At 39.2% G+C, this 67,843-nt stretch overlaps 5 protein-coding genes and 1 long non-coding RNA gene across 16 annotated transcripts; 4 read left to right on the top strand and 2 right to left on the bottom strand.

The window, feature by feature from the left end:
• Positions 1-2,954: 2,954 nt before the first annotated feature.
• On the bottom strand, positions 2,955-8,835 carry rtn4rl2b (reticulon 4 receptor-like 2b). The gene is made up of 4 exons (XM_067519446.1): positions 8,669-8,835; positions 7,086-7,312; positions 6,743-6,976; positions 2,955-5,702 (listed from the first exon to the last, which is right to left on the bottom strand). The coding sequence occupies exons 1-4, from the start codon at positions 8,715-8,717 to the stop codon at positions 4,830-4,832; spliced, it is 1,383 nt and encodes a 460-aa protein (XP_067375547.1). The 5' UTR covers positions 8,718-8,835; the 3' UTR covers positions 2,955-4,829.
• Positions 8,836-14,247: 5,412 nt separating this feature from the next.
• slc43a3b (solute carrier family 43 member 3b) lies at positions 14,248-24,760 on the bottom strand. 2 transcript variants are annotated; one of them, XM_067518804.1, is made up of 13 exons: positions 24,624-24,760; positions 24,115-24,404; positions 23,834-23,963; positions 21,878-21,924; positions 21,673-21,749; positions 20,734-20,826; positions 20,510-20,649; positions 20,029-20,138; positions 19,724-19,867; positions 19,441-19,548; positions 18,443-18,629; positions 15,872-15,995; positions 14,248-15,753 (listed from the first exon to the last, which is right to left on the bottom strand). In XM_067518804.1, the coding sequence occupies exons 2-13, from the start codon at positions 24,299-24,301 to the stop codon at positions 15,664-15,666; spliced, it is 1,437 nt and encodes a 478-aa protein (XP_067374905.1). In that variant the 5' UTR covers positions 24,302-24,404; positions 24,624-24,760; the 3' UTR covers positions 14,248-15,663. The 2 variants fall into 2 exon arrangements, with proteins under 2 accessions (XP_067374905.1, XP_067374906.1); XM_067518805.1 differs by having other exon boundaries at positions 15,872-15,922.
• A 37-nt stretch (positions 24,761-24,797) lies between these two features.
• LOC137134209 (uncharacterized) lies at positions 24,798-33,875 on the top strand. Of its 2 annotated transcripts, XR_010915408.1 has the most exons (4): positions 24,798-24,937; positions 25,520-25,743; positions 28,307-28,441; positions 30,301-33,875. It is a non-coding gene; the product is annotated as an uncharacterized lncRNA (long non-coding RNA). The 2 variants fall into 2 exon arrangements; XR_010915407.1 differs by lacking the exon at positions 30,301-33,875 and having other exon boundaries at positions 28,307-29,895.
• A 282-nt stretch (positions 33,876-34,157) lies between these two features.
• Positions 34,158-38,813, top strand: smtnl1 (smoothelin-like 1). The gene is made up of 5 exons (XM_067517529.1): positions 34,158-34,429; positions 35,641-36,218; positions 36,307-36,421; positions 36,572-36,723; positions 37,628-38,813. Exons 1-5 carry the CDS (start codon positions 34,238-34,240, stop codon positions 37,998-38,000), a joined length of 1,410 nt encoding a protein of 469 aa, XP_067373630.1. The 5' UTR covers positions 34,158-34,237; the 3' UTR covers positions 38,001-38,813.
• A 1,649-nt stretch (positions 38,814-40,462) lies between these two features.
• On the top strand, positions 40,463-47,312 carry LOC137133699 (uncharacterized). Of its 2 annotated transcripts, XM_067517531.1 has the most exons (5): positions 40,463-41,824; positions 43,948-44,048; positions 44,140-44,215; positions 44,302-44,341; positions 44,842-44,981. In XM_067517531.1, the coding sequence occupies exons 1-5, from the start codon at positions 41,530-41,532 to the stop codon at positions 44,849-44,851; spliced, it is 522 nt and encodes a 173-aa protein (XP_067373632.1). In that variant the 5' UTR covers positions 40,463-41,529; the 3' UTR covers positions 44,852-44,981. The 2 variants fall into 2 exon arrangements, with proteins under 2 accessions (XP_067373632.1, XP_067373631.1); XM_067517530.1 differs by lacking the exon at positions 44,302-44,341 and having other exon boundaries at positions 44,842-47,312.
• Positions 47,313-48,344: 1,032 nt separating this feature from the next.
• LOC137133696 (catenin delta-1-like) lies at positions 48,345-67,511 on the top strand. Of its 8 annotated transcripts, none has more exons than XM_067517521.1 (22): positions 48,346-48,505; positions 53,291-53,414; positions 54,710-54,873; positions 56,914-56,982; positions 57,089-57,208; positions 57,349-57,611; positions 58,018-58,299; positions 58,449-58,689; positions 58,806-59,028; positions 59,860-60,052; positions 60,160-60,277; positions 60,407-60,560; positions 60,786-60,803; positions 61,121-61,189; positions 61,751-61,878; positions 62,407-62,557; positions 62,685-62,877; positions 63,137-63,345; positions 63,677-63,718; positions 63,823-63,890; positions 64,099-64,153; positions 65,806-67,511. In XM_067517521.1, the coding sequence occupies exons 3-22, from the start codon at positions 54,715-54,717 to the stop codon at positions 65,862-65,864; spliced, it is 2,814 nt and encodes a 937-aa protein (XP_067373622.1). In that variant the 5' UTR covers positions 48,346-48,505; positions 53,291-53,414; positions 54,710-54,714; the 3' UTR covers positions 65,865-67,511. The 8 variants fall into 8 exon arrangements, with proteins under 8 accessions (XP_067373628.1, XP_067373622.1, XP_067373626.1 ...); XM_067517525.1 differs by having other exon boundaries at positions 64,099-64,201; XM_067517522.1 differs by lacking the exon at positions 48,346-48,505 and adding an exon at positions 51,600-52,887.
• The last annotated feature ends 332 nt before the right edge of the window (positions 67,512-67,843 follow it).

Here is a 67,843-nt window from a genome sequence, read left to right as displayed (position 1 = left end):
ACATGGCAGTGACACGCAAACAAACAAATAAGAGCCAACCCGCAGGATGGTTAATACGAGTATAACCATGTTAGGGAGAGTGTTTGATTGGGAAAGAGGTATATAGAGGGTATAGACAAAGACTGAGTGACAGGCAAACAAAGAAAAGAGAGGAAGAAAGGCAGAGGCAGGAAAAATAGGATAAAGAGTTGGGGGAGAATGAGTGGGCACAGTGTGTGACAAGCACACATCATCAAAGTATAAAGCCTTCAGAGAAATTCTCTCAGCTAATGGCCTGGTTGCTTTTCTGTACCAGGAAATCAGTGCATCCACTGACCAACCATGGAAACTGCTGTTAGGCAATGATGGAAAACGCCTACAGCTTTGCCATAAAAAAGTTAATTGAAAATATGGGAAGGGAAATCACATTTTTCACAATCAAAGTTTTTGATGTGCATTTCTTAAGGTGGTTAGCCCATGGCCAAAAGAAGGAGCTGGTCTAATTCTGTGAAATTAGGAATTAATGTACTTTGTAAATGTCTTTTTATTTAATCTAAGCTCAAAACTGTGTCAAAAACTGTTTTAGTTTGAACCTTGCCATTAAATTACACTGTAAACATTGCGATTATTTGAATTCCCTGCATGTATCTATTCATTTTAGCCTTGAAGAGTACATCATTTGAAAATTTAGGATAAGTGTCTTTTGTTTTAAAAAAAATCCTAAAAGCTAGAGTTTCATTTTAGGAAAAACCCACATTTGCTTTCCGGCACTGAATTAAATGTAAAGACTGATAGTCAGAAGAGACACATTTCTGAAAATGTCAAGTGGCACCCCAACTGCGCCCTCTGCTTCTATTCACGATTCTCCATGCACACCATAACAGGTGTAGACATGTTACCGTCAGTATTTTGAGATGAAAAGGAGAGAGAACTGTGAATGGAAGTGTAATATTGGGGCCAAAGATAGAACGCCCTTTTAGTTGAGAAAAAAAGTTTCACTCCCTTTGTGGAGATTTGGTATCTACTGCCTCTTCTAGTTTTATAAAGATGCATGGACAAATTTTAAAAATATATTTGTGGCAGCTAGGTACATTATAACTGTGCACACACAATTTTGAAAGAACATGGTGCTTTTTGAAAAATCTGCCTAAGAATGAATACTAAAACCTGGAAATCAGTTAGGATTTTTTCACTTTTGGTTGCATCCTCACAAAGTCTATGCTATAAGGACTGTAGTTAAATCAGGGTTTTCAGCTTTTTTCACCATTTAAATTTGTATACTGTATAAAAAAACACAATATTTTCAGATCAAAACAGCTGCTACAAAAGTCAGTTTTTAGAGTGTTTCTCTTTGCACATCTTGAATTCCTTTGGAGAGGCTGCCTTGAAGTTATGTTAAGTATCACCTGGTACAGTATAATACATTAGTCTTCCCTCAGCACTTTCCAGAGTTTTTTTTATGTCTTTCTCTTTCCAGGTGACACTGCTCTCTACTCTCACCTCTACTTTTTTCCTGCATATGAATTCTCTGCATTAGCATTTTGCTTGGAATCACTGTCATGATAAATATTAAGTGTGTTCTTAATCAAATGCTTTCCAGAATAAATTCCATGATGAATTAAACCTGTCTGTCATTAGTTTGGGGACCATAACCAATACCAATGGCAGAAAATGCAGCCGAAACCATGACAGACATTCCATCATGTTTCATCAAAGACTACAACCCCTCATTTATCCACCTCTTTCCTCTGGTTTAATTATTGACATACTGTTAATGATTGAAGCCAAATTTTTTTAAACTTTGATTCATCACTTCATAATATTCTTTTCAACCGATCCTTGATCTTTGTGAGCTTTTGCACATTTCAGCTTTTTCACTCTGTTCCCCTTTCTCAAATAGTGGTTTCTTGGCTGCTATCCTTCCACAAGGGAAAACTATAGTTAATGCACCCTCATGTTTAAATAGAGGTCCTGTAGGATTTGAATAAGCATTTTAATTTTGACTAAAAGCTGTAGAGCAGAGTGAATGAGAATATATGTGGTTTGATGATTTATCTTCTGTAAACTTTAAAGAAGTGAGGGTGTTTGTTTCCAAGAAAGAAAGGTGAGAGCAAAGTAAGGTGTGAAAGCGATGAATAATTTATGAGCTGTAGGTCAAAGAATATTGTGTGTGTGCATGTGTGTATGTGCATTATTGTGTTTTTACACATCGACAAGCATGTGCATGTGTCCTTGCACTTGCAAATACATGCATGAGCCTGTGCATCATCATCATCGTCCTGTTGAGACTTAATCTGTTGAGGGGGCTGATTCCAGGACACATCGTCACATTTTCAGCCTGGCTAGTTCCCCGTTTTTCCCCAACCCTGAATCACCACTCAGCACCTGCTCCCCACACACCCTGAACCCACACACAGACACTCAAACCTCGACACCTCATTCACCTACATCTTGTTACGTTATAGCCTGATATAGATGCCTTCTGCACATAGTGTGAAAAGTAATTGGAGTAGTTGAGAATGGTGACCTTCACACACACACACTCACACTGTAAAACGGATCAGTTGCACATTACCATACGCTCATACACAGACACACAACAAATGCTACATCCCATTATGGGGTTGGACAGGAGCACAAGGATGTTACGTTTTAAAAACTACCAGATGTTTAAAAAAGGTTCACACATCCCTTATATTCATCCTCATGAATCATCCTTGAATGCATCCTATTCTGACACACTAGTGTGAGGGAATCAAAACAATAATATCAATCTAACACTTAGTGAATTAATAATTATAACAGTTCACAGCTATATGGTTAAAGCTCAAACTAAATTTGTCTCTAAGTAAGTTTTCCCCTAACTGATCTTATCTGTATACTTTGTGTTGTATTTGTTTGGCCACAAGCATTTGCATAGTTTTTTTTTGTTCACCATCCCAAGCAAAGACACAAAAAATAAGCTCCCACTCATTTTTGTTTGTTTCTTTATTTTTTATTAAATCCAAACACTTTCTTAACACATTTCACCAATGAAAAATACACAAAAAGACAGCATCACATCTTTCCAGAAACCCACAGTTATGATTAAGGTTGGTTTAACATATGGGACTGGCAAAGTACATATGGCCTCCATGATTAATGCAGCTCACAGACAGGGTGGATTTGTGTGGTGGTGAACAGATTGACAAGTAAATGCCCACCACACACTGGAGTCATAAAACTCCTGTAATAAAGTACAGCTTTCATACAGCATATTGTTTTAAGTAAAACAGCCTAATTATATGTAGAGCCATATGGCGTGTAGGAACTTAAAATAAAGACGTATGCCTATGACTGAAAGCTAATTAAAAAACCCAAAACCCTTTACCAAATGTTTTCAGAAAATGTAAAAGAATATGCCATTTTTTAAATATACATTTGGTTATGAAACAGTTTTTGGGTAATAGTGATATTTAATTTTAACCCATAAAGGACATACAGTACATATATAGACACACACGCTGGTGCCAACCATAGTAAAAGTTTAACTGGAGTCAACAGATCAGAGATTTGAAGCTCAATCCTGTTCTTCTTTCTACCTTGTTCTGTGACTTTTGTTCATCCAGATACAGACAGACATAGGACATCACTTTCTGGGGAATACACAGGGACATGCATACAGGCACTCATTTTGGACTTTGGTCCTTTGGTCTACATCAGCCATCACCACTCATCTGACAACAATAAAAACCAAAACACACAAAACAATCACAAACTGGAGTGCAAGCGTTCAATTTCTTTCTCCAATTGTTTTGTAAGTGGGAACTGATATGACTTTTCTTTTCGGGCAATTTTCAGTCTGGAAAATCAGGAACAAGTTTTTAGGTCATGAAGGTTATGGTTAGAGAGGACGAGATAAGACTGGAAAACACGTAGGGTGAAAAATGAGTTTCCACATTTAATTCCATGGCCTTTCAGTTACAATCTAAGAATCTTTTCTACCACCACAAGCTGTCATTTACTAAATGGTACTAAAAGTAAAGTATAAATCCAGCTATTCTAGAATACAGAGCTGTGTCTAATGGGTGTATGCACAGTGATGATGTATGTACAAGTGTACAAGTGTAGGCGGCAGTGGTGATGGTGTGCTGGCATCTCTGTGACCACACAACACTGTGATTATGAAGGAGACAGGAGAGTTGCTCTTGGCTGCAGATCCAATGATGCTCTCATTCATTTCTGCCTTTAGCTGAACATGTAAACCTCACTGTCCTAACTCAATTCTCATTTCTATCAATGTTTTCTCTGCTTTCAGGCCTTGCATCTTCTGTATGAATTCACCTCTTTCTCTTGCTTCTGGTGGTGCCATCAAACCCAATAATCACCAGTTTACAATAGTGAAACTTTATGTTAGCAGTGATTGGATGGTGAGCACTGGTTGACATAAAAATGCAACTACTAATGCATCACAACACCTGCATTGTTTACAGCTGTGATATCAAAAAACATGGAGATGCCAGCAGTTGTCTGTGTTTTGTGCCTCACCATGTCATAGTGCTGTTCTAGGTTTCCACCTTTGTACTATCACTATCAGAGCTGATTTCTGTTATGTGATCCATGCTGTTTAAATCCTGTACTGCTAAGCAGCAGCTATTTCAACGCTGAAATCCTATGCTGCCGTACATCAGCTCAGCTGATCTTTGCACTTGTCCACAGCTCCCTGCTGCCCCCCTTCTCCTGTGCCAGTATAGCACCTCCTGCAACTCGAGGAGGTAACTGAAAGGAATCAAGATCCAGGATTGTTTTTTAGAGTTAGAAAGAGCAGAGGGAGAAATCAGAGGAGGAAAAGGTGTCCAGACGAAAAGGGTTCAGCCAAAGAGGAAATGAAGGGAGAAAGTGACTACAGTGAGGGAAAACAGCTGGATAAATGATGGAGTGATGGGTAAAGAGGAAGATGAGGGGAACGCTAGGTCATCATACCCTGGAGGGCACTCAAGCTCAAAGCAACGGATGGAGGAGTCTTCATTGCCATAGTTGGTCCAGTATTCTTCTGGGTCTACCTTGGGGAGTGCAGCTTCATCTTCAGACAGTTCATACTTGGAAGGGAAGGATTCAGTGGAGGCTTTAGGGAGGTACTGAGGCTTGACAGCAGAAAAGGGGAAGGCCTTCACTGACTCTGTGCTCTTCTGGTACAAGGACTTTGATGAAGATGCAGGCTTGTGCTTGGAAAACCACCAGCGGGTCTTGGTGCTGAAGGTAGTAGTAGTGGTGCCAGCCAGAGAACCAGGGTCAGGGAGAGGGCAGAGGGCAAAGTCTAGTTCCCGGAGGAATCTGAGATCCTGGTTGCGACGCTGGGATGGGGAGGTGCACATGACCTCAGAGGAGGAGATGCGAGCTTTGCGGAACCACTCCCACAGGGAAAGGGCCTCGCAACCACAGGACCAGGGGTTGTCATTGAGGCGGAGAAACTGGATGCCCTGAACATCTTTCATGGCCTGGCCTGGCAGCTCTGCCAGGGAGTTGTTGAACAGATAAAGGATGGTCAGGCGGCCCAGGTCACGGAAAGCCCGACGGTTGACCTGCCTGATGCGGTTGTCATGGAGAAGGAGACGGTCCAGATTGACTAGGCCTCTGAACACATTCTCAGAGAGGGTACGGATGCGGTTTCCATGCAGGAAGAGATGAGTGAGGTTGACCAGATCTGAGAAGAGGTCATCATGCAGAAAGTGGAGCTGATTCTCCTGGAGTGAAGCCAAGATACAAGAAGAATTAATATTGCAGAAAAGGATAAGTGAAAAAATTAGGCTGTTAGGTTTAGTTATTGTTTGTTTATTTTAACAATTTATCTTAATTATTTAGATTTCAGTTGTCTCACAGTTTGACATAAAGTATTCATTTAGGCCATAAATCTAAAATTAATTATCTCATATTATATCTAACGTGTAATTGTCTTATTAGAAATTATCGAATTGTAGTCCATAATTGTTTTTTGTGTGTGTTACCATATATGTACATTTGGGGAAGATCCTGTTTGAAATGTGGTCAGAAGTGATGTCTGCCAACTGGTGCCACAGTGAATGTGGGAGGGAAATTTTCCATTCCCTGAAAAGGCATTTTGGCAGGAACTTATTGTCTGATTGTTCTCAGTGACACTACATCAGCTGAAATCTCACTGTCAGTTGCCAAAAAGATGAGAGCAATTTTGGCAAAAAAACAAAAGTGATGTCTTCAAGCTAATTTTTTACTACTAATGTTCATTTTAATAGAGCTTACTAAAATGAACATCTCTCTGAAAATAAAATAATACATACTGTATGCATTGGAATTGTGAGGCAAATGTTTAAATATACAATACTTTCAGTTCCAAACTTCCGTGTTTTTATTAGGGCTGTATGTTCTGTGTAAACGGAGCTACATTTAATTGAATATTTTTTTGCTCTACACATGATTTTCCTACAATTTATTTTCAGTAAACTTATTCAACTGCAGATGGAAGTGCTGTGTTGAGACTTAGATGAAATGTTGCATGGCTTAGTAATTTTCAGTCATTTGGCTGTGGATCTACTAATAGAGGTGAAGATGCCATGTCATCTTGGTCTCGTCTGGTTCTTCTTCTATAATGTATTTTATAATGTATTAATAGCTTGTTCCTACAGTTTGGTTTTATTGTGTTTCATCATCGAGATCTGCTGATAAATGTTTTTCTTTTGTTTTTAGTATTGACTTTTATTATTATTTATATGTGTTCGTTTGTGTGGGTGTGTGTATGTGTGTGCTTTACCTGCAGATAGAGAAACTGCAAACTGTACAGCTTGTGGAAGAGATCATGGGGGAGAGTAGCCAGCTTGCAGCGATGCATGTGCAGGCTCTGCAGCTTCTCCAAGCCCCTGAAGGCTCCACCTTCTAAGTGCCGCAGCGAGGGGTTGTCGCCCAGATCCAGTTCCTCCAGCACTCTGAGGTTGCTGAAGGCCCCGGCCTCAATCCATGTGATGTTGTTGCCATATAACCAAAGCACCTGCACAGAATGAAGAGGAAATAATGTGTTGTTAGAGTACGAATGCACTGACTGTTTAAAAACAGCACTTGAGAATTTAGCAGAGATACACACACATGCACACTTTTACCTGTGTCTCAAAGCCAAATGAGTCTGCGCGAAGCTCTGTGATGCGATTGTTCTGCAGGAAAACACGTTGTGAGTCATAGGGCACACCAGCCGGCACTATGGTGAGGTTCTGGGACTGGCAGCTGACAGTCATGGGCATTGGGTAACAAACACACAACTTGGGGCATGGAGCCACCCCGCCCGGCTTCACCACCACCAGCCACAGAATCAGCCACAGGGAAAGTCCACCTGCAGACAGACAGAGTAGATGAATTCTCATGAAAGGACAAACACCACAACAGCTAAGTGGAATTTTTTAAATATAGTGGAAAACATGTACATTCTATGTGTATGTTTATTTGTGTGTGTGTAAAAGAGTGACAAACTAAGAGGTTTCTTTCAGCTTTTGGCACCAGATTTTCTTTGCTCCGTTTGTCAGACCTGTTTCACTTTTCAGTGATTCTTTTTAGCCCTGCTGTGCTCTCACCCATGACTTGTTGATTGTCCCATAACTTTAGGGTTCATTCATAATTTAGAAGATTACATTACAGAAATCGTTCACCCACTCATAACCACAGGATCACGTTCAATAGGTCTCAGTGGCTGTTGTGTCACGGTTACATAACGGGATGTCACCTATTTGATTAGAAGTAAATCCTCCCCAAAATCTAAACAGACCTTTAAGAAAGTAACACGAATTACACGTGTCTGGATGCTTTATATTAACCTAGTTCTCCAGCTATCTACACTAAAAGAATTTGTTCCGGCTGAAAGTTCATCACGCACAAGTTACACACGTAACTCGGGTCGGTTTCGGGTCTTATCAATAATTCCAAAGCTTCTTGGCACAGCTCTGACGTCGATAACAAAAGTGGTCGCAGTAGGAAAAGTACATTCATGAAATGATAATGAAGTTCCTATTCATCTACTGTGCGCAAGATTTTCCAGCGCCTCACCCCCTGACCCCTTAACAAGTTGGACTATTAGTTGCGCTGGCCGCTGAGTTAGAAATAGAGCTGAGGCTTTTAGGCGGAATAGGATACCTTTCTGGAGTCTTCCTCCATGTCTTAGTTACTCCAACGTCGATGTGATATGACGAATAAAGTTCAGAATAATGCGCATCTAAATCATGGTTGTATGTACGTATGTTCATGCCCAAATAAGATGTAGTGAGATACATCATGTATAGATTAAAATTGTTACACTTTAGTTAAAACAAATAACTTTCAATAACGTGATGAAAAACTGTTATGAAAATGTCATGACACAAATTCATCAATAACTGGATACCTAAAACGTTTGCCACTCAATTTGTGAAACCATTAAATTAAAAAACAATCAGTATCTACATTTAAATACATGTTGAACTCGGGTAATTTTGATGCAATTAAACATCTACATGAAATCCCTGTGCGTAAAAGCATCAGTACGCAACAGGTAACAGGATACCCAGGATATACTACAATATTTGTCCCTAAAATCACTTGTTAAAATCTTTTAAAACTTCACACTAAACAAATCACGCACTTAATCAGAGACACTCATTTGCAAAATCAAAAGCATTTGCGTATTCAAGCTGCAGGTGCATGGAGGGCAATAACTCACTCTTAAAGTTGCGGGCGCTGGTGCCCCTCACGGTCCTACGAGTCTCCATCTCGAACCAAAGCCGAAAGCGAGTTAGCCTGCGCGGCGTAGAAGTGCCTGCTTGCTGCTATCTCTGCTGAGGCTCAGCTCTTGTGACCGAGTCGCTGCGGCTTCAGGCAGTGACGTGCTGGAGTCCCGGCAAGCTGTTTATACCCGAGGCCGGTACTCGCCCACACCCGTAGGTAGCGGAGGATCCTCTACGTCAGTCGGGGGGTGTCTGGGGGGGATGAGAGTCTCCGGAGGAAGCGACAAGAAAGGCAGTGGCAGGGTGGGTTTTGGCACAAAGCAGTAACGCATCACTGTTTGTCAGAAACAAGATTATTTGTGGATAAGGCATTTAGTCTAGTTTTGATGAGGCAATAAAAAAGACCCAAAACATTATTACAATTCAGGCACGTTTAAATTTTATTGTGACTATGAGGAAGGTATTCGAATTTTAACACTGTTAAAAGATGCATACCGTGAATTTACCATTGTACCTCTTTTCGTTAAGACAAAGCCAGTGTGTGTTGTCCACAGGTAATGAAGGGCAGGGGTGGGATGAATAAACCAACTATTAGTGCTTGTGTTTGTGTGGTTCCACCGTGGCACATGCGCTCGAAGGAGAGTTGGAGGAGGAAAGGAGGTGGGAAAAACTCATTTGGCACTAAAGTCACAAAACATCATCTGTCTCATTTAGTGTAGGCCAGTTTGGAAAGAAGCCAAGAGCTGCCTACGATTCAGAGCGACAGATGAACATGAAAGGGAAATCCATCGGTAGAGCAAAGTGATCTAACGTAGCATATGGCCAGGTTACACGTGGCAGAAGGAGAGATGATTACTACTGACAAATTTCAGTAGGACAATACTGTACATCCAGTTACACTTGTCATCTACAAACCTTTGTCATAACCATCACCCAAACTCAGCTTGTTTACCTCAAATTCTGTGATGCGTAAAAGTAATATTGTATAGTAATATTGTATATTACTATCTTACTATAGTATATTACTATCTTTGCATAGAGTAAAGATGCTGGCAACTCACTTCGTGTGCTTACACTGATGCGGGACACTTTGTGCCTATCTGACAGAACAAGTCGCAACTTTGGCCTAATTATCCAATGACTGAAGCGCAGTTGGAGAATATGCGGGTGGAACGTGGGATTGGAAGGGACACGGAGGTCTTGAGCATGTGAAATCAACCATGTCAGGGCATGGGCTGGGCCAGATTTACTCACTTCTGAGTCCTCGCCTTGATGGCCAAGGGTCAAGGCCAGGTTCACCATGATGCACATAATCTGTTCCCAAGTGAACACACACTCACCAAAAACCTGCTCCATGGAAGGTCATCTGCAGCTCCAAGCTGTGCACGTCTGCAATCAATGTGTTTTGGACTATGGCTGCAACGAAGTAGCGGGGAGGCAGACAGCTCACCAAGCAGGCATTTGTAGTCTCCGCGGGGGTCTGTGGGACAGTATGAGGTTGCGTGTGTTATTGACAATGATTTTGGCTTCAGTGTTAAACTGGGGGAGGCAGCCAGCTCACCAACTACACTCCATATTTAATATTGAAGCACGTTTAAGTTAAGGCTCATGGTGCACTAAGCCAAAGAGAGTCGACATTAAAGAAGTAGTACAAACGTGGGTCAATGTGGGAGGTTTTATCAATTATCCACACTTGGCCTGGGGAATATAGTGTGTTTGTGTGTCTCCACTTCCCTCCCTTGCATTTTCTTACAAGCCCACTGTGTCAAAGTGAATCACGACACACTGGCATTTGAACTGGTGTAAACACAACATGTTCATAGGATCTGTCCTGATCCTTAAAAAAAAAAAAAAAAAAAAATGTGTTGCTGACTCCATCCATAATCCCCACTCACACACAAACACCCTCGGCCACAGTGCTGAAGAACTCATGTGTGGACAGAGTGTGTGTTTCTGCCCACTGGGTACATTCTGGACCACAGGTGAGAAAACTCCAGAAGGTAAAACTGGGTTGAGTAGCCCATTTGCTCTCCAATTTAGTTTTCACAAAGCTTCTTCAAGTCATTTAAGGTTTTAAAGTTTTTGGTTTATTTTTCTTGCCGCCTAGGTGAGCTGGGGGTATGTTGTGAATCACCTCATTGAGGCCTTTTAACTACATATGAGGGTTACCCAAATAAACATTAGACACACTTAGATTTTCCTTGCAATATGATTGTTAAAACAGGCAAGTAGCACAATCTGAATGTAAACTCATAAATTAATGCTGAAGTTTCTTTAAATGCAGGTTATTAAATTCAGTATGAGGGTCGTGTGTGTAGAAGTGTGAATCAGACAAAATGGGTGGGTGTCATTTGGGACATCAAAGGTCTGACAAGACTTTGTTAACAAGATAATGAATCATTTGATATTTAGTTTAATTATCAGAAGAGAAGCTTTAGTGTCTAAAGTTCATATTTGCAACCAGTTCAAATACATGCATATTTAGGCTCTTGAAGGCCTCCAAATCACTGATTAACTATTATTTTGAGTTTTTATTCATTTTGGTTTTATACAGACATTTAAATCACAATTTCATCTGAAACCCAGCTTTAAAAACTAGAAGTAAACTAAAAGAATGCTAAACAGTAGACATGTAATTAGTTTTGTGTAGCCTCTGAAAATGGGAGAACAGGCTAAATAAAGGTACAAGATATGAGAAACATTGCTTAAAAATGTGATTGTTGAACATTTTAAGTCAGCCCACTATTGTTTTACATACTAAAGGTCACTAATCACTAAAATCACTAATTAGCCCTAAGGATGAAACATAAGATATATGGCCAGCCTCAGGATCACAGTACACATAAACAAACAAAATAAATGGGGAAATATTGAATAGCTTTTAATACGTTGCTACAAGAGCCACAATGTGAGAGTATTTCACTGGAATTTGAAACCAGTTGCAGGGATTTAAACCCACTTGATAATGCACAAATATATTTATATAGTTATATAATATATTCTTTCATAAGAGCACTAGTGATGTCTGACACCAGTGTTGAGCATAAAGGTTTGGCACACACTGAGCATTGCAATGCATGCTAACAGCGATGGACACGGCTGAGGGAAGGAGTCTGCTCCTATCTGCAAACCAGATGGGAACAACCACGGACCGTACTTTGTGCACCATTGTCATGTTGAGGAACAGGCCAACCTGTTGACACTAGGTTGGAGGCTGGATGTTTTAATATTTTAGGTTAAAATGAAAAGCTCATGTGTTACTAATTACATCAGCCAGGCTGCTTTTTTAAGAAGTGTTTAAGATGTTGTTGAATGGACATGCACATGAGTCTTGGAAATTATTCACCTGAAAAATTAGATTGGTCACATGCTCAACAATTGGATCTCCAGCTCCTCAAGTCCACAAGGCTAAGTGGTTTTGGGCAAGGCTGTGAACCCCAAGTTGTTCCTGTCTGTGTGTTAATCACATTGGCTAAAAGCATCTGCTAACCGTGAATGCATCAGAGCCATCGTTATTGTTTTAATTTATGCTTCCTGCTTCCTGCTTTGTCAAGTGAAACATCTGTGTCAAACATGGTCCAAACCGCACCCTAAAAATACTCAATTACTTGCAAAACTCTTGCAGTAGTAAAAGTACATAACTATTACTTTATAAGCAGTACACAAAATGTACATAAAACATAAGAAATAAAAGCTCCCAGGCGAGTGTTAGGTCATTACTCATTTATTATTGCCAATGGTTGTGTGTAAGTGGAAGTTAGTGTTGTAGTCAGTCTAATTTACCTAATGGTTGATGATTGTTAAGAAATAGTTCATAAAATTTCAAATTATGTCTGTGAAATTGCAGCTTGAGTGTTAAGTAATTCAAACTGTTTAATTCATATTGTCGCCTTTGCCTGTGAAATGTACTGCAGTAAAGGTCTGAAGTAATACATACCTCACAGTTGAACAACAAAGTAAATGTACTGACTTCCACCTTGTTGCTTAGTATTGTGTTGCAACCCACATTATCTGTGCATCATTAAACTCACTGTACATTTAGTAGACTGTTGAGGTCCTCATTTATTCAGTTTCAGTTCAGTTACCCACCAGCATCTCACAGCAGATGGAAACCACCACATTTGCACTGACAATGTGAGACTATTACATTTTCTCCTATTGCACAAATCAAAGGGAACAGACACAAGTTAGCAGGCACATGTTGAGTAAGCTTGTCAAATCTGTGTCATGTAGACATCCTGAGTCCCAGCAAAACATTCACTCCCCCCGCCAAAAAAAACCAAAAACCTAACACATAACAGACCACCTCATTAACAGACTGAATTATATTTATCCTATACTCCTCCTGCCTTCACTCCTATTTCTGTCATCCATTTGTTTATGCAACAGTCTGTATTTTTAAATCACAGAGATGCTGAGGTTGTGATCATTGATGACGCAGAACCTGTCACCGTGCATGTGTTCCCGGGGGTGAGCACACACACAGACTTTGTGGAGCTGCATCAAGTTTTTCTGGGCTGACAGCAGGGCCACAGAAAACTCACTCCTGTTATTTCAGGTTTAAAGCCTGCCAGAGATCCCCCTCGATATTCTACCCAAAGTTAAACCTCTCCACCCTCTTCGACACTGTCAGTTACAACATGGCAGCTCCTAATCACACTTCCAAGTATCTTGCTATGACTGGAGGAGACCATCCTCTGGGTCTGCTGTGAATCCTGTCCTTCAGATTCACATCCATAAAGGTGGAGGATATGAAATTTAGAAGCACCAGAATTAAGATACCCAGTGAGATACCCAGACTTACTGTATGCAACATGATAACATCTTCCATTAGACCCCCTCCAACAACATCCACAGTGTGCAGTAGAGAATTAATAGTAATAATACTTTATTTTTTATACTTTATTTTTATAAGCGCCTCTCAAAACACTCAAGGACAAACACATGAAACAGGAGATAATAACAGGGTAATGCAATTACAGATTATATGGAGTAGGCGATGTTGAACAAGAAGGTTTTGAGTCTGGATTTGAAGACCGGAAGAGAATCAATGTTTTTTAATGTCTGTTGGGAGTGAGTTCCAGAGTTTGGGAGCAGAGTGGCTGAAAGCTCTGCTCCCCATGGTGCTGAGACGATTAATGTTTCATAAGTGGAAATATGCAGATGTTATGGATGCAGGATTGGAATGATAGTGAGATGTCGAGGATGACACCCAGAGTCTTAACCTAAGAGGAGGGGGAAACAGAAGAGCTGTCGAATGTGAGGGGACAACAGTCAACTTTGGATAATGTGGATTTAGTACCAATGAGTAGGAGTTCTGTTTTATCACTGTTTAATTTTAGGAAGTTTGAGTCGAACCACTAAGTTTGAAGCCTCCAGAGTTTAGAAAGCTTCCTCCTGAGCTTCAGAGGACACTTTTACTTCTAGGCACAAGCCTGATCTTTGTCTAAAAATTGTTTTGTGTGTTTATGGCTCAGAAACAGAAAATCAAATGTGAAATTTGATTTTCGAATCCTCCAGCTAGTAAACGTAATAAACATTTTGTTTTAATTTTTTTTGTGGACATAAATAATGGTCAGATATTAATAACTTTAATTAATTAAATACATTAATTAGGCAAAATTACTTAATCAGCAAAATGTACAACATCCATTTGAAACCCACTCTGGTAAAAAAAAAAAAAAACAGCTGGAACTCTGGGTTCAACCTCAAAATATAACTCTGTATCTTCATTCATTCTCCCCTGGCTGTTTTAGGAAGTTTCCTTCAAATAAACATTTGTATCACAGTAATGGAAAAGTGGAACATTTTTGCAAAAGTAAAGCTCCAGAATAATGCCCTGTAAAAAACCTGACTAAAGTTAATATGATAAGATACTTTCCATTTGGTGCAAGACAATAGACAAAAACATAAAAACCTATGCTGTGTACAAACATTTACATATCAACAATTAATTGCACATTTCCATTGAAATACATGTTCCTTGAGGACTTCAAAATTTTCTACACAAATGCATTGAACACGTGGATGCAAATAAATCAGTGCTTGGCACAATACTGACACTGGCACTTAACAGCTGCACTGTGAGTCCAGCAGGGGGCAGAACTGTCTCCTGCTCTGCGACCTCACAGGACACTGACAGAGAAGCTGCACTGAGCTCGGTCCCACAATGAGCATGAATTTTCTTTGGACACTGTTTATATCAAAGAATACATGTCCCTTATTCAGTCACTTGACTCAACATAAAAGCTATAACTATTTTAGATTTACAAATAATGTAGATTGTGAAACAGTATATTTACTTAGAAACATTATTTGTGGTTTTCAGCTTTTCACAATTGCAAGTGCATTATCAATGATACCTGAAACCACCATAAAAAAGCTAAATAAGTTGGCTGATGTTACAAAGAATAATATAAAATGCCAAATAAGTTTACATACAAAAAAATATGAACATATCATAGACACCTGGAATTAGAGTAGCCACCATGAGGAATTTGACAAGGAAAAAGAGCTCAGGCAAAACTAGCAGTTTCTAAATCTGAGTGTCCAAAAAAGACATTAGCAGCAGATGCTTGATTGTAAAAAAGTGCTGAGATGCATTAAAGAAACACTCAGCATCAGTTAAAATTTGGTGTGTATAAATGATTTGACAGGGATGTGAATTGTGCATCAGATCATTCAGTGAAAATAAAATTATATATCTTATCCTGACATTTTATAAGAATTACAAGTAATGCAGAGGGTCAGCCAGCTGCAGACCAGAAACCCCAAATTATAATAAATGCAATAAATATGGTTGTGAAATGCTTCCAAGTGTGTGGAGAACACTCCATGACTGCTGAAAACCAGCTAATACACAAGCAAATACAAGCAAAATGAATGTAACCAACAAGGTATCAGTATGCCTGATATTAAGGCACATTGCAGAAATGGTAATGGTCTTATTTTACAAACTTGTAAATGAGGCATTGATGGCTTTGCTCTTGGCTTACTGGGAGGTGAGACTTCGACAGTGCTGGTAAACATAGAAAGGATGGATGAAGGCCATCAAGCTAAGCACCGTCAAACCGATGTTCACCTGCAGACACACAAAAAGGAGAGAGAGGAAGGGTCAGAGGTAGCAAGGGAAGTTAACGGCCAGACTAAGTTCTAAGTTGGGAAGATTGACAGATGTGTCAATTATTTTATGTACTTACATATAAAGGGTCTCCGCCCAAAACTCCATTCACCAGAGCGAAGCAAGGATACTGCATCACAGAAAACAATGCAGACAGACACATGACCAGACCATACAGCTTCCCAAAGTGGCATGACGGAAAACTACGCACACACATACACACACACACACACACACACACACACACACACACACACACACACACACACACACACACACACACACACACACACACAAAAGAAGAAAAAGAAGAACAATATAAAACAGCTCTTTATCTTTAAGAATACACAGGAATAAGTTTCTTTTATTCTTAAGATTTTTTTATTTATATTGTTGTGTTATTTAGCTGGGTGTCTAATAAATAATTTGACTTTATTTATTTGATATGATATACAGCTAATTTGATCAGGGAGACAGGTAGGAGGGTACTCGGTGTGTCATCTGGAAAGAGGAAAGCGGACAAGGAGACTTGGTGGTGGAACGAGGAAGTTCAGGAGTGTATACAGAGAAAGAGGTTAGCTAAGAAGAAGTGGGACACTGACAGGACTGAAGAGAGTAGACAGGAGTACAGGGAGATACAGTGTAAGGTGAAGATTGAGGTAGCAAAGGCCAAACAAAGAGCATATGAGGACTTGTATGCTAGGTTGGACACTAAAGAGGGAGAGGTGGATTTGTACAGGTTGGCCAGACAAAGAGATAGAGATGGAAAGGATGTGCAGCAGGTTAGGGGTGATTAAAGATAAGGATGGAAATGTATTGACAGGTGCCAGGAGTGTGATGGGAAGATGGAAGGAGTACTTTGAAGAGTTGATGAACGAGGAAAATGAAAGGTACGAAGAGTAGAAGAGGTGACTGGTGTGGAGCAGGAAGTAGCAAAGATTAGTAAGAGTGAAGTGAGGAGGACATTGAAGAGGATAAAGTGCGGAAAGGCAGTTGGTCCTGATGACATACCTGTGGAGGTATGGAAGTGTCTAGGAGAGGTGGCAGTAGAGTTTTTGACTAGTTTGTTTAACAAGATCTTGGAGAGTGAGAGGAAGCCAGAGGACTGGAGGAAAAGTGTACTGGTACCAACTTTTAAGAACAAGGGAGATGTGCAGAGCTGTGGCAACTACAGAGGAATAAAGCTGATGAGTCACACAATGAAGTTGTGGGAAAGAGTAGTGGAAGCTCGGCTAAGGGCAGAGGTGACCATTTGTGAGCAGCAATATGGTTTCATGCCTAGAAAGAGTACAACAGATTCAGTATTTGCTTTGAGGACGCTGATGGAGAAGTACAGAGAGGGTCATAGGGAGTTGCATTGTGTCTTCGTAGATTTAGAAAAAGCGTATGACAGGGTGCAGAGAGAGGAGCTGTGGTATTGTATGAGGACGTCTGGAGTGGCAGAGAAGTATGTTACAGTGGTGCAGGACATGTATGAGAGCTGTAAGACAGTGGTGAGGTGTGCTGTAGGTGTGACAGAGGAGTTCAAGGTGGAGGTGGGTCTGTATCAAGGATCAGCTCTGAGCCCCTTCTTGTTTGCTCTGGTGATGGACAGACTGACAGATGAGGTTAGACAAGAATCTCCCTGGACTATGATGTTTGCAGATGACATTGTTATTTGTAGTGAGAGCAGGGAGCAGGTGGAGGAAAATCTAGAGAGGTGGAGGTCTGCTCTGGAAAACAGAGGAATGAAGCTTAGCCGCAGCAAGACAGAATACATGTGTGTCAATGAGAGGGACCCAGGTAGAACGGTGAGGTTACAGGGAGCAGATTGAAGAACGTGCAGGACTTTAAGTACTTAGTGTCAACGGTTCAGAGCAATGGTGAGTGTGGAAAAGAGGTGAAGAGGTGAGTGCAAGCAGGTTGGAACAGATGGAGAAAAGTGTCAGGTGTGTTGTGTGATAAAAGAGTATCAGCGAGAATGAAAGGAAAGGCGTTCAAGACGGTGGTGAGACCAGCGATGTTGTTCGGCTTAGAGACAGTGTCACTGAAGAAAAGACAGGAGGCAGAGCTGGAGGTTGCAGAGCTTAAGATGTTGAGGTTCTCTTTGGGAGTGACGAGGATGGACAGGATCAGGAATGAGTACATCAGAGGGACAGCTCATGTTAGATGTTTTGGAGATAAAGTCAGAGAGGCCAGATTGAGGTGGTTTGGACATGTTCAGAGGAGAAACTGTGAATATATCGGTAGAAGGATGCTGAGGTTGGAGGTCTAGAGGAAGACCAAAGAGGAGATTTATGGATGAAGTGAGGGAGGACATGAAGTTAGTTGGTATGAGTGAAGAGGATGCAGAGGATAGAGTTAGATGGAGGCACATGATTCGCTGTGGCGACCCCTGAAAGGGAGCAGCCGAAAGGAAAAGAAGAAGATATATTGCTACTGGTTCCTCTGGTGTTAATTTCTTTAATTTTTCCATGGTTTTATAATTTTAACAAATAAGTGTGACAATGAAGTTCCTTTTATTAAATGGCTTAATACACTTTTTAAATGCAGTAAAAGCTGTGTGTATTACTATGGTGCTGCACTACTGAGCGTCTGGTTATCTATGCAATCACTTGTTTACAATCAACGGTGTGCTTTGTCTGTATGTTGTGTGCTTTGTGGTACTCACGCCACGCTGATGAAGGCTGCATTGCCGCCATAGAGGAAAGATCGGTTGAGCACCTGCAGGATGAAGGTGAGGTACTGAAGAGGCAGGTACGAAGTGGAGGCACAAACTGAGAACAGCAGACACTGCAGTGCTGTCAGGAAGAGAGACAGCACTGAAGCCCGCAGGTCGGCTTGCTGTTCACTCTCTCCTGTAGACATACAAGAAAACATATATATGTTGCAAATAATTTTGTGTCTGCACTAAAAAAAGAGTAACTAGCGGACAGCTAACTAAGAATACAATTTATTTATTGGGTGCTTTTCATTTAGAAATTAATCTGTGAAATTAGTGGCTATTAGTACCTCAAAAGGCCCAATGAGATCAGATGTCAAAGACAAATGGGTTCCTTCCTTCACGGCTTACGTTAAAATTTGTCACATTTTTTATACAGTTCCAGGAAACTAACTATTAACTTCTGGCCTCTTCTTTTCCATGAGAAAATGTGATAGTTTATAAAGAATTGAGGAATGTTTGTCACTTTATACAAAGATCAGATCTGCAGTTATAAAAATGAATTAGGGTAAAATTTAAAGGGCATCAGCTAAAACTGTAAAATTGACCATAAAAAGATGGGATACAGATTTAAATTATGCATCATATTATTCAGCGAGAGTTGTATATCTTGGAAATTTCACATGTTTTCAGAAGGTCAGCCAAAACAGGCTGAAGACCAGACGCTCTTAACACATTCAGTTTGGCTATTAAATGCTCTTGTGTTTGTTGAAAACATCACTGTAACAAAACAAAAAAAACATTTTACTGCAGAATTTTATTCTTCAGTCATTAAGCCTTGTGTTAGTAGCTTAAATATCAGTAAATATATTTTGGAGTAGACTGCCTGCAGCCCTTTCATTTGAAAATGCACATGTGGAGGAGTATTACAATAAACTAAAAAGATAAACAGAATAAAAAATACAAGCTGAAGAGATTGTCCCCCCGGGTTTTTAGTAGCCAGTTACCTGGACGACGCGGTTTGCCCTTGTGTCTGTCCATGATGAGACCATTCCACGGAGCGCAGAGTATGCCACACAGCTGCGTTATGGCAAAAGCATTGATGTACTGGCTCACTGCAGGAACACCCCAACAAAGAGGAGATACACTTTACATGCAAGTCATTTCAGTCAAAGACAAATTATTTACAGACAAGACGTTACCTTTAGTACTTTATATAAAAGATGTTAAAGAAAAATTACATATCTAGTGTAGTTGTGTGTGTGTGTGTGTGTGTCTGTGTGTGTTTACCTAGCGTGGGTTCCCCTGCCGTCAGCCTGTGCAGCATGGAGTAAAGTGTGCCAATAAACATGTAATGTCTGAGCTGGATCACCGACAACCAAAGCAGATGCCACACAAAGAACCAGGACAGTAGACACTCACGGAAACTCTTTTCTGACAGAGATTAGATTACAGAAATGAAAAAATAAATAAATAAATAAAAACAACAACAACAAAAAACGCAAAGAGGAAATACAAAGGTTACATTGGTGAAATACATCTATGATGATTTTATTCAATTTTGACTTCCTATGCATTGATCTTACTGTACACACCTTGTTTCACAGGGGCATCCTTGTTCAGTGGCGTTTCCTCTGCTGGGCTTTCTGAGTTACTTTTTGCTACCACCTCTGAGCTGGGGGCCTTTAATTTGCCACAGGTGATTCTGACAGAGGTTAAAGGTCACAGAGGGGTCAACATTAAACTGAGGCCACCGTGGGAGTTCACTGATAAATATTTACTTTAGTAATAGGGTTTCAAGTCCTACAAAGCTCATAACAGGAAGTACATTTCCAAGTAGAGGTGGTGTGATAGTGCCTTTCAAAATGTGCAGCTTAATGTAACAGTATTTACCATCATCCAGAAGTTCGTAATATGCACTAAAATGGCATTTAAAGTTAAAGTTTCACTTGTATTTTGATGTTGTATTTAAACACATTTTCAATCTTTTGAAATATTTTAAGCAAAATAAGCCACATTAGGCATACACCATGTATCTCAGAAGATGAGTCAGTGGGGTTTGCGGGGAATTCATACCCATATGTGTAGCGATCAGGCAGCGGGTAGGGAATAAAGTGTCTGGGAAGCAGGAAGAAAGTCCTGAACAGGTGAATGGCACTGCAACCGGACAGAAAGAAGAAGGAGGCACGAAGAGAGACGCCAGACTCATACAACAACTGCAGGAGAGGATGAGACAGATGATGACATAGTAACAGTAAATCCTGTTGATGCTAGTGGTGAGAAGGGTGCATGTTTCTTACCTTGATGACGAGAAAAAGTGCTGATGAAGAGTCAAAGGCCCCGTTATAGAGAGTGATGATGGTGGAGCGATGTGAGCCAAACAAGTTCCCCACCTTTAGGGAAAGAATTTGAGTGGATTAGAACTAATCAATGCTGTATTAAAGATTTTGGCTTTTACATTTTCTGTTTTTGAATCCTTTGCTTGTTGTTTAATTTTATTCTTGACACGTCTGTTGAGCTGAACAGCTTTGGGCTCACGACTACATGATTAAAAGTCATTAAACATAACAGTTTTTTGTCCCCCTTGGATCAGACCTTGGTCTAAGACTCACAGTGCACAGAGGCTAGTATCTACTTTGTCTTTGTTTCTGCTGAGTAAAGTCTTTCTCATATGTACTGAATGTTCCTAATCCCTAACTCATCAAACCACACAGATCAACGGCTTTCGGCCCTGAAGGGTTGCCACTGCGGAACATGTGTTTTAACACCGGATGCCCTTCCTGCTGCAACCCTTCCTGCTGCAACCCTCCCATTTTTGTTTTTGCTTGCATCCGGGTCGCCTGTTGGTGGCTGGGTGGGGCCACACCCGGTGGTGTGGGATTCGAACCCATTGCCTTCTCCTTATTGTGTCTTCAGGTGATACGTGCGCGCCTTCAGAAAGAGCTCAACAAATAACGATACAATAATAAAATAGAAGAATACAGATTTTCTTTGTCAAAATAAAATATTTAAACTAAAGCATTCAATGTTTTTAAAAAGATAGCAATTTATCAATCATTTGTAAAAAAAAAACAAAAAAAAAACACTAGAAGCAGATCAAGTTAAAAAGGTTGAATGGTACCGCTTTAGTTTTTGGAGGATGTCCTTTTACAGCTAGTTTTCAATATCCTTATTTAACAACTTATTAACATATAAACTGAAGTGTAAATGTGTGTCTTTGCAAATTCTGGCCTTGGTACCTGCATGTTGGTCATGAGAAGCAAGATGCCACCAACTGCCAGAAAGGAGAGAGCTGGGAAGAGCAGGTTGGACAGAGCTGATGGAAAAATGAGTCAAAGATGAAACAAATGAGTTTCCACACCAATCAGATCCGAGTCCTTATATTTAAGTATGTCTCATGACAGTGATGAGAGCGCATTAAACAGACAAAGTAATAATTTTCACCTGGAGTTGAGACAGCCACTGTCAGTGTACCCGTGGTGTAGGCAAATCTGGTGGGGAAAAGAAATTCCAGTACTATCAAGTCTTTTTTATTAGGAGTGTCACGGTACCAGTAATAAAATTGATGGTGGAACAAGGGAAAAGATGCAACAAAATAAAGAATTTGAGGCATTAAAATTTGATCTGGAAAAAATTAAATAGAAACACACAAATTGTCAGCAAAACAGTTATGTGATACTTGATACAATAATATCACAGTAAACAGACATTTACATGGATGATAACTGCTACTGCTGCTGTTTGGAAAACGTTTGACCCACTTCAATATCCCTCTGTTAAACCAACATAGGATAAAATCCGTAATCTCTTGTCCACCTGTTTGCATTCCACGACCTTTTCTTTACCCTCCACCATGTTTTAGTTCAAACACAGTCTGTAGAACCAGTCTGTTATTGTGGATTTTGACATAGCTGAGGTTATCAACTGTACAAAGTCAAGAATGTGTATCTGGTGTTATGTTTCATGCAAGATATTAAGTCTGAGGTCCAACGTCTGCACAAAAAGGTTTTCTTTCTGACATTGGTGATTAATGGCCCTGACCCTCTCCCCTTTTCTCCTTTGTGGCTTCCTCCCATTTCTCTACACTCTGTATTGTCAAATGCCAGACCGTGGTATGTACAGCATGCTTATCTTCACTTGTATGTCTGCTGCTGGAAAACTCACACACACACCAACACACAAACACCGGAGGCAGAAATTACAGTGAAATACCTCTGTGGGCAGTAGCGTTAGCTCAGCCACCTTATAGGCAGACAAAGTTACAGCCATGCAGGCAGAATCATAAGTCATGAGTCAAAATAGTTTGTTTTGTTGCTGCAGAATCAGAAAACTGTAACCAATAATGTTTTTCAAGTAAAGATGCTCTGCTTTGTATTCTTGCTTTGTCCATTGAATTGTTTTGATCACATAGATGCATAGAATATTTTGGGTTAATGTTTTAAAGATTAGGGTCATGTGTCACTATTAGGTGAGTGAAAACATGCACAGTTACAGTCTTAAATCAACTTAAATCCCCAGTCAGTGGATGTTACATAAGCTCTTTTTTTATTGAAGACTTGGTTTTAGATAATACTCACTGAAAAGCTGAGAAACACACTAAACTAGCTGACTTAATAAGTTCCAGTTAAAGTTTGAACTACAAAATAAAAGGCAAATACTGAGGAGAAGCTGATGGCTGCACATTGCATTTGGTGCTCAATGATCAATCTACGGAACGGTTTCTTATTGTTGGTTTGTCATTTCATTCCTCTTAACTACAACTTAGTTTCCAAAGAAGTTGGTACTCTTGTGTTCAATGTAAACAAAAACAGAATGCAAATCTTTTAAAATCTACTGTATATATATGAAGTTGTATATTAAAATATATATAAATATCTCTCCCTCTCTCTCTCTCTCTCTCTGTCTATATATATATATATATATGGAAGCTGGAAATAGGTTTTCAAGAAAAAATGATCTGATGAATAAAGTACTGTAATCTGTGCTCTCTATTAGTCTTAACCTTTTCTACATAAAAAAATTGGGTTTCTTCTGACTTGTATTGTGAACAGCTATTTACTGTCAACTTGAGTTGACAGCTTAATTCAGTATTTTGAATAGAAAACATATAAACTAGATTACAATTAGTTTTTGTTGAATTGGTGTTTATATAAAATTTTAAAAAAACATAAAATGCATGCAGTAATATACTATTGTAGAAAAACTGGTGTCCTCAGTTCCCAAACTTTTACAAAACATGCAACAGTAGTAAACATGCCCCTCCCTTATAGATTATACGTGATTTTTAAACCATTGGATTCTGATGTTTTAACCTGTCTATTGTGTTAAGGACAATTTACATGGAAATTCTTTCAAATCCACCAACCATTTACTCTTAAATAATAAAGGGGTTAAACTCACATTCCAAAGATCCGAGACACTGTTGTTCCAAACCGGTCAAACAGAAAACCAGATGGCAATGTCAGGAAATTGTTCATAAAGGAGGCAATCGTGAAAACAAGAGAAAACTGTTCATCCTGTCCAGTGCAATCTGCAGACCCAAAAAACATTTGTTATAGTTGAACCTCAAGAAATCAAGGGGCTTGGAAAAACATGTTAAACTTTTTGCAGCACAATATTATTCAACAATATTTAAACACCTTTAGAACTCATAATAGTGGAGATGAGGACATTAAACTGACCTAAGACCTGTGTTGAATTAACTCCTGTGCTGTTGACACACAGGTTGCTGAAGTACCCCTCTGTCTTCAGGACATAAACAAGTGAAGCCCATCCGAACACGGCTCCAGCAAAACACAGGCACTCCACCAGACCCGTAAGAAAGGTGAGACAGCGTCGGACTGCCAAGTTATTCTCAAGACCCGGCATGGTTTTATACACTCACTCACAGATGCACACAAGCACAAAATTTAGATTCTCATCTGTGGGAGCATCCACACACACGTACACAGATTGGCTTCTGTCACTGGACCTCCCCAAAAAGGAAATAAAAAAGATACAAGTAATTGGTTTTGAGAGGGAATTGCACAAGCATGTGGTGAGCTACACCTAGAATCTGAACACAAAAGATATATTTTTTGAGATACTTTCAAATCATAAAACTAAATTTTACCAACACACAGAATTAATTCTGTTAAAGTGTTCTTCTTATATTCTTATATTCTCCAGCTTACTACTTTTTGGTACTCACAGTTCAGCCACTGAGGGTGTCCCCAAATGCTTTCCATAAACACACCTCTCTGCTCTTTCTTTATAGGCAAGCTCTTCCTTCCTCTTCTGGTGTAATCCCTCCTTCTTCTCAGTCACCAGTGTTATTTTCTTTCTCAGTCACTTTCTCCACACTGCAGCAGGGAAAATGCCGCTCCTCGAGCTGCTGGCAGCTGCAGAAAATAAGCACTGCTGCGTTCCCAGCAAAGCAGCTCTGCCACTGAGGCTATGAGACACACCAGATGTGGATGCTGGCTTAGTCAACAGGTCATGTGACTCGCAGGAGAAAACAACTTGGTGAGTGCCAAGTGGAAACTGGCTGTCTGTGTTTTAAGTTTTTCCATATGGATAAAGCATTTTATCTCTCCCTGACATGCTGTAAGAACGGATGCTGTAACCCAGGACTTCCCCTGTTGGCTAAAGGCTAAAGGAAATCTGGTTGTTTACAGTTAGCTTTGCTGGGTATTTTAATTTAATATGTTTCAAATAAAAGCAAAACAATGGCGATGACTTGTATAAGAGGCATCCCCTGGACTGAGTACGTTATATATGCATTTTATCATTGACAATAAATGTTTGTGCATTCCTGGAACACTTCTCCCAGCTGTGCAGCTGATTCCAGCAGCTATGCTAACAAAAAAAAAACATGCATGTAGACAAGGTATGGATATAGCCAAACAATCAGCTCATAAAAACCAGTAAGACCAGTGTCTGCAGTGGGGAGACAGGAGTGACCTGTTTCCTGTGTTGAAGGCTGTAAACCGGAAATAATCAGAAAGTTTACCACAAGATATTTTGGCATCTAACAATAAGAGGAAATATTTAATATTAACTATGTCAATGCTTTTGTACAAAAGATTTTCTTCGCATCTTCTTTAGTTTGATTTTAGTTTGACCTGGTGGCTCAGTGCCAGAGTATTGTGTTGGGATGCAGAAGACAGCGAAATCAAATCCAACCACACCCGGTGTGCCCTCACCCAGCCACCAAGGACCACCTTGTTGCCAGTCCCGAGCCTGGATGAAATGGGAGGGTTGTGGCAGGAAGGGCATCCAGTGTAAAAACTCATGCCATCCTTCATCATTTGAAGCACACAGACACTCAGGTGGATTTGACTTTTACTCCTCTTTTGAAACAATTGCTAAACACCCTTGTTTTGACACTACTTTTGTTGATTGTTGTCTTGAGTTTTTTTGTTAAACAAATTTTGCATCTATGATAAAATTGCTTTTTTGGTTTAATAAACAAATCTTAATATGTGAATATTCTGATGAAAATGTCACTATTGAGCTGCACGATCATGGTTTGGATAAAACTGATCCAGTTTCCACAAAGTGTGTTATTAATGCCCTGAACAGCACAGCCCCTTAGAAACCTTTAGTCCAGCTATAATTTAACGGGGAAAGTAATGTCTTCATGATTTTTACACTTTCAGTTCGTGTTTCCTGATTTGTCTAAACCACATGATGCGCATATGAATCAGTAATCATGTTCTCAGTTTGGCTGTTAACCAAGTATTACTTTGTCTGGTTATTTTTAAGACATTATAGTTTATAACATGGGAAGACTGCAATTATAAAATTATTCCCACAAACAAAACACAACTATACGGAATATTTAAAGTATTGTAAATAGATGATCATAAATATTCTCCTATAACCTTCAAACACACTGATATATGAAATATGAGTCTAGAGAAAGTTTATACAATCAAAGAGTTAAATTTCTATTAAATCAATTTTATTAAGGCAATTGTTGATCTAGAAGCCCCCTGGTTCAATTCCACCTGCCAGGTGCAGTCTCTCTGTGTGGACTTGTTTTAGTTCATTTTCCATGTGCTTGTGTGGATTTTAAGATGTACTATAATACTACACAATACAACACAAAACCACACAATACAATATGTGGTTAACCAATGTCATCACATGACCCAACAATTTTTACATACACAGACTCTTTGGCACGCAAACATTTGTATGCACCTTCTTAAACCAGTGTTGACGCACACACCCAGTGTACTGTTTGTGTGTGTTAGCATTACTATACCTAAAGACATAAACCCCAAAGATGTTCAGCACTGGTCTTCACATACACAACTCCTCTCTAATCATATAGCACAGACAAAAATACTGTTTAACCCTTACATACTTAGCATATTCCATGCCTTCACAGTATGTTCCAAGTCAATTTTCACCTGAACCAAGAATACCTTCATAAGTAAATTATGAAATATAGATCTTTTTAAATGTTTAAATAGCCTATCTGGCATTAATAAATGGATGAATAATCCTTAATCCATGTTTCAGATAGCAGGAAGAGTGTATTTTTTAGGTTTTAGAACACTTGTTTGTAGATAAAAAGATCTACTATCAAGCAATGTGATGTCCTGTTTTTGTCCTGTAAGACATAAACATCTGTTATGTTTATGTCTTGATTGATTTTAATATATTTTATTAAAAGTAAAATGAGTCATCATCAGAGGAGCTGCAATCAGAGTTGTCTTTCAAGTTGTCTTCTGACACATCCTCCTCGAAATCGTTATCTGCTTCCTCATTTTGGAAGGTCAAGTCAACTTTATAAAGTCTAAAAGAATGACATTTAGGGTTTTTTAATGCTTTTAAATGTCAAAAGAGACCGAAACAGTATGTGAGGGTTAAATGATAATAAAGTTTCGGCATTATATGTTTAATAAATCCTGTGGAAAGACAAAAACTGCCAATGACTTTATCCTTGTAGCATGTCTGTGCAGCGAGAATTGAGTAAAGCTATGGAAAAAAAGTAACATTTATCAAAACGCATCACGTGATAAGCAGGGGAATAAAATAGCAAAATAATGCAAACACAGGCAACTTTTAAGATCGAAGAATTGTTAAAAGTTTTAGGATAAATTTGATTTGACTTATTTTTAAACCAGGTCAGTTTGACTTGCTGCTGGGTTACCTGGTAACCCACAGTTCATCCACATATCTGTGACCTATGTACTCTTTTTGTTCTTCTGGAACAGCACATGGTCCAGGTTTTGTAAATACTTTAAGGTTTTGGGAAATGTTTGCTTTGTGGTGGAGAGCTGGGTGGGAAGATACTTCTCTCCAGAGGAATTCATATTTGGAATTGTTGAAAATTAATCTGTTCAGGATCAGCACAGGAACTGTGGATTGTGAACAAAGTCAGTTGTAAATGGTTGGTAAATGGTCTGCACTTATATAGCGCTTTTCTACCTATTGGCATTCAAAGCGCTTTACACTCCTACACCCATTCACACTCACAATCAGACTCACATTCATACACCGATGGGGGAGCTGCTATGCAGCTGGCCAACACTCACCGGGAGCAACTAAGTCGGGGTTCAGTGTCTTGCTCAAGGACACTTCGACATGTGACCGGAGGAGCCGGGGATTGAACCAACAACTGTGAGATTGGTGGACAACCGCTCTACCTTCCTGCGCCACAGTCAGTGAATCCATTTGCATCATCTCGTGTGCAGAAATGTTTTAGAGCTAAGAAGTGTAGTAAGAAGAGCACAATGTCCTCGCTGATGCTCCTATCACAATGTGGAGTTTGCATTTGTTTGGTGACCGTGAGCCAGAATCTGAAATATTATTTATCATATTCTTCTCTCTTACCATTATCTTCTCTTTCTCATTCCACTTGTGTCCTTTATCCTTTAGATGTAAGTGTGATGCTGATTCGGGTCCTGAGGGGTTGTGTCTCTTGTGCTGGGCTATGTCCTATGTAGAGGCTCTTTGGTTCCTCGATTGTAGATCTCTGAACATTCTTCACTGCACTGGATTGTATACACTACAGTATGTGGCTCTTCTTGTATTTAGATGTTCTGTCTAGTGCACTCTGGCCCAATGTAACACCAGCTCACATGCCTGAAATGTAGGTAAACTAATGTATGCAGCTAGATTTGGGATATTATCTAAGACTGGACACCGGGTGAACACACAGAGAGGCTCATCCCAAAAGTCATAAATCAACCTAAACTTCATCATTATCATGATATGACTCAGTTATTAAAACTGTTCAAATCAAAATTGCAAATATGACAATTCATATTTTCACATGGACTTCAGTGTGAAGTGTTTCTTTGTCGGGAGTGATCTGGAGTCTTCATTAACTGCATGACAACTAGTCAGGCAAATCATTGTTTTTAGTAATAGTAACTTAAGGTTTGTACAGATCAACCAAGTGAATCATGACGTGTTAATTATTGAGCTTTACAGATACTGGCCAAGGCATTTTTTACCTTTGGACAGAGCCAGAGCCAAGCTGTTTTGTTTCAGTGCTGACCAGCTGCAATCTATCACCCCATATTAAAAAAAGTACTATTGATCAAACTCTAGGCAAGAAAACAATTCAAAATTAAGACTTTATAGGCTAGTTGGTTTTGGATAAATCATCAATCAATCAATCAATCTTCAGTATTCACCCACATTGCATGCTTTCATCTTTTATGATGAAATGATGTCATTATTTAGTAAATGCAACTTTGGTGTTACAGCATGGGGTCTAACTGCCCTGTTAAGTTGCATGAGGCTCTTTTCAAGTCCAGCCACAAATTCTTAATTGGATTTAGGTCTGGGCTCCGATTCAACTTCTCAAAAACATTAACCTTGTTATCTTTATGCCATTTCTGTGCAGCTTTGGCTGTTTGCCTGGGGTCATTGTTCTGCAGGGAAACATATCTTCTCCCAAGTCAAGACCTCTTGCACACAACATCAGGCACTCGTTCAGGATTACATTCATTTTTCCATCACCACGCTCCATGGTGGGGATGGTGTATTTTTAATTATGCAGTGTCTCCTTTTGTGATGAAATAAAGTCTTCAGTTTTGGGCAAAGATGCCTAAAAACTCCTCCCCACACTATATTATTCTTGCAATAATCGCTAAAACATCACCAGAGTCTAAAGTGATGTTAATTTATTATGCAAAACAAAAAGCCTAAAAAAATAAAAAATTAGTCGATTTGGGATTTAAACTGAAAACGAAGCCCATAATCTTGCATCAATGTTTTTGACAAAGCTTATCCCTGCAGACTATTTCTCAATCTCCTGCCAGTTATCAAAAATTCTTCCTCTTACAATGTCCTCAAAAGTAGTGACTCATTCATTTTGTTTACCAACTACAATGAGATGCGTGCAAAGGGGGAGCTTCTTATACAAAGTTTATTCGAGGACACACATCAGTCACAAATTGAAAAAGAGCGCACGTAGAGACATGAATAATAGCTAAATTCATCTGATTATTCTCTCACAGTTATATTACATGATACTGTTTAGATTATTCTAGTAGAAATACTACGGTAATTATTCACTTTTCCCAAATCTTTCATAGGGGTTAGAAAATATGTATTAATTTTGTATCTTTAAATACAATAATCTTTATGTGTTTATTATTGTCATAATTTTACACTATAACTTAATCTGGTTTGTGGGAAAAATCCCATCTGGCAGTTCCATTTGTGGCTTACCAGAAAATCACTGGAAATTCTTTAACTTTCTCCAAGACAAAAAAACACATATATCATCATGATCACAAACAAACATGTAGTCAATACAGTTATTATCACTAATCCATATATGCTCCATGCTTTTCATATTTTTACCATTACTTCTCTGTATTAATTTTTTGTCTTTTTGGCTTATCTCATAACTTCAGGTTCACCACAGCAGATCATTAGTCTGCATGTTGATATGGCAATATTTTTACACCAGACGCCCTTCCTGATGCAACCCTCCTCAAATTCTACCAGGCTGGGGACTGGCACTACACGGCTGGGGATGGGCTTTTGTAGGTTTCAATGTCTTGCCTGGGGACACTTCGACATGGGGTTGGGATGAGTGGGGCAAGAACCTCTGACCCTATGGTCGGTGTGCCACCACTCTACCTACTGAGGCACTGCCACCGAGTACATATAAAGACTATATGTAAGGAATTCAGTCATGAGCCTAACAGTGCAAACACCTACATGAATGCATATGTGTCTACTAGCAGTCAAACACACTGCAATTGCAAAAAGCCTAACTAAGCACAAAAATTGCAGATCCGAGCAACGTTTAAGTGAGCTAATGGTCACATGTCATCCTTTTTATAATACTAAGCTGAGGCACGGCATCTGTTTCTCTATCACACTTACTAGGTTCTTCTTTCTAAAAATGTATGCGTTTTTCATTAGCCTAAAAATGCAAACATGTGCATGTGGGCATATGTGACTGCACAGCCAAAGGTCAAACACTCGTGCCAGGAGAAAAGGCAGATCTCAGCAACTTTTAGGTTGGTAGGTGGTCAGATGCCATCAAGTTTATGATACTGAGCTGAAAGCACGACATTTATTTCTCCATCACAGTCACTAGTTCTTCTTTCTAAGAATGTTTGTGTTTCACATATACATTTTTCAACAGTGCAAATGTGCACATTTGTCTGCCAATTTGTGCTTTGTTTTGTGACACTTTGGAGTTTTATCTGTACAGGCATCAACTTTTCAAATGATGTCATAACTAATATGTGAGAAAATCCCCTTTTAATCAAAGACCTCACAGTTTGAAGAAAAGCTAGATATTGTTTGTTTTCAGATGTGACAAGCCAAAAGGAAAATGGAAATGTTGGGAACTAGAGAACAGAGTCCTCATCCTGTGGTCATCCTGTCCTGTGCCCTTACTAAAACATGAAGGGTACAAACAGACTACATAAAATTCAGCAGCTGTAAAGTGAATGTGTGAACAAGCTCACATACATGTTATGTGATACTGAGGCTAGATTCAGTCATTCAAGCACTCTTTCCTGTCCTGTGACTGCTGCTCACACTGAACTGTCTCCCACAAGAGCATGTGATAACACAGGACATCTTCAGATTTATTCAGGATGTATACTTACTTGGTGCTGTGTCCTCCTTATACCATTGTCCATACTAGTCACTAGTCACCTCTGCAGACAGGGTGGGCAAGGACTGATAAAAACACTTGTCTGTCTCTGAACTGTTGCTCTGCTACTTTGCTGCTGTGAATGTACTATCACAGCTAAATATGTCAACATGAAAACCCTATAGAATTCATTCAACAAAGTCAAAAAAACATTCAACAGTGTTTATTATGGGTGTACACTGTTGTTTAATATGTGGCTGCCACCGTGTGTCCATTTACTAAAATTACATTGCAAGTATTGCCTCTGTAGGTTAAAGCTAAATCATCTCTTTTACGCTGGGATTTAATCGCCGGCAACAAACTTTTACGTGACAGACAGATTTACAGAAAAATAAGTCTGAATGCAATACTTCAGTCGTGCCACGAAAAAACTGTGGTTTCATGTTGGGTCAGACAAGACAGCTCAAAAACATTAATACGTACACCCTAGGTTCCTTGAGACATCATTTAACCTAACATGCATGTCTTTGGACTGTGGGAGAAAACCAGAGTACCTAGACAAAACTTAGGCAAGGACAGGGACAACATGCAAACTCCACACAGAAAGGCCGCGATCGGCCGAGAACGCAAACCTGCAACTTTTTAGCTGTGAGGCAGCAGCACTAACCACACTCCACATATAACCAAATATTCAGATAAGTGAGGAGAATATGACTGGCAGGAGATACTTCACTCACTGTAAGACATAATAATTTGAGGAGCTATTGTGACAATCCTTGGAGACCTGCACTAGGAGACAATGGGTTGGACATGACACAAAAACTCACTCTTACTGTTACAGTTTTCTTATTTATAGCCTCAGTATCTCCTTTGTTTTTCCCATGCAGTGGTAAATTTAATGACATATAATATCCCCATATATGTCAGTGGATCTTAAAGTTGTTTAGGCGCTCATTTGTTTTATGTGTTTTTAAAGGGGTTTTGTGGGTCTACAGACAGAGATGTACAGTATATTTATTAGTTTATTTCTGTTTGTGTCCACAGCCAAACTGCTGTATTTGGCTTCTGTTTTTATCTGTTGCTGTGGGTTTTGTTAATTTTATAACATTGAAAAAAACATTCAAGCCATAAAGACCCAATTAGCGTCCTGTGTGAACCAATTTTCCAAGGGTACACTCATTTAATGCATCAACATCTAAAGTACAGCAGATGCAAAGCTTTGGTGTAGAGACACAAACAGGAGGGGAGGGAGAGATACACAAGAAGCCAATGATATATTTATAGCACTCAAGAAAGAAAGGAGGCTGTAGGGGTAAAAGAAGATAATGACATTTATTTTTAAAACCATCTGTTTTGTGTTGAGTGAGTATATAGAGTGATCAGCTGAGACGGCAAGCTAAAAAACTGGAGTCGTGTTGTTTAACCACATAACTATTTGAACACTTTACGATGCTGACACTTGAAGTAAATCAATAGGTAAATCAAAATGTTGTCGAAATGAAAACAATTTTTTAAAAAGGTTGGCAAGAGAAAAAAACGATGATGTTGGAAGGTATACATAAAATCCATGTTTTTACTTTTTTTAACAGTTTAACTTTCTTGGTCCTGGGAAGAAAGAAATCGCTGTGTATCAGGAGATGTTTTGCCCTGAATAACCATAAAAAATGACCTTAGAGGAGCAGACATCTCAAGACACTGTTTTTCTTCCCTTTGTGCTATTTGAGTGCTTATACATACACACAACTGTAGATTACTCTCATTCACATTTAATAACTATTTTCCCACTCACTGGTGACTTTAATAGGTACAGAAATACAATCTAATGCAGAGGTGCTCAAAATATTTGAACCACCTCATAAATGATTCACTCCAGTACAACTCCACTAGTTTCTTTACTATAGACATAGAATTATTCCCTTTCTGACAGTTTCAACCTTAAAAGTAAGAAAAGTGGTATTCATGACAGAGCCACTATATTGAATTGCATTAAACTGCACAGGTGGTCATAATGTTATATAAATGGTAAATGGTCATTTATATATAGCGCTTTCATCCAAAGCACTTTACAATGTTGATTCCCATTCACACACCGAGGCTGCCATGCAAGGTGCTCACCTGACCCACCAGGAGCAACTTGGGGTTCAGTGCCTTGCCCAAGGGCACTTCAACATGTAGCCGGGAGTGGGGATCGAACCACTCACCCTGTGGTTCATGGTCGACTGTCTTACCAACTGAGCTGCACCCTTATTTTGCCTGTTATACCAGATCTGTGTATTTTTTCTTCCTTCTTAGTTTCTTAGTTGGTAAACAGGCTGTTACTTGACACAGACTTGACCACAGACATGACAATGGTATTGATTTGTTAAAAAATAAACATTTTACATTACAAGCAAAGACAAATTACGCTGACTGTGTATGGTTTTTAAACTGCATGTCCATACCCGCGTATTACGTGTGTGTACAGCTACAGTTTCCACAGCAGATGCAGCTGCCAGGCCCGTTGGCTTGCACCTATGTCACTGCGACTATTTCAGGACCCTTGTTGTTCAAAAGGTCAGATAAAGAAGCATAGGAATCCTCACAAAGCAGAGGGTGGGGGTGTCGGGTGAAAGCGAGTGAGAGGGGGGTATCCACAATCCCACACACACATTACAAACACAGAGCAGGGCTGACAGAGAGAGAGAGAGAAAAGACATTTAGCAGTGCTCTTAAAAAGAGGATTTGCCTTTGGGTGAATGAAACTTTCCGAGGAAGCTACAGGATCATATAACAGTGCTGGAGCATTACGTTTAGAAAAAGTCTGGTTTTACTTTCGATTCAGTGGACAAACATTTCTGAAGATCATGGATGGACAATCACACAACCAGGAGATGTCTGAGTCTGCGGCGACAACTAATCAGACTGACACCAATAACAACAACAACCAGGTCTGTGTTTTACATGCTAATATTAAAATGCAGGGGAAAAGTTTTCACACTAATAAAACCCTCAGTCAGTGGAATTAAGATCTCTAAAGAAAGTATTTGTGGCCATGGCAGGTGTTGTGTGTATAGTGAGGATGATAGAAGTGCTTCTGCATTTGCTGTGCCACACCTGTTCTTACTCCAGACTGAAAAATCACACACACACACACACACGCACACATATACACATACACACACCATGGAGGATTTTCCAATTCGCTCTGATGAGTCACTACTGCAAAGCCTGACCTGGTGTCCCTGCAGTAGGTCCTTAAGGACACGGTTATATGACGATATATAGACAAAAATAATATTTTTCAACTTTTAACTCAAACAAAGATGCAATATGCCACAAACAAATCAAAAAATAATATATGTCATCAATGTATTATCGTAAAAGGAAAAAAAAACCTGTATTATTATCAAAGAAATTAATAACACTGTTTTTTTATATAGGTTTTTAAGTCATTATGTAGTTTCTGATTAGTCTTAACTGGGAGGACAGGTTGTTAAATACAGGTTTGTGATTATGATGTGGTTTATGAACTATCAAAAGTTTTGAACTCTCTGTTAATTATAAATTAATGAGAATCACAACAAATCACGGACTGGACCATAAAGTCTCATGTTACAAGGACCATTTTATCCCTGAGGTTAAGTGTGAACACTAATTTTAGTACATCTTACATAATATTACTGTTCTAACAGAAGTCATGGTCTTAATGTTACAAAGAACTAGTCACCAGATAAATTTAATCTCTCTACTACAAACTTAAATATCTTTATCTACTATAATTTATCTACAATGAAAAATGACAGATTTTATGTATTTTATTCATCTTAAGTATAGTTATACTTAGTTATACTATATATATATATATATATATATATATGTATATATGTGTGTGTGTATATATATATATATATATATATATATATATATATATATATATATATATATATATATATATGAGTTGGAATTACAACCATTTTTTAAACATAGACCTCCAAGTGCATTGTCTCAAAAGGGACTGGATAATTAAGATAATCACAAGTTAAATTGTCACTTTTAATACTGTTTACTGCTCATAGACTTGTGTGTAAATCCATCACTTTTTATGTGTATAACTAGTGAAACAAATACATAATAAAAAAAGGTGTCTCTTGTCCTCCAGGCAGAAGAGCTAAGGCTGGGGGAGAATAAAGACCCAGGTGTGGAGCAGAGGGAGACAGCAGAAGGTCAGGTGGAGGAGAAAGGGAAGGAGAGCATAGCACCACAACAGGCAGGAGAAGAGGAGGCCAGTGCTGAAGATACAGACAAGCCCCAAACTGTGTCAAGGCCTGCACAAGGTGATGCTGAAGAGACTGAACAGGATAAAGACAAAGCAGCTAGTGATGTTGAAATCAAATATCCTGAACCAATAAAAGTAGAAAAGGAAAGGGAGAGTGAGGTGGAAGATGACAAAAAAGAGGTTGAAACTGGAAAAGATGACGAAGAGGTGAAAGACAAATGCAAAGATAAAGAGAAAAGCAAAAGTGAGGAAAATGCAAAAAAAGATGAGAAAGAGAAAAAACAACTGGATGTAGAGAAAAAAGACAAAGGAAAGATGAAGGAGACAGAAAAGCAAGGGAAGCCCAAAAGAAAGAGTGGTCCATCTGCCTCTTCTCTTTCCCGACCAAGACCCTCTGCACGCTCTATTAGAGCCTCTGCTAAAACCAACATTATAGCCAAGTTCCAGCAAGGTGCAACAGAGTAAGTCATTGCATGAGAGAATGGCTCCAATGGGACAGAAAAATATAAACAACTAATATGAAATATTGCAATATTGTGTCATTTTTAGGACACCAGTACCTCGAAACTTCAAAATTCAGAGGTCATCTGCAGCCGTGGCCACAGGAGCTTCAATCAAACAGAAGATGCTTCAGTGGTGTCGCAACAAGACCCGCAACTATGACGTGAGATCAACACAGAAACTTCATGTGTCAGCTCCTGCTAATCTCCATATTCATTCTCTAGATTTATGAATAGATAATGCACAGAAGAACCAGACACTTAGTTGAAATCATGTTCTATCTGTTTATTCAGTTTTTGTGGATTTTTTTTAGGGGGTCAACATAGAAAACTTCTCATCGTCCTGGTGTGATGGGCTGGCGTTCTGTGCTCTAATCCATCGTTTCTTTCCAGACGCTTTCGATTACAGCTCTCTGAATTCAAAGGAGAGGGAGAAAAACTTCACACTTGCTTTCCAAACTGCACAGTATGGAGTGTTTAACTATCTTTTTGTTGCTTTCTGCATACATCGTGGCTGTTGTGGCTTCCTACATCCACTGAGCCATCATATACCTCAATATTCAGAGGCCTTTATGAGGCACCATTACTTAAGCTGTGGTATGATCATTTTGTAGGATTTAATGCACTGTGGCCACAGCTTTTGTTCCATTTTAAATCCAACATGTTTTACAAATCCTTTAGGTATTCAGAAAAATTGATAACTTAAATTACAGGACAACTGGATTCATTTAATTAGAAGCTTGTAAAACACCTTTCCTATTGTTCAGTGGAAGCCATTGAATTACATTTTCTTGTTAATCTTTCTGTACTTTTCTACTGTGGTACTTTTTTCTTGTCCTTTTGGCTTTTATACTGTTACATTTATTTTTATATTATTTAATAATATGATTATTATGGCTCTTGAGGGCAGCTGTAGCTCAGTTGGTAAGGAAGTTGTCCATGGACAACAGGGTCAGTGGTTCAATCCCCATTCCTGGCTATGTGTCAAAGACACACTGAACCCCCAACAGCCCTTTCTCATTCCCCAGTTGTGCATCATGGTGCCGGTCCAAGCCTGGTAAAAATTGGGGTTATGTCAGTATAAAAACTGTGCCAAATCAACATGCGGACAATGATCCACTGTAATGACCCTGAACTCACAGGATAAGCCAAAAGGACAAAAAAAAAGGTTATTATGGCTCTTGCTATAGCATTTATAACTAACATTCCCTGTACATTTTTGTCATAGATTTACATAGATTTCTTTCCCCCCATTCAAATTTGCAGTTTGATTACATTATTAAAATCTACTGATATACTGTGTATAGGGACTGTTGCCTGCTTTGCCTAACTGGTCACAATTCTTTTTTCCTTTACACTCTCTCTCCCAGGTCCCTGGCTGACTGCTGCCCTCTGCTGGAAGTTTCTGATATGATCATGATGGGAAACCACCCAGACCCTATGTGTGTGTTCACTTATGTGCAGTCTCTCTGCCACAATCTCTCCAAAATTGAGAAAGAGAGGAAGGACAAAGAAAAGGAGGAGAAAGAGAAGGCTGGTGATCAGGGAGAAGAGAAAGAGAAGGGAGAGGATACAGCAGGACAGGTATTGGTAGAGAAACATGAAGAAGAGACAGGGACAATAGGTAGCCAAGAGGAAAAAGAGGAAGATGGTGCAGAGTTAGAGGGAATTGGTGAGGAGAAAGACCAATCACCAAAGAGCTGTGAGAAAGAGGAAGGTGGAGGGGAGTTAGTTAAGGCGTAGTGCTAGAGAAATGCTACAACAATAAGACTGAAAAGACCAAAAAGAATGCAAAACTACAATGAGTATGTCTTAGTTTGTTGATAGACTTCTGTTATGGAAATTAGGCACATTAAGTTGACCCTTAACTCTGATGCTGAAAATGTGTTGGCTGTATGTTTTTCTTTTTTATTCGCTGCCATGTTGTTTGTTTGTTTGAGTACATAAAGCAGAAATGTTCATTTATTGTGTGCTTATAGAAGAAAAAAGTTAAAAAGAATTAAATGGTGAACATGTGAAGTGAAAAGATCATGGTTCACGACTTTGCTGCATTCAAAATGGGAAGAAATGAAATACATTATGAAAAATATATTAATAGCAATAAACAGCCAGCTGGTTTACAGTGGATAGATTTTTTTAAGGTAAGTTTTTAATAGATTAATAGAACTAGTTGCTACTAGTTACTAGTGCTAGCCTTAAATGCATGTTGCAGTTTTAACTAATGGTTTGGCCAGGACGTGTTTTCAAATGAATAGTGATTAGTTCCGAATTTATTGGTACCATTTTCTCAAATTTATATAATGTGCCTAATTTTCAATAATAGTAAACTCATCATTTTTTGGGCTTTTGCTTGTTTAACAAAGAAAAAGAATGTTCACTTGTTTTGTTAAGGTCTTAAAGAAAGAAAACAGCATGCAATGTTTAACAGTTACTCTTAAGAGAGTAGGTTTTTACGTTATTAAGAAAACAATGGTCAAATGCAGATGTGCGTAACTTGTAATTTTTTTGCTTTGTTTAATAATTATTTTTCTGTTATAAATTAAAAATTATTTGAGATCATGCAACTGTTAGACATTTATTTAAAACTGGGTCTTTATGTGAGATGTTAAAATAATGTTGGGTTGAAAGTTTAGTGGACTTGTGAAAGCTTTTATTGTGATGCACAGGTCATCTGACTAGAGTTGGTGAGGGGCATCACTGTGACATTATTGGTTCGAATTCAACATGGATACAGAGGAAAGCCCCAAAGTAACCGTATTCCGCACATGGTTCAAGAGGCGCACACGGTAACTGTGCTCTATTTATGTTGATGTGCTTTGTGCAGACACTAGCCTGAGAGTTTTTGAAATTGAAACATCTGTATGATGCGTGTCCAGTATTTCATTGGACAAGTGTAGTTACAGAAAGGGATTTTCTATATTGTGGTTACTGTCAACAAATCTCATAAAAAGACCTAAACCAAAAATGATTTAGGTGTGTTAATTGTAATGCCTGTGAATCTAGAATCTGGTTTTACCATAGACTTCTTTCATGTAGGCTGAATAGAAAAAAAGCTATTAAAACACACCACTGAGTGAAGTGTTGACTTCCACAAATAAATAAAAAATAATTGATCAAACTATTAAAATATAAGGCATGCTAAGAACCACCTGCACATTTTATTTGAGTAGACGCATTCATTGTTTGTTTCAGTGTTTTTAAATGGGATTTCCTGACAATACTAAAATATAGATAATAACAACTATAATTTTGGAGCTTGGCATTTTACATTTGTTACTTGACACACACACTAAACATAAGTTTCATTGACGACAACAACAACAACAACCACCACAAATGGATTAGTCTGGGCCTTTGTGTAAAGTGAGCATTAAGAGAAAAGTTATATTTCTAACAGAAATGTTACAACCATTAACATACAAAAACGACCACAAATGTTAGAAAGAACACACACACACACATAAAAAAAACGACAAAAAAATCTCTAAAAAGACAAAACAAAAAAGGAGACTAAAAACAACCACAGGATTTATAAAAAACATTGTGATGGCCTCATTGTGGTCATTTTATATCTGCTTCAGGCTGGGGTAAAGGGATTGGGGACATTTTTAGGCTGTGTCCAGGGCCACCCCTGAATCTATGTTAACAACAACGAACAAAACACAAACTAAACTAGAATGGGCATTTCCTGCAGAAAATGCGTGTGATTGCTGAAAGCCAGCCGCTGCACCTGCTGCAGCCATCGCCGAATCTGCAGCTTTGAAAGTTGTAGAAGCGACAGGCAACACTGTAGCATGTGTAGTTTTTTAAAATATTGAACAACTAGTGAGTTGCAGTACCGCGAACGGCCGCCAGGTGGCGCACGTGGTAGTACTAAAGGCCCTGTACAATATAGAAGTGAAATCAGAAAGAAAAAAAAATTTTTTTTTGAATTAAAAAACGAGTTAAATAACTGACCACACGGTGGCGCTAGAGAGCCCACACTGTAACATGTGAAGCATTTCATCATGGGGCAGCTTTCCTGAAAGTTTCATAACAATATCACGTGTAGTTTCCGAGATACAGCCATGTGTAGATTGCTCTCATAGACGGCAACAAACAAATCATACAAATATTCATAATAATTATTGTACATCAGCTGTCAGCCCACAGAGTAATACATCAACTCTCCTATCTGTACTTAACATATTACAGTTGGAACCATGTTTCTAGCTGTAAGCGTGTAGGACTAGTTGCATGTCAAAACAACTAACATAAACATGCTGATATCTGACCACACGGTGGCGCTATAGAGCCCACGCTGTAACATGTGAAGCACTTCATCATGGGACAGCACTACACAAAGCTGCATCATGCTACCATGTGTAGTTTTTGAGATATTGCAGTATTAAGATTGCTCTCATAGACGGCAATGCAAAAAACAAATCATACAAATATTCATAACAATTATTTTACATCAGCTGTCAGCCCACAGAGTAATACATGAACTCTCCTAACTGTACTTAACATATTACAGTTGGAACCATGTTTCTAGCTGTAAGCGTGTAGGACTAGTAGCATGTCAAAAAACGCACATAAACATGTTGATATCTGACCACACGGTGGCGCTATAGAGCCCACGCTGTAACATGTGAAGCACTTCATTATGGGACAGCATCCCACAAAGCTGCATCATGCTACCATGTGTAGTTTTAGAGATATTGCAGTTTAAACATCACTTCCATAGACTTTCCATTCAAAAAAAAATTCATATTAATATTCATAATAATTACAGTACATTAGCTATCAGCACACAGGGTAATGAGCACACCTCTCCCAACCATGCTTAACATATTACAGTTGGAACCATGTTTGCAGCTTTTAGCATTCAGGACTTACAGCACGCCGAAAAACGTACGGAAGAATCCGTAATAATAATAATAATAATAATAATAATAATAATAATAAAATTAAATACTGGAAACAACAATAGTGTGATTGCTTTCAGCAATCACACTAATTACTGCTGGTTAGACTTCACTGACTCATTAAGCCCCCCTGCCACACTGGAACATATGCATGGACAATGCACGACCTGTGAAAGTTCTCTCAACTTCAGTGTGTTGAGCTGTGAAGGGAAAAACGCCGATCTTAGCTGCGTGTGCTGTCTTAGTATTACGGTAACCAGTGTCTCGCTACCGGAAAGACCATTGTATTGTCTCCGTTGTAAGCTAAGCCCCTGATTGTGTCTCGTTTTTTTCCAACAGAATTGTCGGCTACAGCAGAGTGAAACATGTCTACAAACATGCCGCAGGGCAGTCTGAATCTGGAGTCCCAGCTTTTGTCCATAATGGATGTGTTGGTGAAGGCGGCGGTGGCGGAGATCAGCCAGTTGTTCTCGGAGAGCTCGTCGTCCCTACGCCTGCATTTGACCCAGAGCCTGAAGGAAAACGAAGCCCTGAGGATGAGGATGAAGGTGATGAGGAGCGAGCTCTTCTCCCTCAGACTGCAGACCAGGACCAACCGACCGGCCAGCCGCTTTACTCCTATGAGAGGAACTCTCCCCAAACCACGGGCTAAACCACAAGGTAACGGTACAGCGTAACGTGCGAGTAACAAGTAATGCTCTGGTCCGGAAGTTTAGTTAGCGTTTAACGAGCTTCTTTTTAAAAAAACGGAATCTGCAGCTAACTGACTTCTATGTCAATAAAGACAGTTGTTGTAAGGCTTAAAAGAACGTGTTAATAACGTTAATTAATCACAGCTGGTCCTTATCACGTGGCACGCACGTCACATTTTAGATTCAGTTTCCGGCACTGATGGTCAATATGTTTATTAAATATAAGCTTAATCCTAATTATGACAATTTTAATATAATAATAATAATAATACATATCTTTTATAATGATACAATGGGCCCAATGTACGTAAAAGGCCTCCAGAAGAAAACATTTTACTGGTAAGGTATTCTACATTAGTTTTGTTGTAAAATAGATGAGACAGGAATCAATCTTGAGAATGATTTATACCTGCCAGTGCATCATACTAAGAGGTGGGTCTAATGTTTTGCTCCCCTTATTAATTTTAAATAGGGGGGCTTAAACTTTAGAACCACCTCCTATTATAATGCACTCCAGTAAGACTCCATTGTCCACTATGATTTGATAATAAACACATAGTAGAATTATCACCTTTCTCAATTCAATTCAATTCACTTTATTTATATAGCACCAATTCACAACAAAATCATCACAAGACACTTTACATAATAAAGTCAGACTGTACAGATATGTAAACAAAACCTGACAAATCCCCTTTGAGCAAGCCTATTGAAAACAGCAGAGGGGGAAAAAGCCTTTTTACAGAAGAAACCTCCCGCAGAACTCGGCTCAGGGTGAACGGCCATCTGCCTTGACCGGTAGGGGTGAGTGGAAAGTGGAGGGAGGAAAGAAAAGAACAACAAGAAGCAACAACAAAACACTAGTATCAGTAGCTGCACAGTGGAAACACACAGCTCCAAAGCTGGGGACACCTTTCTGAGGGTTTCAACTTAGAAACTGAGAACTTATAACCTTAAAGGTAGATTTCATGGCAGACCTGCTGTATTAGATTGTGTTAGGTTGTAGAGGTGTACCTAATGGCATTGCCAGTGACTGTGAATGGCTCTTTTTTCCACTTGGAAAATGAGCCAAACAAAAGCTACTGAATGTGAGTCTGTGTCGACAGTATATTATTTTCCAGGTACACCTAGATAAACAAATGCATTGTAATACACCAGCCCTGCAAAAAGTCTTTCTGTTCATAACGATTATAGTGTTTTTTGTTGTGTTGCAGTTTTTCTTCATTTTGCAGAAGAAAAGTGCTACTTTTCTTTTCCAAATGAGAAAAAATGGGCCATTAGGTATGTCTCCCTTATGTGTCAAGGATGTGTCCATCTCACCAATTTCTTGTGAAGTTTTGAAAAACATTTTAGAAAAAAATTGAGGCTGCCATGAGAATCACAATTTTGTTGTTGTTTTTGCTTCTAGCAGTATCGGTACAAATTTTCTCTGGTCCCCTACCCAGTTTACAAAGGAGCAAAACACACAAAATGATCACAGATCATGTCATTAGTGTCAGTTTTGTGTTTCTTCATGGTTATTTTTGTCTCTTTGTGGTCATTTCAATCATTTTGAAGATGTTTTGCATCACTTTGTTGGTACTTTGCATCTCTATCGATGTTTTGTTTGTTTTTGTAGTTGTTCTGTTTTTCTTCCTGACATTTCTTCCACACTTTATAGTCATTTTGAATTGCCTGGAAGCTGTTTTGCCTCTTTTGAGGATATTTTATCTTTTTGAGATAATGTGCAGATGAAGTCCAGGAGCCTTATGTATTGGGTCCCAGGGATCCTGCCCAGTAGGCTCAATTAGCATTTTGAAATTTAAGTAATTTGACTTAAGTTCATCTAGATGATACTTTATATGAAACTTTAAATTAAAACTAAGTAGATTCCAGTTTTTTGTCACACTAAATATAACAAAACCATATAATATGCATATGCAATATGCAAAACCATGTCCAATTATCATAATGATAAGGAAAATTTGAATTCTATTTACAGTTGTACATGTGCATTTAATTCACAATCTGCTGCCATGCCTGCTGATCATGTATCACTACACCAAAAATAGTTCTGACAGTTTCTCTCTATTTTCTCAATTCCTTCTCTAGTTGTTATAAAATCACCATTGGCTCAAAGCCCTATTGGGGAACCTGCTTCTCTTTCTCTACAATCAGAGAACAAAGCTTCACCCTCTGCTACCCAAGTGCAGGTAAATTCAGCACGTATTTGCACTCTCAGTAACCAATAATTCTGTTTACATTTTGTTTTGCATGTCATGTGTATGCATTCTTTTTGGTCAGTGTGCAGATGTTGAGAGTCCAGATGTGATTCTGATCAAAGATGAAGATGACATTGGAGGATGTGAGCCAGTTGAAGGTGAGAAAACTAGTTTTGATAATAAAATACCTGATTGTCAGTTAGTGAGACAGGAGGTGACAGGTATTCTTTGTCTTTTTACTCAGAGCACGCAAGCAGATCCTCATTGCTGACTGGCTGTTGTCTGTAAGGAAAGAATGTCTCAGCTGAAATAGTAGACTACTATGTGTTTTTGTTATATTATTAGTTAGTGGCTACACACACAATTCACAAGACTTTGTGTGAAATAAATCATAAATATAGTATTACAAATAGATTACAAATAGACTGAATACATACATCTGTCGTTGTTGAAGGAATCTAATTCAAACATTTAATTGGCATACAAACATATATGTGTATACATGCTGTGTTATTTTTTATGTGTGTATGCATTATTGTATACACTTCCTTTTTATATGGTTCAGCATATTTTTTAATCTATTCAGCTACATCCAGGCAGATTCATTATATAAAAAAAGGTTATTGTTGCAATACACCTTTGTTGAAAGCTGCTTTCTGCTGTGTCCTTTTTTAGAATTGGTTACTCATAAGTCACAGTTTTAACATTTTTAAGAACATTTGCTTGACATTTAATACAAATTGACCTCAATTTTCAGTCTAAGTTTGTTTACTTGTCTTTTCAGGTCAGGGTGATTTCGGAAACCACAGCACACAGTTAGGTGTTGCCACAGAACCTGCTGGTTCCTCTAGCCTGACAGGTGATAATAAGGAGCTGAGAATAGTGAGTGTTCACGGCCGAGGAGAAGGGCCTCTGCAGGAAGATAGCAACACTCTCTTTACTGCTTCTGAACTTCAGGCTTTTAGCTCTCTATCTCCTGATCACAGCGTCAGCCATGACAGTCTCATGAATTTCACCTCTGGTGCAAATGACAGAGCACCAATGAGAGCAGTTCAGGATAACAATGTGGGGCTGGTGAGAAACAGCCAGCTGGAAAGAAATCATTCCACTCAAATGGCTCCAACAACCTTGAATTCTACAATAAAAACATCAATACAAGGAGCCGATTGCCAAGTGGGCCACCCCAGTCACATCAGCCAGTTCCCCCAGCAGCAAAACCTCTTTGCTCACACTGTTAGCAAAACTCTGGATTGCAGTTTCTGTGGTGAGCGCTTTGTGAACCGCGAAGACCTGATTGTTCACCGGGCAAGCCACACGGGGGAGTCACCCATTCCTTGCTCCTTGTGCGGCAAGTCATTCGTCAACAAAACCACACTTAGCATCCACATGCGCATTCACACTGGGGAGAAGCCGTACGCATGTCCACAATGTGGTAAGCGCTTTACACAAAACGGCAGCCTAAAAATCCACTTGAGGACTCACTCCGGAGAGAAGCCCTACACCTGCAATCAGTGCACTGCTAGCTTCAACAACCCCAGCAATCTGCGCAGGCACATGATAACACATAACAATGGGGCACTCTGACCATGACCTATGAAAAGATTATTGTCTATGAAGGATTATTGTCAAGTTTTACATTTTCGGCATCTTGTGCCGCAGTGTATTAATAATCTACATTAATCCAGAAAATTTACCACTAAAACCAATGAAATGTTTTGTTTCAAAACAAAGACACCGATATCCCTGATACCTATTTAAAATGATGAGACTTTGAATCTAATTCTGGTGAAACCAGCAAGAGGAAAAGAACCATCAAAAATAAAATGCCTTTGAAGTTTTCCTCTGTGACTAAAAAGAGTAACATTTTATACTTTATGAAGCCTTTGATGCCTCACATCAGTCCAAGTCCATCATTGACTTCGTGCTACATGGATAACTGCTTACTGTTGTTTTTTTATCCTGACTTTGTTGACTGTGGTACTTGGCTGAACCCCAGCAGATGATATGGCAGCAGAAATGGACATAAACATGGACAGTAGCATCGAAATCAAAAAACCAAATATGCTACAGATTTGAGTGCCATATGTAGTTTTATATTCTAAAACAACATAAAAACTACTATATATTGGGATAAAATAAATCTTTTGGGAATTCAAGAAAGAGAGTTCACCTATAATGTTTGTAAAATCACTGTGTATTTTATTGTTCAGGTTATGCCAATCCAATGAATTTAATGCCTGACACATTAAGATATTTACAGAATATGAAAGTATCACATTGATATAACAGTCCTATATTAACTACAAGTTTTTGTTTAGTCCTGCCTTACCTTAAACTGATATTATAAGGATAGTTTATCTGGTATGTATGGCAAATTCAAGCGGTGATGGTAGGCTATATGTTGCCATATCACTCAAGCCAGTAAAGGGTGTTAAAAATGTTTTTAACTTTTGCAGAGCTACAAACAATTTAGAGGTTTCTCCCATCACTTGGCACAAATTGACAGATACTTTGACTGAACTTCAGACTTGTAACTAATTATAAATTATAAAAGGCCTGGCTTTTTTATTATGGGCTCCATACTGACCATATGTATAGGGCCGTTTCCCTCCATTTCTTTTTGTGTGTTTCATTTAAAAAACAAACTACCTCCACTTTTGTCTCTGTTGCAGCTTTTTCTCTTTTTTTTAACTTCCCAGAATGTTTCTGTCTGGGCAATAATAATTGGTGTCGTTTGTAGTCTGGATATGCAATTTTAAATAAATATCGATTTTCTTTTTATCAGTTTTAAATGCCTGACAAGTCTCATTTCACACCTCTAGGGTGCAGCATTGTTTCCATTTACAAAGATTATTGCGATTAAGAAGTGGAGCACTGTGTGGGGGGAGCACTTAAGGAAACTGGGGGAAATTCCTTGTATTGTTCCTCTTCCCACCCTGCCCACTCTTTTGGCTTTGATTTTCACTCCGATATCTGTAAAGTAAGACATACATTAAACCTAAGAAACAGTACTGAACATACAATCAACATAAAAGACGTATAAAAGAGCAAAGTAAGACAAAACATGAAGTTTGGCGGCCTGCTATCTCAATGGGTAGTGCAGCAGGATCGGATGCAGTAGTCTGCAGGATGAAATCCTAATCTACCCACCAGGTGTGTCTCTGAGCGAGACCCCCCTTAAGGGGATCGGTTAAATGCAGAGAAAGAATTTTCCTTGTAACATGTATGTGCAAAATGTATATTTGCTCAACGACAATAAAGATTCTACTTTAAAATGTAAATGCTTCTTTTGAGTAATGTTTTAATCTTTAAATAACTGGTCAAGTGATTCATCCCCAGCGTCGTCTGTTACTGACCAGGCATTTGTGGAGGATGTTGTGGTCACTGGTAGTGTTATGCTGCGGCTGTAGTTTTGTTGGGTTAGTGTGGAATGCTGTTGTTGTACTTCCCCCAAGAAATGTTTCCTCTCATGCTATTGTTCTTGGGCAATCCATGAAATGACATCAGTGTGCGTATGTGAGAAAAGAAGGAGTGACAAGGGGAGAATTGAAGAAGGGTGGAGGCAGTGGGAGGTAGGCTGCTCATTCCGTTATTGCAAAATTTAAACCCCGTACTACGATTTCTTAAGCCTTGCTCATATTAGTACGTATTTCAGACCAGCCTGGATTACCTAGTGACGCAAAACAGACAACTGTCCCAAAAGGATTGAACTAGAAAATTAACTCGGACACCTTCTTTTGGCTCCATTGTTTAGGCCTGTCTTGCAGGAGGATTCAAATCCAGTTTTAACCTTAATTGATTTCATATGTTGTGAAGTTGTGTTTTATCAAGTAATCAAATTACAGGAAATCTAAAACCATGCATTCATCATAATACGTCGGGCTTTTTCAAACAAATATGGTTCTTTAATCCTCAGACTGTTTCCATAAACAAATTAAAATTGATTGTCTGATCAAAAGCCAAAATACCTAAAGATGTTGAATCTACCATGTGGGAAACTGGGGGGGAAACCAGTCGGTTAATCTGTACATCGACTAATCATTGTATGTCGTGAGCAGCCTACTGATTGGTTTTTGTGAGTAAATAATGTAACTGCAATATGTAGTAGCGGTTATCCCGGACTTGGTTAATCTAGCCATCGACTAGATTTGCACCGACAAGAACAAAGGGGCCTCCCACTCCTACTGCAGACTACTGGGTGACCGGGTCGTGGCGTGTAGCAATTTGTGACAAACACCTGTCTGAGAGGAGGGAATGTTAGTGCTCCGTCTTTACGGTAAATTCCTTGGCTGGTCCCGCCCTCACTTTGGTAGGAAAAAAAAGTCGGTGTTGTCGCTTCGTCTTTAACGAGCTTGACCCAGAACCCAGTGAAGGAGAGGAAACACGAGCGAAAATACAGTAAAACGGAATAGTCTCAAAGGGGTCGGGAGAGGCTTTTTTACAAGCAGGTGAGGAAAATTCACAGGTGGATGGCTGAAATAACGAAGATCGCTTATTTTTTTCCAAAGATAGTGGCTGCACTGCAGCGTTGGCAAGGAGTGGTCACATCATCGAGAGGCAGCAGCACGACGTTAGCTAACGATGCTAACTTAAAGTTCATACTCAGAGCCGCGGCGGTTCGGTTTTTGCTACGATAAGTAACTTAAAAGAGTCTGTCATGACAGACGACATGGTGCCGTTCAGATTTTAAGCGTATGAGTTTTGCTAAATTCCGCTTAATTGAAAACAAGCTAACTCCAGATCTTGTGGCTAATGTGGTTGCTGTGCTAATGCTAGCCTAGCTACTTGTTGGCACCGCTCTCAGTCGGCTATGTGGGTTATTGTGATGCTAACGTAGCAAGACAGCCAAACCAGGTCATACGGGTGCTGAGCGAGCATTGTGGCCAGCTAGGCTGATCTGATCTCCAACATTGTCATTTATCTGTGCAGTAACGCTAGCAAAACCAACGAATAAGTCAGTGCTAGAATGCGTGAGTCTTTGTTCGTAAGACTCAGTTTATACCAGCCTCTTTTGTCACTGCCTCTGTTTTTAGCTAATACTGCAATTTCTTCTCGTTTCAACTGTCATAGATTGTTATACCGCGTTAGAAAATTGGTGCACAACGACGTGGGACTCAGGACAAACCTCTTCAAGTGCAGGTGGCTTCTTAACGTTCACACCAAGGTCTGCTTATCAAGACGAGTTCAATTGGAATACAAGCAGACCTACCATGGTGACGCGGGTTTACAACACTGAATTCGGCTTCCCCAGTCGTATACATTTGCTGTGTTTTGACCTACTTAACGTTGCTGTTGATGCCTTGTATTTAAGCGCCTTTCTGTGGTGAGCAGACAGTTTTATCAGTCGAATCAGATAAGTAGATTTCGTCACCCCGACCCCAGAAAGAAGCGTGTAATTCTAGGTAATTGGAGTCCCACCTAATGTGTACATTGAGTCTGTTTTGTGCGCTTGTGTATATCAAAGGGTGGTGGTCCTGCATTGGTAGTTTGCCACACTGTAGTCTGGGGTTTTAAGTTTGTCAGCCTGGGAACCTGTTGGGTGGGTCCTGTTTGGACTTGTTATGGTAGGGCAATTTCTGGGTGGGGATAACTGTCAACCTGAGTGTGAACAAGTAAACGAGCTCTTCCTTTGTAAACACTGATTTTATCCAGGCACATATTGCAGTGTAGGCAAGTGCGTTTCTGTGGGCTTCAGGTGGTTTATGCTTATACAGTAAGTGTGAAGGTATCACTGGGTCAGCTCTGTAGGTGATGTGCTGCAGGTGCCACCACTAATGATATCATGTGGTTGTGAACACCCAAACCTCAGCCTCTTACACGCATGTCTCCAATTAATTTTTTTGATTGTTGATCCATGCTCCCAAAGCCCAGCGCAATTGTGTCTGCTCTTTGGTGGTGTGCAGGTTAATCCACAAAGGGCCTAGTGTTTGTGTGTCGATGTATGTGTGTACATGTTAACATCCTGTGTGTGTGTGTTAGGAGGTAAGTGGATTAGTAGGTTAAAGCTTCAATCCCATTACAAGCCACACTCAGCTTAAACCAGCACAGTGGCATCACACAGACTTCTTAACAAATTGCCATGTTGGTTACTGTGTGTGTGTGTGTGTGTGTGTGTGTGTGTGTGTGTGTGTGATGTTCACACACGTGAACAACTGTGTAATTTGACAGTGAATGTGTTGTTTTAGTTAGTGTTTTGCAGCTGGTGGCAGGTGTCTATACTTAGTGCCTTGCCTTGAGTTTAATTAAGTTGACAAAAGTTGTATTGTTGGTTGCATATGAAAAAGATCATAGATGTCTTCTGAAGGGGTTAAGCGAGTCATGCTGACTGATGGCTGCAGGATCAGATGGAGATATGTGACTCGTGCTGTGTCAGGGCTCAATCAGATGTTTTGTGTATGTGTGTTGCTGACCTTAAAGCACTGTGCTTGACATTTCTTTACCCTGATTTTCTTTCCTGTAAGCTCGTGTTCTCTCAGATTCTGACCATGTAGCAACCTTGTATTTTTAAATTATTGTATGCTCTCCAGACTGGACAGACAATAGATGATTTCTTAAAATTGCTTTGTGAGCTAGACAGTCTAAAGCCCAAAACATAATATAGTTGTCATAATAGAGTTGGAAAAAAGACCAGTATTGACATTTAAATATTTGGAACTAGTGAAGCTTCAGTATTTTGTGTTTGTTTTTTTGTTTTGTTTTTTTTTAATTTTTTTTTTAATGAAAATTCAATGGTGAAAATGGATCTTAGCTCCTTTTTGTTTATAAAAAAAACCTCCAGTGTTAGGATTCAGTGGTTAGTCTTCGGGAACACTTTTTAAATAAACAAACCAAAATATAGTAGTTTTTTATTAAAAAAAAATATGAAAATTCGATGATTCAGCACTGCAGGTTTACACCGTTTCTGAAAGGTCATGAAAACAGAACTAAGAACTGGAGTTTAAGAACAATATTAGAAAAACGGGAAGAGGTTTGTGGTCGTATGATCAACATTTTGACTGCTGGGGATTTTTATCGTTGTAGGAAGCCAACCATTATGATGGTTGTGTATTTTGATATAGGTTATCATTGTTTTCTGTGCAAGCAGTTCTGTTTAAAAAAGATGGTTTTTGCTCAGCCAAGTTGCCTTTGTGTCCCTTTTACTCATGATGCTGGACCCATAACATCCTGTTTCTCCGGAAGTGGGTAAGAGGAGACAGGGGAGGCAGTGGGACAACAAGGATTGTTTTCATTGTTCAACAAAATGACAGTTGACTTTTAAGGCCAAAACTAACAGCTGTAAAAGACAGAGATTGATGGAGGACAGGAGTAATATGCAAGTATAGGACAATGTGAATGTGACCCCCGAGGAAAACGATCACACAGATGCAGTCAAACTCAAATATGTCCAATGATGTCCTCCAACTCATGTCACACTTTTCATTTTCTCAGTTGCACAAACTTGTCTTTGTTCCACCAACCTCCTGGACTGACAGCTGCAAATTCCCTCCTCTGGCTGTGGTGAAAACACACACTCAATCACATTCCCAAGCACACTTGCCAGAAAATGTCAATCGCAGTTTATAATTTATCTTGTATGAATGTTGACTGCCTTCATTAGTGAAATAAGATAGTGTAGGCTGTTAATGATTATTTGTCATCTCTGAGATAAAACGAGGTGAAAAGGGCGACAATGTTTACATATGGACTTAAATTATAGAAAGGCTGCAGATAAGAAGAGATTTGGTATATTTTTGTGTGCGTGTGTATGGGTCCTTGTGACTGGTAAACTTGCCTTGAAGTGCCGTGACACATCACTGAATATTTCTTAGTTTTCGAAGGTCGTTTTACAGTGGGTAAGTGGGTGGGCTGGTGAATTGGCAGGAGACAATGCCAGGAATGCAAGATTAGCCTTTATCTTTTATTCAGTATTTTTTTAAAATGTGTCTATCCCCCCCTTTCACTCCTGCTTACCCTCTCACTCCCTTCCTGTCTTTTTCACTTCCCATCTTTCTCCTTGTTTTATTTGTCTGCAGTTCTCTGCTCCTCTTTCTGTAGTGGATAGTATCAGTTCTATCCTGCCTTTGACCATATATAGGCATGTGTGGTACAGGACAGCAGTTACAGATTTGCCCAGGTGGGAGGTTACGACTCTGAGGCACTACATCCAGTTAGCAAAGGGGTGTGTGTGTCAGTCAGTGCATGCCTTCCTGTCCGTCCCACATGCGAATCCTTCTTTTGGTTTGTACAAATTCCTTTGTGTTGTGAAATTCATTTCAGCCACTCCTCATTCAGGCCATCCCACGTTCCTCCTCCTTTTCCCACACTAGGCACACCCCAAGTTAGGATGTTTTTAAACAAGCAAAGTCATATGTGTGTATGTATGTGTTAGTCATTCATTTGACAGAGCAGACACAGCCTCTGCTGGATTCATTTTACCAGCTAATGAGTGTCATAATAGTCTGCCTTCCAAACAGTGATGTCATGTCTGTCTTTTTTTTTCTGTTTGTTTGCACAATCTGATGAAGGTGAAACTGTGAGTCATTCAACTCCAACTTTCGTCTTGAACTTATTACACCTTATTTATTTATTTACACACACACACAAACTCTTTAGTGAACATTCACATCTGACAGAGAGCAGCACCACAAAAAAATTGAAATTTGTCTGCCCCTCCTCTAACTCGTCCAACCGGTCATGCAGGTGTGCGTGTTTGGAGGGAAGGCAATACATGGGTTTATTCACCTTTCCAGGAGCAGGCGGGGTGTATCATCTGATAAAAGGATTTGAGTCTTCACTTGTTAGATTCGGATACAGCAATGTCTTTCTCGGAACAGAACAAAAAACAAACGGGGTATGATAAAGGTTTTTAAGTTGAGACGTAAGTAGACAGTTGTAGATAAAGGCTAGAGAAGAATCAAAAATAAGAAATTAGAGACCATATAGTCATTCAACACTGTTACTGTCTTTAAAACCCCGTTTCACTGTATGCTAATGTTTTCTGGCCTTTGAAGACCTGCAGGTTGGTCCACATCCTGTCTCAAGGTGCATTATAAGGGCCACATGTTGAGTTACAGGGTGCGTCTAAAAGCTGGAGCTACTGTACATCTGGGTCTTATCGTATGTTTTCGCGCTTGCTGAACGAACACAAAGATATTCTCACTGTTGCTGTTTTTCAAACGGAGGTGCCAACACTTAAACATCTACTTCCCTAGTCTTTTTCTCTTCTCTTTACTTCTCTGTTATTCTCTCTGCAGTCCTAAATTTCTCGCTGTTTCTGGGCTTGGTGGTTCTGTGATCTTCTACGTATGAGCAGCTAGAGCTCGTTCTCTGACCTTGGCGCAATCTCTCACCTCTTCCACCAAACGCCCACAGGTGAAGGTGTGTATTAACTATTTTTATTTTTTTAATCAGATGAGTTACAAGTGTGCACATGCGTATTGTTGCTCTGCTTTGTGCTTAAACTGTTAAGAGAAGTGTGCAGTTCTCCTTTGACTAAATGCCCTGTGTTGTCTTGTTTAGCTTCCTCCCAAAAATGTGACAAGTGTTCTTTCGTGAAGCAGGCTTCATTTTCTTTTAGTTTTCTGTAACTTTATGCATCACCTTCAAATTATGCTGCTGGAGAACAGAAGAGGGCTTATAAATTCAAACTAGTGGTTTAATTCTTAGTTATTGTTTATATGCACAAACAGTTAACAAAATGCTTTTCCTGATGATTTTGCGAACCACATTTTTACGGTTTTCTTTTTTTAATTTTTTTTATTACAGAACCATTAAATAAACATCCCAGTGACCACTTCATTTCGTACAGATCTACAATCTAATGCAATCCATTACAGCCGTTCTTTTATAAATTCTACTTTTTTAGGTGCCAAAACTTTTTTTTCACTTTTTAAGTTTAATCTGTCAAAGCTCATAATTATACTTTGTGCTTATTATTGAGTTCATAGTGGGGGTTTGAGCATACTGGCTTGTTAACAAAATAAATAAATATAAATATTTTTCACTTGTAACAAATGTTTGCTTGTAGTGTTGTGGTAGCAAGACAGTACAGTTTTGCACTATTTTTATAATCTTTTTTTCTTTTCTTTATTTTCTGCTCTGCCAAAAAGGTTAAAGGTATACATAGTTTTAAGCAAATAACAGAGTTTTATTATCAGATAGTACAAACACTATGTTCTGTTGGCCAGGCCTGACTACTACGCATCATCACGTCACATGACTTATTCTTGTAGGGGCTCTCAGTGGCTCACCTCATGCACTTACTAATGGCACTGATGCATTTAACACACATGTCACACAGGTTTCTTTCCAGGTGACTTGCTCAAGTGTTATGATAGCCAGACTTTTTTAAGGCTCCTTGTGGGGCAAACCTCAAGTCACTGAAAATCTGCATAATTGGAAAATCTGATCTGAGTTTTACTGGGAAACTCAAGTTAATTATTGTGTTCAGAAATGGGGCTTTTTTGCATCTTGGCCACAGTCAAAATCATAAATGACAATTTATTTCCTACATATTAATCAGACCAAAGTTTCATACTTAATCTGGATCTTACTCTGCTTTGCATGGAGAGGTGTCTGTTTTTGTTGCACAGCTGTTTGCTGTGATGTAGTGTGTTTGAGGCTGTATGGATGTGTGTAACGCCCCCCTCCTCTCTCCCCTTGGGGATGTATAGTGTGTATGGAGCAGTGTGAGAGTGCAGCGGCTCTGCTGGAGTCTGTCAGGGAGCAGGAGGTGCAGTTTGAACAGCTGACCCGGGCACTAGAGGAGGAGCGGAGGAGAGTGGGCCTCCCTGCCACCAGCCCCTCAGCCCTGGGTCACCCCCTCCCTCACACACAGGTAACACTTCACAACAAAATCCATTAATACCTTCCAGAGTGTCTCATAACCATCTAAAGCCCATTTTCATCACCAACATATGGATAATTTTTGCTTCCATCCAGTCCTTCTAGTGAATTTATGCATCTTTTTATACCTCTGTTTTTTTTCACCCCCTCTCTCTGCCGTCACACTTTGTTTCCAATCTGTATGTCTGTAAGACCTTATCTGCAAACATTTCTGCTCATACCTGTACAATTTCCTAAATGCCTATGCTGATCACTATCGTGTGTTCAGCATGCTGTTACTGTCACGTACTGTCACTTACTAGATACATCTAGTAATTGATACATACACCTGTTGTCAGTCCCACGTGTTAAATCTCAGTAATTCACCCCGCTATTTCAGCATGTCATGTTTTAGAACAGTCATCTGTTGTACATGTGTCAGCTTTGCTTTATCGTCATTAAATAAACACATGATTAACTTCATTACTTCTGTTATGCTGCTACATGGTTTGCTTAATATTCTTTTGAATGCATTTTTTTTTTTTATTGAACTTGTAAAACTTGTAAAAATGTCATCTTACAGCCTGTATATTGGGGTTGGCTAAAATAAAAATAGCAATGTACTATCAGACTGGATACATGTCTCTGCTATCACAGTTGCAGCAACTCATTACTCATTACAGTCAAGGATTGATTATTTTCTCGGGAACTTCATCAATTGCAATTTCCACAATTTGCATTGCTTGTTTTGCTAAGCAACTGTTCAGGTATTTAAATTACTACCATAGATGACTAGGAGAAACAGCAGCTATTTGCATACATTTGATGTGTAAGAACAAATTTGTTTTTTAATTTTGCTTAAACAAATATAAAGTGGCTGATTTTTTTTTTTCTCCTTTCAGCAGTACTGTAATATTGCAAAAACACCAAAGTAATTGCTGTCATATTTTTCTGTAATACCTGTCAAAAGTGGGCAAAAGATCACATTATAGATGTTTGTTTATAATTGTCTTGTTTACAGCTGAAATAAGGTTTTTGAAATTGATGCTCCATTTTCTTGTCTCATGTTATAACTTCTATTGAAAGACTTTAGTATCAGTTGTAAAATTGGCTTATTCACCTTTAGGTTGGGAAGAAAAGTTAAAGCTGAGCCTTTGTCATTATTCTAACTTTAAATTTAATACTGACTGTAGAAAAGTTTGAACTAATTTCCTTAAATGTGTATCTTTCTTTAAGGGCTTGCCTACATATTTTTTGTTTTGTCTCTTTCAGTCCTTGGTTGTAACTCATGTGAATAGAACAGATGGATGGTGAAGGCTAAGAAACCAGGAATCTGTATTTTTGGCCTTGTGCTAAATGCCAGTGTCTATCATCTAAAAATAAATAAAATGATGAAGATGTGCGTTGGTTGAAATGTATGACAGGGCTTTTTGTAAATGAGCTGGTTTTATAAGAAAGACTAGAGGAAGGGTGCCCTTCTTGTTGTAAGAGTATGATCTGCATTTGTTATTGCTCTTTAAAAACAGTCCTGTCTCTTTGTGCAAATGACATTGTTTTGTCTTGTATTAGTCAATAGCGTAAGTATTCAGTACTAACGCTGACAGTGACGGTGTGTGGTTCCTGAGAAGGATTTCCAAATAGGCCGACTGCACTGTACTCGCATGTGATTCGGCTTGAGGCAGTTTCTCATAACTGAGGCAGTTATATTGCATTGATGTTATTACCTTGGTTATGTAGAAAGTGTCCAAGTTGTACAGACTGAAAGCATTGATTATGTAACACCAGAGCGGGAGGAAGTAGGGTGTGAGGATAAATGGCTGCACTTCGAGTCTGGCAGTAATTCAAAGACCATAAACATGCACGGACAGTTTAGTCAGCATTGAATGTGCTTCAGCAGCTGTAATATCATCTGGGCGGTTGTAAGAAAGAAAGTAGACACCAGTGGCTACTGGGAATCAGGCTTCAATCTTACTGGTGAATATTTTAGTAAAATTGTAGGTGGTTTCTTATTATATTTACATTGTTTAACATCTGTCTCTCTCTCTCTTCACAGAACGGGCGTTTAGGTGATGCAGACATAGAAAGACTGAAACTAACAAATTCCTACATAAACGGAACACAGGTATGTTTTTTTTTTTAATGTAATAATCTAACATTGTCCTTTTTATATGTATGTATTATATAGCAGTGATTTAAACATACTAATGTGTATTGTGTGTCTGCTACAGTACAGGATGGTGGACCCTGCACATGGTGCTCTAGATGAGAGCTACACACCAGAGGACGACTCCCAGGATGTACACTCAGTATTTTCTGATGAGGGAACCACACGGCGGGCAGACAATGGGGTATGGTGATATGACAGATGTGATCATCACAATGTTTTCATCTATTTGTTTTTGTTTTTTGTTATTTGTTTTTGTTGTTTTTTTTTTTTTTTTTTTTTTTTAAAGACATTTTATGCATTACATCTGTCACTGCCCCACAGATGAAGAAACCAATTTCACGCACAGTTCTTCCCACTGATACAATGTCAATGGATGGAGGCTTGTCAGTGCCTGGTATGGGTGGCTACAGTGCTACTCTGGACCGTCCATACAGGCAAGTTGGAGCAGGAGACTACCCCACTGCCACAGTACCCAGAAACTACCACTATGGCCCTGTAGGGGGTTATGATGACTACAGACCAGGCCCACCATCCGAGGCCTACACTAGCCTGAGTAGGGGCTCTCACATGGATGACCGCTACAGGTACAGCAGCCGTTCATATACTTTACGGGGGAATTTTAATATCTTGCGATGGCACATTTATTACATTACATTTACATTTAGTCATTTAGATTGTATATCAAGGAATGATGCATATATCCAGGCATGATGCATATTATGTCAAAACTGTAGGTTGTTTTAAATGGGGGAACTTCTGAACACTCTATAATTAAAAGTTCAGAAGACTTAAAGTCGGCATTATAATAACCCGATGGTTGCATTTAGTTAACGTAGGAACATGTGCTTTCCATTTATCAACCTCTCAGACTTGTTTAAAGCCAGATAATCTGTTGACCATTTCAGATCGACCACAGTAACAATTTCATTTCAGACCACTGCTCTCACTGTACTAGCTCTGAGTACTTCTCTACTGTCCTTCTCTTTGCAGGCCTGTTGATGGCTACAGGACTCTGGACTCTGGCTACCGGGCCCCAAGCCGCCAGCAGCTTGACCCATATGTAGCACAGCCCCAGGTGAGCCGGGGAATGAGGGCCTTGGGCTCAGCCATGGAGATGCGGTACGGCCACGGCCACTATGGCCTAGAAGATGATCAGCGCAGTGTGGCTTATGATGATTACAGCGTGGGACCTCCACCAATGCATCCTGGAGGCTATGGAACAATGCCACGACTGGGGCTTGGCCCTGGGGGTATGGACAGACGAAGACTCAGGTAAAACCCAAATGCAATACCTTGGCGTAGTTTGACTGTTTATTGCCAGAATGAAAAAAGTAGTACGTAATAAACTTACGTTTGTTTGTTAATATATGACAACAAAAGCTTATTTCAGACCCACCTAACCAGTGTTTTTAAACATGTAGGAGCTGTGAGGATACTTTGGAGACTGACATGGGAGGAGTTGATCCTTATGCCTGGGCTGTTCCCATGACTTTGGAGCGGGGGAGCATGGCTTCACTGGACAGCACACTGAGAAAGGGTCCTCCCACCTCGTGGAGACAGCCAGAGCTGCCAGAGGTCATTGCCATGTTGAACTACCGTCTGGACCCTGTTAGGACCAATGCGGCCGCCTTTCTCCAGCATCTCACATTCAAAAATGATAAGGTGAACAATTGTCACAGTCAAATCCAGGATATATACGCATTTGACTATTGGTTGTCTTTTGTTTTTTAATACATGCGTCTGTTTGAAACGCTTGCTGTGTGTTCGTGTGTGACTAGGTTAAGTCAGAGGTCCGTCGCCTGAAAGGTATACCAGCCTTGGTGTCAATGCTAGACCACCCCAGCAAGGATGTGCACCACTCAGCTTGTGGGGCCCTAAAGAACATTTCTTATGGGCGAGACCCAGACAATAAAATTGCCATCAAGAACTGTGATGGGGTGCCTGCTCTGGTCAGGCTACTTAGGAAAACCCACGACCAGGACCTCACTGACACAATCACAGGTATTACGGATCTTAGAATGCCGGTATGCCTTTGCTGTACTTTAGTATTCAAACACACATTATATAGTAATAGAATATTTAAAAAAAAAAAAAAAAAAAAAAGCTGCATGATATATTGCTTCAGCATAGTCATTTCATTGTGTCATGTGCAATTTACACATCCCAGAAAGTGCAGTATGAGGTGAGGCACACTAATGATGCTCTATTTAATTATTTTAGAAACAAAAAGGACATCCTTGAGCAAAAATAGTTACTTTATTAACAGTAACTTCAGAGTGAGTCCCCTCTAAAATCTTTTCAGAATATCAGTCACAGTGCTCACGTTATGTGGTTGAAGTGCTGAAATCAGCTGCTTGGCCAGTGTTGTGCTTCACTACATGTGGGTCACTACAAAAGCATTAATTCTGCACCCACATTTTTTTTCTGTGAATGGTCAGTTGAACATGTCCTTTTGCACTTAAAGAACATGAGTGTCATTAACATGCATAGTAAATGTGAGTGGCAAATTTTTTTATTTACTTGGTGTGTGTCCCTACACTCTCCTGTTGGCCACCAGCTTTCCCTCCTCCTTCCTTAGTGAGGCATTCAAGGAGTGTGCAGAGATAGGTCAGTTGTTTCAACAACAAACTCACCCCAATCATTTTAGAATGATCATTATATTTTTTTTTTCAAATTAAAATATTTAAGGTTTTTTTCTGTAAATTCCTGTATGTTTCATATCACAATATATATTACAGAAAGAAAAAAAATTGTAAAATTTTTTACTAATAAACATCAAAATATGTCGCTTGTGTTGCATTGTTAGTTACAGTTTGTCTTACATTGTTTCAGGCACCTTATGGAACCTCTCATCCCACGACTCAGTGAAGATGGAGATTGTAGACCATGCTCTGCATGCTATAGTTGACGAGGTGATGGTTCCTCACTCGGGCTGGGAGCGAGGGAACAATGGAGGAGAGGAGAGCTGCAAACCACGCCATCTGGAGTGGGAGACCGCCTTGACCAACACTGCAGGCTGTCTTAGGTATGCCAGGGATCATTGGATAGAAATTGAAGAAACCCAAAGTAGGGTAAAGAATTATTGCCAGAAAAAGTATAATTATTTGTTCAACTTCTCTTTCTCTCCAACAGAAATGTGAGTTCAGAACGCAGTGAAGCCAGGCGGAAGCTGAGAGAGTGTGCAGGATTGGTGGATTCACTCATGTACATTGTCCAATCACAGATCAACCGCAAAGATGTTGATAATAAGGTACCTGCTCACTGAAGACAGAAGTGTTTACATTTAAAATTACAAATTTAGCCTTAATAAAAATAACTTTGTTTCTGTGCATCTCTGTGTTGATTTGTTTTGTCTCCTGTTTATCCATTCTTCCTTTAGTTAGTGGAGAACTGTGTCTGCCTCTTGAGGAATCTATCCTATCAGGTTCACCGTGAAGTCCCTGGCTGTGAACGCTACGCAGAGACTACACCCATTAGTCAGGGACCTACCACTGCTAATAAAGGTGGCTGCTTTGGCTCTCGAAAGGGCAAAGGTCAGTGTCGGACAGCTTTCACAGTTTTGAATAAGTCTTTGTCTGAGAGACTTGCTATTAAAAGATGGGTATCGGCTGGTGGCTTTGAGCTAGTTGGTGTTTGAAACACCTATTGCTGTTTTTTACACTCTACAACCTTTTCCCTCTTTTTCTTCTTCCTTTCTCTCCTCTCCCTTCTTCCTTCCCGCTCTATTTCACTTATTCCCTTCTCTCTGCTGTGTTTAGATGAGTGGTTTTCTAAAGGTAAGATCCTCCTGGTGTTCATATGAACTCATTTGAAACTATAAGACCCTCTGTCATTACCCATTTGCTAACATAAAATAGTTCTTTATTAAAGAAAAAAGCCTGTCTGATAATATTACATTCACAAGCTGTACATGGGCATGATTATCTAATGTCACGCAACAGCATTGCATGCGCACAGTGCTTGTTCCACTGGTTGCATGGTTACAATTTCCATTTCACAAGAGAAAAAGAACTGACCAGCATCATTTAATATTTTATTTTCTCTGTTGATTCTATCATGTTCTCTTTTTCTTCCCCTAATTTTGTCATCTCAGCAAGGAAGGAAGGAGATGATGGAAGTGGGGATCAGGTTGATATTCCAAAGAGGACAACTCCTGCCAAAGGTATGCATTTCTCTTCCTGTAAAATAATTACCAGTTTTCAAGGGCAGTTAATTTACATGACAAGGCATACATTTCTTAATATCCTACATGGCAAACTCTAAATTCTACAAAAACCTATCAGGGTCTATTTGTGGCTCCTGTGTTACCTGAAAAACAATTTAAAAAAAGAATGTACTGTAAAGACATTTTTTCATTATTATTTGTTGCATTATAAAAGGCTTTGTTGTTGTTTTTTAAATCCATCGTTTTTATTTGAAATGAAAATATCCAGGTTCTTAATTGCTGAAGTTAGGTTTAATTAATCTTTTATTTATTTTTTTTTAAATAAATTGTCTTTACCAAATAATATGGTTATAGAAGTGTGATTTAGGCTCAGATTTGTCTTTTTCTGACTTATAGATTAAAGTCTTTATAAATTAGGATGTTTTATGTTGAGGCTGAAATTTCAACGTCATGATGCTAGATCTAGTGAGTAGAATGTATTGTTTTTTGTTCTCTGCCCAGCACAATTATGAATTTGTCAAACTCCGAAAATTAAAACTCTGCTTCTGCTGATTTCAGGTTATGAGCTGTTGTTCCAACCAGAGGTGGTTCGTGTTTACACATCACTGCTCAGGGAGAGTAAAAACCCTTCGGTGCTTGAGGCTGCTGCCGGTGCCATCCAGAACCTGTGTGCTGGCCGATGGACTGTTAGTACAGTTTCTAAGCCCACTTAACATACACCAATCCGGCATAACATTATGACCACCTGTGCAATTTAATGCAAACTTATACAGTGGCTCTGCCATGAATTCGACTTCTACAGTGTTATAATTTCTCAGTCTTAATATAATACATAATAATAATAATACTGTGTCTATTATTGAGGTCAAAGTGGGTAGTGGAGTTCTAGAGGTGGTTCTAATATTTTGACAGCCTCATTCATTTCAATTAGGGTGGCCAGAACATTAGAACAACCTCTTTGTATCGGATTGCATAAAATTGCACAGGTGGTCATAATGTTATGCCTGATTGGTGTATGTACTATTATTAAATATAAATTCATGTTTTAGGGACATCTCAGTTTTAAAACCGAGGAAGTATTAATGTGCGTTTTGAGTTTGTTAAAGTACATACAGTATCATCTCCGGTTTATGTTAGTCTTTGATACTGACAAAGTGTTAGTGAATCTGCGTGTATTATAAACGTACCTTTCTTCCTTTCTTTTTGTTTTTCAGTATGGTCGGTATATTCGGGCTACTGTGCGCCTTGAGAAGGGTCTTCCCATGATGGCAGAGTTACTCTCTCATGGCAGTGATCGTGTGGTGAGGGCAATGTCTGGAGCTTTGAGGAACCTCGCCATTGACAATCGCAACTGTGAATTGCTTGGTAATGATGAATGTTGATTGATGTTAACATTTATTGTGCTATATACAGTTTTTTTTTTTTTCTTCCCCCTTGTATTTTTGTGTAACTTTTGGAAAGCTTAAGTGTAGTGCGTCTGTGTCTTCTCTAGGTTTGCATGCAGTGCCTCACCTGGTGGCCAACCTACCTGGTGGCCAGAGTCAGTCTGGGCGCACTCTTTCAGAAGAGACTGTTGTGTCTGTACTGAGTACGCTCAGCGAGGTGCTAGGCAATAACCTGGAGGCAGCAAAAGTCTTCAGAAGCTCGCAGGGCATTGAGAGGCTGGTGCTTATCAACAAGGATAGGTATGTCTGTGAGCTGAAAATATGGAAGTAAAAACAATGTTTTCAGCATGTTTTCTTGTAAACCCTACTCAAGTTTTGTTGAATGGCTGGTGACTAAAAAACTAGCTTGATTTTAATAAATTAAATAGTTTATTAATGTTGAGGATGAAAGTGACTATATTGCTGGGCAGAAGTGGCTATTAAAGACAATTGAATCAACCACAAACACTTTGATAATTATGTGAACACTTTTCAAAAACATTTTTTTTTAATCATACAGCAAACGTTCAGATCGTGAAGTGCGGGGGGCAGGGCAAGTATTGCAACTCATCTGGGCACATAAGGAGCTGCGCAAGCCTCTGGAGAAAGATGGCTGGAAGAAGAGCGACTTCATGGTCAACCTTAACCCCAACACCACAACCGCAAATGGCCCGAGCACCCGAGCCAATGGCACCCATGAAGACAGCACCACGCCGCTACTGGACAGAGGTAAGTCTTGGGTTTATCTTGAATTGACCACTAAATGTTCTGGTTAATTTAAAAAAATTCTCTAAGCATGCTGTTCTTGTTGTGTCCTCATGAGACCAAGACATCGCCTAACAATTGAGACATTGTTTGACATGAGGGGAATTACCATTGCATGTTTCTACTTAAATGTCCTACTTTCATGATATAATATCACTGTAGCATGAACTTTTTACTTTTTTATAAATTTCACCCGAATGTTGAATATACTTAACTTTTTGTGAGTAGTGTATAGGCAGTGTAATAAAGTTAGGATTATGGTTTTGAGCTGTCACGCTGTTTGGTTTTGTCTTAGGAGAAAAGAGGGACATGATTCCACTAAATGACCTTGGCCCTGGTGAGTATATTCATAATCACTGATTTTGAGCAAGACAAATGTATAGCACACATGATAAGTGAACATCTGTGGTCTTTTATCTCATTCTTGTCACATAATTTCAGAGGCTTACTCTACACTGGACCAGAGGGAGAGAAGACACACTCTGGACAACACCACAGACACTTTACCAGTAATGTTTCTTAACGTGCTCCTTCACATTTACATGCTATATTGCTTACTTAACTACACTAACCCCAGATGTTCTGCACCACAAGAAGTATTTCCTGAATTTAACCTTTTTCAATGACAGTGTTTAAAACCTCACATCTACTGACATGATCTTTTCTTACACTCACAACCCCTGCTTCTTTCTTATTCCTTCTCTGGTTGTCTCGCAGCAAGGGTTGTATGGGGGCAGAAAGGGCTCCCTACCTCTGTTGGACTCCTACGATGGTTAGGCCCCCCTCCCCTCTCCCCCCCCCCACTGCATGTAACAGCATGGTATGTCCAACTGACCTCTTGTCCTGCATGGACTCTGAGCTCTGTTCTTTTTGTCTTTTTTAATTTAACAAATACTAAATGAAATCTGTACTTATACATAACAATATGATGTGATGTGTACATGCTGGTATAGTATGCTGCAAGGTATTCCTTGTGTGTTGTGGTCCATGCGTTCTGTGAAGAGATAAACCCAAAGCTGATATTAAAGATTTAAACACACACAATAATAGCTGCTGTTTGTACAGTTGTGTTGTCACAATACTATAACCTAATTTTAGTAAAAAAAAAAAAAAAAAACTGAACTAATACAAGATTTGTGATTTACTCCTCATAGCACCCTTTTCGCTATGAAGAGTATTACTACAACTGACTTAATGTATTATATATTTTATTGTGTATTTGGTTATAGGAAACTTACTGTTTGACATAAAAAAAAAACTACTGTTTCAGAACTAGGAAAAAGTAAGTCAATGGCCGTAATGGTTCAGAAAAATATGAACAGAAACTGTTTGCAGCATGAGCATGCACATATACAGAAGGAAAACCCTGGGCCAGTGACGGCCTCCCGTTTACTGTTAATAGAGAGCCAGTTATGCTGCGGTCCAGTGCCCACTGGGAATACAAATTCAGCCCAGCTCTGCTATAGGGGAATGGTGAGGAAGGCTTTCTCCACTTTATGCAAAGAAACTGCTACTGTAGCAGTTTATAACAATGTAATTGCCACCTAATCCAAGTTACTGGGAAAGAGAACAACTTGTAAAAAAAATTGCTGGCATTGTTGGTGTGTCTGTTGGTGGAGGATAGATCAGGAAACACCTGTCCAGTCTGAGCAGACCATGTAAATAAGGGTGCTTAGCACAACACACACCAGAGCCCAGCTACAAACAATTACTTTGTCTCCCTTTTGTAAAAGCACAGTTATAAGCAGCATTGGGAAACTCGGTCTGAAATATTATGCTATTATTGGTATTCTGGTTATTGTCTTATTTTCGTGTTGCTTCCTATAACTTAAAATTCCTGAGCCTTTGTCAGTGTGCTGAAAGGTCAGAATAAATTAGCATTTTTCTTTTTACACTCTATGTTGGGCTGTTTAAACCCTAGTGGGATTTTTAAATTTTTTGGCACAGCATCGATGTGAACATGTTGGTAAACAGTCTGTGGATTTGGCTGCCATTGACGGGTTACTCTGACCTGAACCAAACTGTTCCGGCTGATTTTTGAACTAATAAGAATACCTCTTATTTCCTGTAGCAAACAATCTACATTCTTTGTACTTAAACATGTTGTCGCTTTAGTGCAGTGCAAAATGATTATCATTTGTACAGTTTTCATAAAAGCAAAAGAAGCAATGTAATAATAAATAAAGTTTCCCTGGTTTTTATAAGTATTTAAAAGTATTCAATTACATTTCACTAAATTACATTTAATCTTTGTATTGAGCAACTGGTTATTGTGACATCACTACTGCCCAGTGTGCCATACTTATACCACATAGTGAGTCTCTGTGTTACATCCTTGTTTATTGAGTAGTTTACCCAAATTTCATTTTAGTGTTTATAGTGTGACTCTGTTTTAATCAGCATTTTTTTCCTCTGTTCATCTAGAAAAACTGATTGTGTGCATCACCCAGACTGGGCTGTCCCTGCCCTACCATTGCTACTGAGGAGAAAAGATGCAGATGAGCAGTTTCTCTCCCTCTCATCCCCCTTTTCCCTTATCTTCCCCCCCCCCCCCCCCCCCCCCAGATGGGATCAGAAAATGATGGTTGGAATCCAAAGAAAGTGGCTGTGTTGTGGGCCAAAACTTTCATGTGAAACACACACACACACACACACACACACACACACAGATTCATTCAAGTGTAGCAACAGAAATACAGTCAGTTTTTAAATTATAATTTTCTGTAAAGGCAATCACCTTTGTTGACAATCATTTTAATTCTGGTGTTGTCCTGCTTCATTTTATTCTTTATCACATTATTGTCAACATTTCTGGTAAATTTTGTCCACATCTGCATCCGAATGATGAATTTGTACGTAGATGTCCTAGTAGGGTATATACTGTATATAAAAAGAAAATGGGATGTCCACATTAGTTTTGGCTCATTAATTTAAATTGTCCCTTAAGTGGGACTGTTTGGGAGTTTGGGATGTGTCGACAGCAGCAGCTGCCCTGTAGATTAAGAATGTTTATATAGAAGTTATCTTCCTGTCTAGAGTCTTTTTTTTTCCTTTTTTTTTTTTTTTTTTCCCCCTCTGGGTTGGGATGAGCACAGGTGAAGACAAGAAAGGGCAGGTGTGTGTGCGCGTGGCTGCGTGTGTGTGGTGTCATACAGTCAACCTGTGGCCGTGTGAGTGAGCAAATGATTATGGACCTATTGAGTGTTTTTGTGTGTAAAACCAGGCACGCAAGACCACATGTTGACATTTTCATCCATCTATGTTGCTGAAAAAGGATTTTTATTTTCTTAGTTCCTATGTACTGACTGCCTCTTTTTGTCTTTGATACCTTCATTTCCAACTCTCCTGGTGGAAAACAATGACATTTTGTGCTGCTGAGTTTTTACTTTTCTGTGTAGGTTTATGCCAATCAGACCATTACAACACAAAAATGTGAAGCTGGGAACAAACACTACTAAACCACTAATGCATACTGACATGCAGCTTTAGAAAACATTCCTGGCTCTACTGTACAAGATGCACACTAGAAATGCATCCTACTTTACAGTTTAATCTTAACAAGTGCTTCTGCTATGATGTTGTCTTTAAGTTGGATTTGTCCAAGGAAAAAACAATCACTACTTGCTGTTTTTTGTGTGATGTAGCCATTCAGATGCAGATCTGAATCTATGTTCTGCTGTTTTACGTCAGAGCGTCTTAATTTGGCAGGCTTCGTTATTTGCAGGACACACATTGCAGTAAGATACTGACATTTAATTTGAGAGGTGGACAAAAAGCACATTTTGGTCTAAAATCCATTTGTTCTTACCCTTTTTTCACTTTGTGTCCAGTTTGTATTTTATTTTGGGGTTTGTATGTGAGAGCCATGGGTGAGCTTTATGCAATTTGTTCTATGTTTTAGTCCCGGTTTTAGCGCTGAGTTGTTTTAAATGCAAAAGAGACCAATCCTTTTTTTGTTAATCATCTTTTTTCTCCACATGCATAGTATATTTGTACTGTTGCCTATCTATGTAAAACTATGATGTACCGTTCATACCTGCCTTGACTCTGAGAAGATGCTTTTTTTTTCAGTTAAGTATGTAACTGGTAATACTGTTTTTTTATAAATAAAGATCTTTTGCTAGACCAGATTTTGCAACCTGTGATTTGATGTGGCTGTTCTGTGAGGTAGGACTGCTGTGCCATGTAGATAAACATGTAATTTCATACTGGTCTTCTTGTTGAGGCAAATGTATGAACTTGACACCATGTTAGATATTCCCCTCCTTAACATCAGTGGAATTTTTTTTTTTTTTTTTTTTTTAATAAAATACACTAATTATGAAGGCTTGCTATCTGTGAAGTCCATTCTCTTTTTTTGGACTCACTACAAGCACATTCACATCCTAAATTACAATTCCAAACTGTCAGGTTATTAACTTTCAAACACGATGTGCACTGCAGGACAATTAAAGAGTTAAGT

The sequence above is a fragment of the Channa argus genome, chromosome 10 (assembly GCF_033026475.1).
Source record: "Channa argus isolate prfri chromosome 10, Channa argus male v1.0, whole genome shotgun sequence".
In the NCBI taxonomy this organism is placed as follows: domain Eukaryota; kingdom Metazoa; phylum Chordata; class Actinopteri; order Anabantiformes; family Channidae; genus Channa; species Channa argus.
The sequence above is the reverse complement of the archived record's forward strand: the minus strand, read 5'-3'. Positions and strand labels throughout refer to the sequence as shown.

Coding starts and splice junctions, on each gene's coding strand:
- rtn4rl2b (XM_067519446.1), bottom strand. CDS start 8,717: ATGGAGACTCGTAGGACCGTGAGGGGCACCAGCGCCCGCAACTTTAAG. Junction 7,313..8,668: donor CAGCGCCCGCAACTTTAAGA/GTGAGTTATTGC, acceptor GTCTGTCTGCAG/GTGGACTTTCCCTGTGGCTG. Junction 6,977..7,085: donor CATTTGGCTTTGAGACACAG/GTAAAAGTGTGC, acceptor CATTCTGTGCAG/GTGCTTTGGTTATATGGCAA.
- slc43a3b (XM_067518804.1), bottom strand. CDS start 24,301: ATGCCGGGTCTTGAGAATAACTTGGCAGTCCGACGCTGTCTCACCTTT. Junction 15,996..18,442: donor GCAGCCTTCATCAGCGTGGC/GTGAGTACCACA, acceptor GTGTGTGCGTAG/TTTTCCGTCATGCCACTTTG. Junction 15,754..15,871: donor TGGGCGGAGACCCTTTATAT/GTAAGTACATAA, acceptor GTGTGTCTGCAG/GTGAACATCGGTTTGACGGT.
- smtnl1 (XM_067517529.1), top strand. CDS start 34,238: ATGAAACTTTCCGAGGAAGCTACAGGATCATATAACAGTGCTGGAGCA. Junction 36,422..36,571: donor ACAAGACCCGCAACTATGAC/GTGAGATCAACA, acceptor GATTTTTTTTAG/GGGGTCAACATAGAAAACTT. Junction 36,724..37,627: donor CTTGCTTTCCAAACTGCACA/GTATGGAGTGTT, acceptor TCTCTCTCCCAG/GTCCCTGGCTGACTGCTGCC.
- LOC137133699 (XM_067517530.1), top strand. CDS start 41,530: ATGTCTACAAACATGCCGCAGGGCAGTCTGAATCTGGAGTCCCAGCTT. Junction 44,049..44,139: donor CCTCTGCTACCCAAGTGCAG/GTAAATTCAGCA, acceptor CTTTTTGGTCAG/TGTGCAGATGTTGAGAGTCC. Junction 44,216..44,841: donor AGGATGTGAGCCAGTTGAAG/GTGAGAAAACTA, acceptor TTGTCTTTTCAG/GTCAGGGTGATTTCGGAAAC.
- LOC137133696 (XM_067517521.1), top strand. CDS start 54,715: ATGGAGCAGTGTGAGAGTGCAGCGGCTCTGCTGGAGTCTGTCAGGGAG. Junction 60,278..60,406: donor GCAAAGATGTTGATAATAAG/GTACCTGCTCAC, acceptor TTCTTCCTTTAG/TTAGTGGAGAACTGTGTCTG. Junction 63,719..63,822: donor ACTAAATGACCTTGGCCCTG/GTGAGTATATTC, acceptor ACATAATTTCAG/AGGCTTACTCTACACTGGAC.